The 72,089-nt window shown below is 38.9% G+C and overlaps 1 protein-coding gene and 2 pseudogenes across 1 annotated transcript; 1 reads left to right on the top strand and 2 right to left on the bottom strand.

Annotated features, from left to right (window-relative positions):
* The first annotated feature begins 30,207 nt into the window (after positions 1–30,207).
* Positions 30,208–31,658, top strand: LOC137241648 (uncharacterized; annotated as a pseudogene).
* Positions 31,659–34,315: 2,657 nt separating this feature from the next.
* Positions 34,316–35,385, bottom strand: LOC137241647 (uncharacterized). Its single transcript, XM_067769156.1, has 3 exons — positions 35,290–35,385; positions 34,963–35,216; positions 34,316–34,898 (listed from the first exon to the last, which is right to left on the bottom strand). The coding sequence occupies exons 1-3, from the start codon at positions 35,383–35,385 to the stop codon at positions 34,316–34,318; spliced, it is 933 nt and encodes a 310-aa protein (XP_067625257.1).
* Positions 35,386–61,445: 26,060 nt separating this feature from the next.
* Positions 61,446–61,546, bottom strand: LOC137242966 (U6 spliceosomal RNA; annotated as a pseudogene).
* Between the last annotated feature and the right edge of the window lie 10,543 nt (positions 61,547–72,089).

The raw sequence follows: 72,089 nt of genomic DNA, 5'->3' as shown, positions 1-72,089 counted from the left end.
ACAGCATTTGTACAGCCTGATAAGTAATTGTCCTAAGTCAATTGTATCATCTACAATCAGGTTGCTTATATTTCTTTCTAACGCGACATGTCTTATTATTGCAAATTTATATAGCACTTCACATATATTTTTATTCGTTCTCTTTGTGACTTTTTCTTCATGCTTGTTGTAATGGGCTGGTTTTTATTTTTATTTTTTGTATTTTGCATATCTCCACTGGCACGGGGTTGTGTTTTTTCAAGTATAATTTGAAAGAATTATTCTTTTTGGTATAAATTTTCTACCATGCTAGCCTTCGTAGTTGGTATTTCCATGTGAACTACTGTGGGTTTTTGCAATTGCTTCCTGATTATCTTTGTTTTTAAAGATATCAGGAGCATGCATATAAATTATGCAAATTCTTGATTTGCCGTTGAGTTTAGGCGGGGCTAATAAAGCTGAATTTACTGTCAACTGAAACATTTGAAGGATACTTTTACTTGACATGTGTATTGCTCTTCCTCAAGTTTGGGTTTGGAAATTTGGGCAGAGAAAAAAAATTTAGACGCGCTGTTGCACGTTATTCAATTGCCTATATTTAAATTTCATATAGTTTTTAAGTATAGCGCCTATCGCTTTGATTAATAGCCCTATCGTGCATATTAAAGCACCTAGCCAAATGTCTGTGATTTTTGTGTACACTTGGGCTTGTGGCTCATATTTTATCAATTTGTTGTCAACTGTTTCCTCTTCAGAGGTTTCTTTACCGAATTCATAGCCAGCTATGGCTATTATTATGCCTTGGGTTAATTTTGTCCACCAAGACATTTCGATTGAAAGAGGAAATTCAAGAGAAAAAAAATTTATTGCTGATTCCTTGGCGAAAAAAATTTGCTAATTTAAGCTTTAATTTTAATTTTTGTTCAAATATTCCATTTTACTCTTTACCTTATTTACTTTTTAATAAATTTACCTTATTTAATTAATTGGTATTTTAACAATTTATTTCTAGAATTGTAATTTTTATATTACTTTAGTACTTTTTCATTTCTAATTTAAAATTTTTCCTAAAAACAATTTCTAATTTTTTTTTTTCAAATTAATAGTTAAGTACACTTTTATTTTCTTTTGTCTAATTTTACTTGTTTGTTTAGTTAACAAATTTGTTTAATTTAAAATTGTTGAGCTACTAAGTCTTTTTAGCAGCTATACAAAATCAAGTAAAAGACGCGATTCCGATTTGCACTACTTTATTTCAGAAAAGTTATACAACGAATGACTTAAGAACTATTTTGCGTTTATATTTCCTAATTTACGATGATTCCAATTACAAAAGAATGTGTCCCAAAACTGTTTTTATATATTCTTAAACAATTGTTTTTTTTGGAGCTCTAAGTAAATGCATTCCATCCCATATATTGCTTGTGTGGATATACACACATTACGCACATAAATATTTATGCGCCTAATTGTTTTACATTTAACGTTCATATGTTCATATGTTTCTACAATAGGTTTGTGTGTTACTAATGAGGGAATAGGAAAATATGCAAAAATGTTATCGCACGTATGTACATAAGTTTAAATTGTAATAGTTAGATTAGGGTGGTTCTAAAATTTTGGACTTCAGTATGTGAATATATTCTATTGCGTTTCAATGTCGGCTGCTGCTCCGAACATCCTCCTCCCCGTTGAAAGGTTAGGGCTTTCAACAGAATCATTTACTGGAAGGACGCACAGCTTATGCAGTGCTCGACGAGTTGTACCAGTAGATGTACGCAGGACTGCCACTCGCACTACCCCATCTTCTCCAGATATTACTTCGATTACGCGTGCTAAGGGCCACCTTAAGGGTGGCGAGTTTTCCTCCTTTAGACAAACGATGTCACCGACTTTAATGTTGGCCTGAGGTGTACGCCATTTGGAGCGTTGTTGAAGAAGAGTTAGATACTCACGAGACCAGCGCTTCCAAAAAACTTGTTGTATGTATGTTGCGCGCTGCCATCGGCCAAGTCGATTATAGTTTAAACTTGTAATGTCTGGTTCAGGAAGAGCTGTCATCGGACCGCCGATTAAAAAATGGCCTGGTGTTAACACATCTAGATCTTCTGGATTTTCTGAAAGAGGTACTAGAGGACGCGAATTAATTATAGCGGATATTTGACATACCAATGTACGCAATTCATCGAAGTCAAGCATGAATGAGCAAATGGAACGGTAAAAATGCTGTTTTGTTGTTTTTACGGCCGCTTCCCACAAACCGCCGAAGTGTGGAGAGCGAGGTGGAATGAAGCGCCAATCGAAACCATGCTCAAGACAAAAATTGTGGACTTCTCTGCTGAAATTATCGCTGAGGACTAAGTTTCGCAGCTCGCGGAGCTCATTCTTGGCACCTACGAAGTTTGTGGCGTTATCCGACCAGATACAGCTTGGGATGCCCCGGGTAGCGATAAATCGTTTTAGTGCATCAATGAATGCACCAGTTGACAGGTCTCTTACCAACTCCATCCAGATGGCCTTTGTGGCGAAACATATAAATACGCTAACATAACATTTTTGAGGTGGCTTGTTGCGTATTTCAGACTTGTAATAAAACGGGCCGCAGTAGTCTACACCAGTAACTATGAAAGGACGTGAAGCCTGAATGCGCTATTTAGGTAGGTCACCCATTATGTGCTGGACGAGTCGTGGCCTAGACCTGCAGCAAATGATGCATTTCTGAAGAACTCGTGAGACGGTTTTGCGTCCACCTATTGGCCAGAACTGCATACGAATGAAGGCAAGCAAGGCTTGCGGGCCTGCGTGATGATGTTTTCGATGAAAGTATGTGATTATTGCATTTGTAAGTGGATGGTCTTTTGGTAGAATACATGGGTGGCGCGATTCAAAACTGAGCAACGAATTTTTCAATCTACCGCCTACGCGAATCACTCCGAAGTCATCAAGAAATGGTGATAGCGAAATAATATTGCTGGAAGTCGGGACGCATTTATTGGCTTGCAATGCGGTGTACTCGGGCCAAAGTTGCGCTCTTTGCACTATGCGAACGAGCAATTGTGTACCCTTTCGAATATCCGCAGCCGTGAGCTGGGATGACTTTGGCGCTTGTTTAATATTTAGGAATTTGCTGACATATCCGAAAATCCGCTGCATTGTCGTGAACGAATTGATGTATTTGAAGGACAGCGTAATGTCAATGCGATTATTTTCGACAAGCAATACCTTTTTCCGAACCTCAGGAAGTTTTGGTTGGGAAGCGCACATGCGTGGCCAGCTCTTCTCTGTTTCTTGTAAAAATGGTGGGCCGTGCATCCAAAGTTTTGAAATGAGAAGTCCCTTCGGCGTAGCTCCTTTGGATAAAATATCAGCGGGGTTCATTGCTGAAGGAACATAGTGCCACTGCATGCCTTCTGTCAATTGCTGTATGGTGGAAATTCGGTTCGCCACAAAGACATTGAACTTCGATGGTTCTTCTTGCAGCCACGATAGCACGGTTGAAGAATCTGACCAACAATGAAAAGAACAGTTAAAAATCTTCATTTTTGTAAACTCACCCACAAGCTGTGAGAGCAATGTAGCAGCGCAGAGTTCCAACTTGGGTACGGTAATGGTTTTCAGGGGTGAGACCCGGGCCTTTGAACACAAAAGGTGCACTTGGAAACTGTCATCCTTGATTGATCGAATGTAAGTACAGGCACCGTAGGCTTCAAGGCTTGCATCGCAAAATGCATGAATTTCGGTGATGGCCTCAGGCTACAAAATATAACGAGGAAATGATAAATGTTGCATTTCTGCAAACCCGTTGCAGAAATCGGACCAGGCAGTATCTAACGATTGTGGTAAACTCTCGTCCCATTCAAGCTTGTCTCTCCACATACGTTGAAGAAGAATCTTTGCCCTGGTTAGGGTTGGGCCCATTAGTCCAAGTGGGTCGTAGCACCGAGCTAGAGTAGACAAAGCAGAGCGCTTGGAGTTTTTTCCTAAATCTTGTTGCGGTGCGAAAGAGAATAGTAGGCTGTCCTTAATCGGGTTCCAAATTAAACCCAGTGTTTTGGTGATGTTGCTGCCATCATCGAACTTGAGAAAACCTTCTTTGTCTTCATCTGGAATTTCACAAAGAATGTCGGTATTATTCGAACACCACTTACGCAGCTTGAAACTTCCTTGCGCAAGGAGACTGGCTGTCTGTAACTTGATATTGCGGACTTCTTCCACGGAATCACCACCAGATATCATGTCATCTACGTAGAAATCTCGAAGCAAAGTTTTTGCACCAATAGGATAAGTCGAGGATTCGTCAGTTGCGAGTTGAGGCATCGCTCTTATTGCCAGAAATGCAGCAGGTTTGTTTCCGTACGTTACGGTATCCAGCTTATAAATCTGGAATTCTTCAAGCGGAGATTCCCGCCATAATATGCACTGGAGCATGTTATCCGGAGGGGTGACGCGGACACACCGATACATTTTGCAAATGTCACCAGTAAGTGCTATAGGAAATGTGCGAAATCTGATTAAAATGTTAAATAATTTTTCTTGAATGGTTGGACCTGCCATGAGCAAGTCGTTCAATGAGAAACCAGAAGTAGTAGCCGCTGAGCCATCGAAGACCACTCTGAGTTTTGTGGTGCTACTGCTATCTTTGATGACGCAGTGATGCGGTAAGAAATATTTGCATTTGTGAAAACTATCGTTAGAGACTAAAGACATGTGATTAAGGTCAATATATTCCTTAATGAACTTATTATATTCTGTCTTAAGGTCAGGGTTTCGAGCGAATTTCCTTTCAAGACCTTCGAGGGGCAGACGAACCGAGTATTCGCCTGATGGTAAACGCGAATAATTCTGTTGAAAATGTGCTTCACAAACGATGTCTTCCTGAGTGGCTTTGGATATGGGTTCGAAGTTTGTCTCAACTTCCCAAAATCGTCGCACTAGATCATCAAGTTTTGAGTCAAGGATGGTGTTGTTTGAAGATTTCTGCTTTCCAATAAAGGATGATAGTTTTGGAGCGCGTTGCCCTCCACCAGACAACACCCATCCGAAGAGAGTCTTTTGGAGCAGAGGTAAGCCGGATGCCAAGCGTATCTGCCCCACACAGAGTAAGTCGAAGAATAGGCCTGCTCCGATGAGCAGATCAATGCGTTCTGATAAGTGGAACCCCGGATCAGCTAGTTGAATGTTAGATGGAATGTTGCACTCACTGGTGCTTACGAAGCACCCAGGGTGATTGTCGGTGATGGTGCGCACCACAACTGCTGTGATATTTGTTGAGAACTCTGATATTCGCGACCTTAGTAGGAGCTCCACTGAATAGCCTTCCGTTGAGAAGTTGGCATCTCCGATGCCGGAGACTGTAACCGAAGATTTTGTCTTCAGCAGTTGAAGTTGGTTTACGAAGCGAGATGTGATAAAATGTAGTTGGGAGCCAGAATCCAAAAGCGCACGGCAGGGCACGAAAGATCCAGCGCGATTTTTTATAAGAACAACGGCAGTAGCAAGAAGCACAGAATCAGATGGAGAAACCGAGGCATGGGGCAAGGCAGATAACGACGCAGTCATGGCATTGGATTGGCGTGTAACTGGCGGCGAAGACTCGATTTGACCATCAGTTGACGACACTGTTGGGCGGTTCAGGTGCAAGAGAGTATGGTGTTTGTACTGGCAATTGCGGCAGGTACCGGATTTGCAGTCCCGCAGTTGATGACCGCGCTTCAGACAGTTTATACAAAGAGCGAGCTTTTTAACTTCTTTAAGTCGTAAGTTAGGAGATAAATTTCCGAAGCGTTGGCAGCTGTAAATTGCGTGATCGACCGACTCACAAAACACACAAGAACTTGTTGAGCCCTTTGACGCAACGAAGGATTTCTTTTGGTTTATACTTACACCTTTGTTCGGTTTCACGACCTGACCAGTCTGTACCTGAGTGGCATGCTCAACATTCTCGAGTGTTCTACAGCGCTTTTCCAAAAATGCAGCCAGTTGTTCCCATGAAGGTAATTCGCTAACAGAAGAGTTCTCCTCCCATTTAGCTTGTGTTGTTTTGTCGAGCTTCTGAAGTATCAAGTGAATGATGATGCAATCTGATATTTGCCCGTTGGTTGCCAGTGACTGCAATGCTCGTAAATGCGCAGTTACCTTGTCTGTCAACTCTCGAAGTTTGATTGCGTTGAAATCTGCCTTGTCCAGCCCGAATATCTCCCTGATGTGTGCCTGAAAGATAAGACGTTTGTTATCGAAACGCTTGTGTAAGAGCTCTAAAGCGATTTTGTAATTGGAATCACTTATCTCTAGTGAGCGCACGGTGTCGAGGGCAGCGCCGCTCAAACACGACCGCAGATGCTGCAATTTGTCGATGTTGGAGAGGTCACTATCTTTGTCGATGATTGAGGTGAACATAGATTTGAAATTTGTCCACTCAGTATAAGCGCCGCTAAATTTTGGTAGTGTTAACAGTGGTAAGCGGGAACTATTGGCATTAACAATGATAGATTGCCCCTCGCTGGAGTTCATTTTAAGCGTGGAACAATGTTGCGGGACACTACGTTTGCCAATCTCCCTCTGTATAGTTGCTCTTAGGTTGATTAAAGCAGTGTCGAAATTGGCTGGCAAGTCACTGCTGATAGATTCGGAGTCCAATTCTTCCAAGCTTGTATGGGCGACTGCGAAACTGGATTTTACGTCGGTTATAGACTCCATAGTTGCAGAAAGGCTGTACTCATCCATGCTGCGAAGCTTCTCGGAATTCAATTCGATGGTTATTTGGCCGAGTCTCTCGAATAGAGCTCTTGTTTTCTTCTTTAAGAAAGCTACACGATCGAGGCTTTCTTCCGGCATGATTAGGCCCTTTGTTGAAACAGCAAAAATATGCGTTGCAGATTGAAATAGAAATACTGTACGTGACTACAAAAGGCGGGCCCGATATGTAAAAATGGTATGCAACCTTAAACTGCAAAGTTTTATGAACCTTTGTTCAGCTCAAAGAAACGGGAAGAAAGTACTGATAAATTACGTGATGTTATCACGTCGGGGTCACCAAATGTTGAGCTACTAAGCCTTTTTAGCAGCTATACAAAATCAAGTAAAAGACGCGATTCCGATTTGCACTACTTTATTTCAGAAAAGTTATACAACGAATGACTTAAGAACTATTTTGAGTTTATATTTCCTAATTTACGATGATTCCAATTACAAAAGAATGTGTCCCAAAACTGTTTTTATATATTCTTAAACAATTGTTTTTTTTGGAGCTCTAAGTAAATGCATTCCATCCCATATATTGCTTGTGTGGATATACACACATTACGCACATAAATATTTATGCGCCTAATTGTTTTGCATTTAACGTTCATATGTTCATATGTTTCTACAATAGGTTTGTGTGTTACTAATGAGGGAATAGGAAAATATGCAAAAATGTTATCGCACGTATGTACATAAGTTTAAATTGTAATAGTTAGATTAGGGTGGTTCTAAAATTTTGGACTTCAGTATGTGAATATATTCTATTGATTTTCAATGTCGGCTGCTGCTCCGAACAAAAATATTATTTTTTTCAACTTACAATATATTTTAAAAACTAATTTTTATGCCATATGATAGCGTTAATATCCTTTTTTTTCAAAAAAAAAAAAAAAATCCGTTAGATTTTATTCATTAAAAGTTTTTTAATAAGACATTTTAATTTTCTTCGTTTTTACTTTTTTTTTGACATTTTTCTTCTGCTTAAATTATTTTCTAAAATCTCCTAGTGTAATAAAAAAATCCTAGGCAAAAATAGAATTTTTGCCAATGGTGAAGCGTCTCAGGGCCGCTGAATTTATTCTAAATTTTTATATACTTATATTAATTGCTGCCAGTCAGAATGTTGTTTTTCTGTTACGGTTTGATGGTGTTGCCATTCTGTGATAAAATTTGATTATGCGTTATTCATCCTTGATTATGCTTTATACATCGTTGGTAATATTCCACTTGATTATGCTTCGCTCATCCGTGACCACTTGCTTAAGTTTTTTTTTTTCCAATGGTATTTGGCTGTCCTACACTGTCTGCATTTGATTCTTCTGCGCAACTAAATCATTGTCTGAATCCTGATTTATCATTTTTGAAATTGCTGAATTGGTGAGAGGAATGCAGTACACTAGTTCTACTGCTGTACGCGTTAAATTATTGTAGCTCTACTGCTGTACGCGTTACATGTAAAAACGTTATATCGTTACAACACTACAAATTTACAATGTTACAACGCGCGTTAAAAGTAATCATTTTTCCGTTTTTTATACAAACAAAAAAAACTTGGCAAGATCTCTGATCAGTCAGATCCTTCAAACAATTTTCGCTTGTTAGGCAAATTTTATGTTTTAAGGGTCGAACTGGCAGGATCTTCCTCCAACTAGATTTTTTAGCAGTTTTGCCAATTTTAAATCTAGTCTGGCAGGATCTTCCTCCAGCTAGATCTTTAGCAGTTTTGCTAATTCTGATCTAGACTGGCAGCATCACCGTGTAACGAAAGTTAAAAATTATTAAGTGACGAACGCTGATGAGTAGCGTTGGATAGCAATTTCTTTTTATTGGCGGAATTAATTACTATTACTACAAAATTTCTTAACCTATACATATATACATACATACTTACATTAATATTTACATACTAAAGGTGCATGACTCAATAGTGAGGAATGGTTTGTCAGCAAATTATTATATTGACCTACATATTGTCAATATGATTCCCGCTTGAGCAGTTTGGTAGGACGCATCAATATATTGGGCGACTTGGCAAATGCGAATGAAGTCATGATGCTTACCCTTGTTTGTAAGTATATTTGTAACATTAAGCGTGTTTGAATTGAAGTGAATTCCACGCAATACTACACTAGGGAGAAAAGTCACGGAACAATAATTCAATGCATCAATAAACGTACTTGGTCGCTCCTCCTTTGGGATTGTCAAACAATGCCTGAAAAAATTTTGCTGTTTTTTTGGCGTAATACAAAAAAATATTCTTGATTATATTTTCATTTGATTTACTTGATGAGAGATTTCTTTCATTACATTTTTATTCAGAGGTGGGTAAAGCCGCGTCAAAACCGCACATTTTTTTTAATGGATCTCTAGAATTTCAACAACGAAGCAAAAATGTATAGGTGATGTCGGTACAAAATTACACTTTTCGAGACTCCTCTTCGTATCCAAGAAAACATTTTTTTTTAATGGAACATTTTAGTGAAAAGTTAAAAACTCGCCTGTATATTCTTTTTGTAGACAAAACATTTGCCTACTCTCAAAAAAAATTTTATAGATTTATTGAAAAAGCCTTTAAGTTATTAACTTTTCAGTAAAATATTCCTTATTTTTTTTTAAACACTTTATCTTGCAAACGAAGTGGAATCTCAAAAAATCGCTCAAGTGTATTTTTGTATCGACATTTCCTACATATTGTCATGGAATCGCATCTACGGTGGAAGCAGTAAGGAAGGCGGTCGGTATGATGTTGTGGTGCGCAGTGGCTAGTCATTGTCGGCTGGGGCGGGTCCTTGCCAAACTTACTGTTCCTGCGCCATAAACAGAAAAAAATGGTTATATCATGCCTATCAAAACTAAGAGCTGTCAAATTCAAAAAAAAAACCTGACAGAAGCGCAGAGACCGACTCAAAACGCTTATCAATTCAAAATAAAACGACATCCGGTGGAACCGGATGCCACGGACAGACCGTTAGCACCTCAAAATTTAAAATTTAAAACAAAATCTAACCGCAAAAAAATCGAACCGGAAACGACCGGTTATAGCGCTGAAAAATAAAAGTAATAAACAAACAGCTCAAAAAATAAAAGGGGGAAAAACAAAAAGGGCCGAATATACATAGGGGGCGCCGCGGGTGCTGTTTCGACGCCCGGTGCTTGTCCCACCCTTTAAAACCATGGCCACCGAGGCACCTAAATTTCGGTGGCCCCTTACCTGTATGCCCTAAGTTCCTTCTAAGTCAATAAAGGAAGTCAGCATTCCCATATTCAATTTCACTTTATTTATTCATGGCGATTACGATTAGTTTACAAAAATTTAATGGTAGCACATTATAGGTATGTGGTAGGATATAACTTTAAATATTATAATTTGGTTGCCTTGTATTCGGCATTAATATGTATTTAAGTTATTTAGGGTTTTTTGTTTGCTTTATAATATGTAAATGCAGGTGTTGCAAAAAAAAAAAACGCTATAGAGTTAAATTAATTATAAGCTAATAAGGGCGTTTCGCATCCTTTTGAATTTAGTCTATATGCATGTATACTAGACTAAGTGTTAAATCTTGGCTTTGTAGTAACTAACCGGGATAACTAAATGCTAAACCAAGTTTAATTTTGTGTGTTTGTTCCATATCATTTTCAATTGATACTTTGTAGTATTGTTTTGCGAACGGGTAATTAATTTAATTCCAATATATTTATAGTAAGCGGAATAGCTATTCTCACTACCTCTATGTACATAGGGTATACGGTGAAAGAAGAACTAATTCAACCGTTCACCCTTTATCGACTATAAATGGAAAATGAAACCTTTGGGTTTTCCTAAACCGTAAAAATGGTTAAGTGTGGTAATATAACATGATAACTTACAAGACTATTGCATATTAACTTTTATTATTTAAAGCGTGAAGATACGCGAGGATAAATGGGAATATGAATACCTAAGGCTAGCTGAGCTTGCTCTGTTGCTTGTTTTCTTTTTGTTCGTGCTATTTCAAATCATACACATATTTATGGTTTGATATCAGTATAAACGCTTTGTGTGAGAAAATACAAACATCGGAATTTAGAGTGGCAGGCATACAAATTTACTGTAAGGGGTACATTTTGTTTTATATAAGTTATTACAAAGTAAGCTTTAATGGTTGGTACAACAAAACTCGTTTAAGCGGATTTCGAAAACGTTTTCGGCAAAGTTTCAGAAGTGTTAGAAAGTCTTCGCTCCTTTTCAATCTCCAAATTTCTATTAAAAATTTCATGAAAATATTTTTGAGTTGCAGCTTTAAAGTTTTAAAAAAAATGAGGTTTAATAATTTTTTTTTTGTATAAGTTATATACAGGTGTGATAAAATTCTAAACGAAGTTTTGTTTTAATTTTGATTTGTTTCCATAATAATTTCTTCTCTGGAAACGTTTCAAAATTTCTTTGCACCGGTTAATTATACAATTAACTCAAGTAATTAAAAAAAGATAACGAAGTTCAAAAAAAGAAGCCGCTTGAGAAGCCGCCTAGTTTTCGTTATGTTATTCTACACTAATGGAATAAAAAAAGAAAAAAGACATTTTAACTGGTTAAGTTAAATTACTTGGCACATTTTCCGTTGTACAGTGCATTAAAATACTTCGAGATTAACGAAAGTAAAAAAAAGCATTTTCAAATTTGAATTTTTTTTCTTGGTTTTGACAATGGTTCCGATATTGCTTTTGCATAGTTGTTGTTACAACCATAAATACAATATTGTTAAATTAACGAAACAAAAAAATGTGACAATACTGAGGCAGTTGCACATAATTTTTTTGCTATTTTACATACATACCTATGTACATATACATATGTATTATTTCCCAAGTATATATATGTTCTATTTCGACCGCTATAAACCTTGTACGCTGTAATAACTGTCTTAAATGAAGGGCTTAGAACCAAAAGGATCTAAGTAACATCGACGTTGAATTGAGATAATTAAGGTTAAAGTAAATTACTTATTGTAAATTCTGGGTAAATGCGTTTGAAATGATTCCAGTCTAAATGAATGCAGGTTGGTCAACTAATTCAAAGGATGTTTACTGCAGATGGAAAATAACTGTAAATTTCCAAAAATTATTGCAATAAAATTTCGAACGTTGATTGCTCGGCCAAAAGAACATGACGAATTTTTTCGAGTATGCAGTCTTGTAGCCCGTTTAATTTTAGTATAATAAAGTGCTAAACTTAAGTTCGTAGGAAGTCTGGCTGATTTTTGGCAATTTTCTTCTGCATCCAAGCGCACATGGACCCTTTTGGCTCCAAAAATTGTTGCAATAAAATTTCGAACGTTGATTGCTCGGCCAAAATAACATGAAGAATTTTTTCGAGTATGCAGTTTTGTAGCCCGTTTAATTTTAGTATAATAAAGTGCTAAACTTAAGTTCGTAGGAAGTCTCGCTGATTTTTGGCAATTTTTTTCTGGATCCAAGCGCACTTAGACCCTTTTGGCTCCAAAAATTGTTGCAATAAAATTTCGAACGTTGATTGCTCGGCCAAAGTAACATGCAGAATTTTTTCGAGTATGCAGTTTTGTAGCCCGTTTAATTTTAGTATAATAAAGTGCTAAACTTAAGTTCGTAGGAAGTTCACTGATTTTTGGCAATTTTTTTCTGCATCCAAGCGCACTTAGACCCTTTTGGCTCCAAAAATTGTTGCAATAAAATTTCGAACGTTGATTGCTCGGCCAAAATAACATGCACAATTTTTTCAAGTATGTAGTTTTGTAGCCCGTTTAATTTTGGTATAATTAAGTTCTAAACATAAGTTCGTAGGAAGTCTCGCTGATTTTTGGCAATTTTTTTTCTGCATCCAAGCGCACTTAGACCCTTTTGGCTCCAAAAATTGTTGCAATAAAATTTCGAACGTTGATCGCTCGGCCAAAATAACATGCACAATTTTTTCAAGTATGCAGTTTTGTAGCCCGTTTAGTTTTGGTATAATAAAGTGCTAAACATAAGCTCGTAGGAAGTCTCGCTGATTTCTGCAAATTTTTTTTCTGGATCCAAGCGCACTTAGACCCTTTTGGCTCCAAAAATTGTTGCAATAAAATTTCGAACGTTGATTGCTCGGCCAAAATAACATTTAAAATTTTTTCCAATTCTTGGCAATTTTTTTTTCTTACGAAGATAAGTACTTTTTTTCGTATAAAAAAATTACGTTAAAAATGCCTATGGGGTATAACTCAAGAAAAAAATTGCCAAAAATTAGGGACATTTTTTACAAAACTAAGATTAACTTACTTACTGCCTTAAAACTGCTTATTCAAAGGAGTTCTAAAAATCATGAGAAAAAAGCTGAAAATTCGGCAAATTTTCGCGAATTTGGCATACATTAGGCATAGTGATATTATGTTAAGTGTTTACAGAAAATATACAACGTACAGTTGCAGTTCAGCAAAAATTTCGCTATTTTTAACCCAGATATGCCTAAAGACTAATCAATAAAAGAAATCTTTAAATTTTTCTTTAATTACGATACTTAAATAGATATTAGAGCAAATCCGGAAAGAAACATAAAAAAGAATAATTTAAATCGGTTTTATAGGCCGACGCTTTTTACAGGACACCAAAACTTTTTTGTGGCGATTTTCAGCAACAAAATCGTGTAATTTTGCAAAACTTTAATCACTATCATAATATTTTGTTTATAAACCAATCTATCTTGTCAAAAAAAGTAGTTCTTGTTGAAATTTGCATTTTTCATTGTGGACGATTTGGGCTGTGAACCACCGTGTGTCTAATTATCGTAATCAGATAAAAGAGTGCCGTGGGCTTCATCCTTCCTTCTTAGCTTGACTTTTTTTTTTGTGAATTTTTGATGTTTGTCTCATGGTGAATATTCATATAAAAATCGTGGTGGACAGGTGGAATTTACGGAAGAAGCTGGGTCAACTTTTCCCATTTTAGGTATGGAATCTTCAACGGAGTTGGGTGTAACGGCTTAAACACATCTTCGTTTAGCAGAAAAGATGGTCTTCCGACTTTAAGCGCTGGGCATTTTTCGCTTTGGTTCACGGGAGCATCAAAATTTCTTACTAAACTATAGCAAAAATAAAAGAAGTTGTCTTTCTTGTATTGAAGCCGTACAATCTCACACCACTTTATTGGCCCTTTTTCAGCATCCTTTTTTGGGTCAATCAATATGCTATTTAGATAATCGAATGAAACAAAATCAGTTTGTTTCATTTCATACACAGTGAATTTTTTTGATGTTTTTTTTATAACTTTTGTCCAGTCTTCTGGAACAAAAACAGATAATAAGGAGTTCTTAGCTTTTTCAATGCGGGCGAAAGAGCGGTCACAATCCATGTATGAATGCCCTATTTCAAAAAAAAATTTGATTTATTTTTTCCAATTTAGTAGATTGGACAAGATACATAAACAATTAGCAATATTTTTGTTTTTGTTCTGGCCTCCGCATTGATCACTAAAACAAATCAAACGGGTGACGGTATCAGGAAGACCTTTCACATACTAAAACAAAAAAGGATACAAATAGGGACTTGTCTTTATAATGTTTTGCAAATAAAATTGTAAGTTAGAAAACCGAGAAGCAAACATTTTCATTAAATAACTAAATATTTTTAGCTTTTGTGATTAATATAACACAAGTACTTACGGGAAATGATGTTATTTAGTTCACTCATTTCCAATCACTTTAACTTGAGCAAAAATGTCGTAAGCACACAAAATATGTAAATTTGATACCACGAACTAGATGAAAATTTGTTGTAATAACAGCTGACTTTCTAAACGTCAGTTTCATCTTATTTTATTTTGTCACTGCTCATGTAAGCCTGCTTTTACCTTAGTCAAGTATTGAACCCAAGTCTGCGGCACAGACGAGAGAGGCTCCTTCACCTCTTTCAAATCAGCGAGACTTCCTACGAACTTAAGTTTAGCACTTTGTTATACTAAAATTAAACGGGCTACAAGACTCCATACTCGAAAAAATTCGACATGTTCTTTTGGCCGAGCAATCAACGTTCGAAATTTTATTGCAATAATTTTTGGAGCCAAAAGGGTCTAAGTGCGCTTGGATGCAGAAAAAAAATTGCCAAAAATCAGCGAGACTTCCTACGAACTTAAGTTTAGCACTTTATGACACTAAAATTAAACGGGCTACAAGACTGCATACTCGAAAAAATTCTACATGTTCTTTTGGCCGAGCCATTAAATTTTATTGCTTGGAGGAGCGCATTTAGATCCTTTTGGCTCCAATCATTAATGCAATAAAATTTAGTAAGTTTTTGGCCTGGCAAATATATGGCACTAAAATGTCCAAAATTGCTTGGATCGCATTGTCAACAAACAGACACTATATTAAATATACAAATATGGGTATAACTCAATTAAAAAAAAATTTCACTTAGATCCTTTTGGTTCTGAGCCCTTCAATTGTTATTTCATTTAAAATTCGTATAAGCTTCCTTTGTCTTGCTAATCGCCTAGTTCTTTGTGTTTGCCGCTACCATTTGCACACTTCTCTTCAAGTTTTTCAATCCATTGATTTCATTAAGCTTATAGTTATAAAATATTTTTAAGCAACTGAACGTTTGAACGTTATTTTAATATTCAATTAGTGTGATTTTCTTAGTATTGTTGTAATTACTAACACGGTAATACGTTTTCCGTTTTGAATAAAAATTGAAAGTGTACTCAACTACTTACTAACAGCAAAATTTATCTCGATTAAGTTAATCATTGATTTCGACTCGGTTTCTATTTGGTGTTCTCAATTCCGATTATAAAAAATCGATTCGAAGTCGATTTCGAATCGTTTTCATTCCGATTCGGTAACCAGTTTAATCAGCTGTTTTTTTTATGTGTTTTGTTTTAAGTATCATAAAATTTTATTTTAATTAAAAAATGCCTGCCGATATGGTTTTTGGATGCGCAGACGCAAGAAGACATGCTATTGTGCGTGCGAATCATAAAAATGCGCTGGATCGGAATTCAGAACAGGTCGACTTCATTTCGATCAGCACCGATTTGTTTGCCTAATAGATTTCTTGATAGAAGTTTTTAAAGAAAGATTTATTATGCCAATTTAACTCAAATTTAAACAAAAAACTACATACAACTCTTCCAAATAAAATGAAGAATTAAAAAAAATGATTTGAAAGACAAATATCGCAACATTTGTGTATAATCTGCCAAATTAATTTTCATTCCGACTGCTCAGAAGCAATACTTTTCAAACCGATAATTTTTGGTCGGAATCGAAATTGAGAACACCAATCCATTTCGATTCCGAAAAAATTGATCGGAATCGGAATTCAGAACAGGCCTCAATAACAATATTCCCCATATTTATCTAGGGCAGTTGGTTATTTACAATTCAGGTGTAACAGATTAGTTTGTTTCCATAAAAAAAAATTTGGTCTTCCTTATTAGGAACGAACTCACCCGGATTTCTAGAGTGTGCATTTGGTAATCCCAAGGTGGTTGCCGGTAATCGTTATTGCTGGTAAGTGTTCTTGCCGGTAAATGTGGTCCCTGCCGGAATGGCTGCTGTCGTCGATGGTGGACTGCGCGCGTGGTAAGGCGCTATTAATGGTGGTGGTGGTTGCACTAACCTGGTGGTAGTTTAGGCTGCGGCTGGATCTTGCCATTTTGGCGCACAATGTTGGTAGGCGGGCAACGTTTGGGGCATGCGATGACGGCAGTGGCGGCGCTGACCAAGTGGTTGTGGGTTACAGTTCAAAATTTGCAAAGGAAAGAACCCTGCCGGCTTGCCTAAACGTCCACTAGTTTTCCAAAACGATGAATTGGTACTATAATTGCCAAGGTTAGGGATGCTCAACCCGTGGTTTCTGCCACTTATACCCAATGTCGTGGACGTGGTCGTTAGAGTGGTGTTTTGCCGCTGATATTGCACTGGACGTTGTGTCTGTATTGCTGCTGCTGTCGTTTGGTAGTGGACATTTGTTATGGAGAACTCGTCAAAACTCCGAAAGGCTAGTCCGACCCAAGCTTGGACTGCCAGGCTGTTCACGGTTCTCGGTGAGTACGCGTGTGAACATCCTATGAGGTCAGTGCTCGGGGAGAATATTGGGCGAGATATCCCCGACCGCCAAAACGCCCAGACAAACAAAAAAATCCAATGGGTGGGTATAAAAAAAATCAAGTTGTAATTTGGCAAAAAAAATGTTCTTGTTGGCTCATTGGGGACGAATATCCGAAGCATGGAAGCGGCCTATCAATTTCCCGTTTACGTCTCCGAGATCATAGAGTGCATTGCCTATTTTTCGGAGCACGCCACACTTAAGGTATTTTGGCAAGAATTTGGCGTTAATGCCCTGTTTGAAGTTACTTAGAGCAAAGTTTTTCCGGAAAACTTCCTGACCTTCCTTTTAGTTGACTTGTCTAGAGCGCTTGTTATAGGTGTTTATCCCCATATATTTTGCCTGATCTAAATTCCTGCGAATTTGTTCACGAATATTGGTCAACTTGCCAGCTCTACTTACTATCGTAACTTGGTCTTCCCGAAGGCTGCCGAGCTTCTCTAAAATTTTGTACGTTGAGGCATGTTGGACCATATTTTGGCCATATAATGCAAAGTATGGAGAACACTGAATCGCCGTATGAAAATCACTTCTCAAAATTGATAAAATCTCGGGTATATGCTTATCCCAATCGGTATGGTCAGGTTTATCTTTCAGGAAAATTCTAATCTTCGAAACAATTTCTCTATTAACGCGCTCGGATGCGTTCGCTTGAGGAGAATATAATCCCGTCCTCACGTGCGTCACCCCGTAATTTACTAAACATTGGTTCATTTCCTTCGAGATAAACTGTTTACCATTGTCACTATGAATAAACTCAGGGACCCCTACAGCTGGAAAAATTTCTGAAGCGAAGTAGTTTATAACGTTCACAGTGGTGGCTCTTTGCATGGGCTTTTGCCAAACGTATTTTGACAGATGGTCCAGTACTATAAAAAGAAATTCATTGTGCCGTTTAGATCTTGGATAAGGCCCCAGAAAATCGCAATATAATCGTTGAAATGGTCTCTCGGATGCAAAGATATTCTCTATAGGCGGTATCGACTGCTGATTGGTGGGTTTTACAGCTTTGCAGGTGTCACAACGCTGGACGTAGTCCCTGACGTCCTTAGCCTGCTGCGGCCAGAAGTACCTCTGCCTAACACGTTCTAAAGTTTTCTGCCACCCGCCATGGTAACTCGGGTTAGCGTCATGTGCTAATCTCACTGCTTCCTCAGGAAACCATAAAGGCCACAGCGAGTTTTCTTCCCCTTCCACCCCCTTACGAAATTTAACTCTGGTGAAAATTACCCCGTCCACCACTCGTAAATCCGGAAGCGATTCCTCGTTTTCGGTGACGGTCTGAATCAAGTCTAGATATTCGTTACTGCTAAATTCGGGAGAGACTAGATCTATTTCCCCGGGTTTGGTAGTGAAAGTCAACTCATCGGCATCAAACCGCGAAAGCGCATCGGGTACTACATTCAGGGTGCCTTTACGATGTTCCATTTTAAAATCGCATCTTTGAAGCAGGAGCGACCATCTCGCCAATCTCCCGCTCAAGTCCTTTTGCGTCATTAACCACTTGAGACTGGAGTGGTCCGTGATAATCCGAAACGGTAATCCTTCGACATAGGGTCGGAAACGCTTCACGCTGATTATGGCGGCGAGACATTCCAGCTCGTTTACTGTATAATTGCGTTGAGCATTATTCAGCTTTTTCGACACGAACGCGATTGGATGCTCAGCGCCCTCGTCATCGACCTGGAACAACACTCCGCCAACACCTATTTTAGACGCGTCGCATTGGATTACGAATTCTCTCGAAAAATCAGGTTGGGCCAAGACAGGAGCGGAACTCAAAGCTACTTTTAGTTTTTCAAAGGCCTCTATCGCTTCAGAGGTAAGCTTGAACGGGCCTGATGACTTACGGAGACAGTCGGTCAAGGGACCTGCCAAGTTAGCGAAATTGGTAATAAACGCCCTATACCAATTTGCCATGCCCACAAACCTACGCACCTGCCGAGGGGATTTAGGGATCGGGAAGTTTTGCATCGCTTCTATTTTCCCTGGATCCACTTTCAAACACCCGTTGCCTATCAAGTACCCTAAGTAACGAATTTCTTTTTGGCAAAATTTGTTCTTCTTCACGTTGATCGTCAGGCCTGCATCGGTTAAGCACTTTGCCACTTCCGCCAGCAATTTCAGGTGGTCCTCAAAATTTGTACTACGTACCATCAGGTCGTCCAGGTAGGCGAAGACATTCTCCCGCAGGCGCGAAGGGATTGCCTTGTCCAGCAGCCTACTCATAGTCTGCGGTCCATTGCACAGACCAAATGGCATTACCTTGAAGTGGTACAGAGGCCTCCCCGGATCTGCGAATGCTGTTTTTTCCTTGAAGGACTCTGTCAATTTGATCTGGAAAAATGCGTCCTTCAGATCAATGCCACTAATAAAGTGCGTGTCTTTTAGTCTGCTCAGCATGCCGTTGATATGAGGCAGGGGGTATGAGTCCTTCTTGGTCACTGCGTTGACCTTCCTCGAATCTATGCACAGCCTAACTTTACCTGGTTTCCGGACCAGTACCACAGCACTACACCACGGAGAGTTTGATTCTTCTATAACTCCCAATTCGAGTAACCTGTCTAATTCCTTAAAAGCTTCAGCTTGCCTCGGTGGCGAAAGAGGGAAATGTTTGCTTTTTATGGGAACGGCATCACCGGTGTCAATGTGATGCTCCAATAATTTAGTTTGCCCCAGGCCTAACTTCTCGTACGAAGGAAATGTCTCTATAACCTTTTGCAGTTCTATTTTCTGGGCTGATGACAATTCATGGAGGTTAAGTTCTTCTTCCTTTTCAAGTCTAACCTCTATGCACTCTACACTTGGGAATATTTCGGGAGCTAACGCAAATGCTCTACAAATATCTTTGCCGAAGTAAGCTTCTTGGAGAAGTGAAGGAACAAGGTAAAAACGAATAACCTTTATGATATTCTTGAAGGTGACCGGTATAGATACTGAGCCAAACATTTTTTGCTTGTTGCCGCCCGCGGTATATACGAACGCATGTAAGGGCTGATAATCGAAGCCGTTATCCTTTAGGAATTCTAGCCTATTTTTTCCTAAGATGGAGACGTTGGCTCCCGAGTCCAACAACCCTACAATAAAACTATTTTTAATTTTGGCCTTTACGAGAGGCCTTTCATCCTCTGTTAGCGTTAACGTGGTGGCTTGCAGCAGTCTACGCTCCTGTACTCTCCTGTGGTATCTCTTCATGCACTTCAAAATATTGTCCGATACCGGGTATTGTTCATAAATGGTATGGCTTATTTGTTCATACCTATGTGCTGGCGTCGCAGAATCTTGATCGGCTCGCCCATCGCGGATGAGGACGTTTGACTCTCGGATTCGGAACTACTGGAATTGTACGTACTGTCAGGGTAAGTTATTATCACGTTTGAGGGTTCTTCCGCCAGGGTACTACTGAACCTCGGAAGCTCACCACCTCCATGCAGAGATTCGCCCTCTGGTTCGGTGCACGGGACGACCCCTCTAGGACCGGCTGATGTGGGAGCTATGAAGCCGAACGAGGTTCCCCCGCCTTCTCGCTCGGGTACTGGTTTCATTGCCTACGATGGTCCCTAGGGCATTTAGGAGTAAATACACCCTTATACCCACATCTGAAACAAAAAGGATTCTTAATGGGTTCCTCACAGTATATATAGGAGTGGCCCATTGCCTGGCAATTCCGGCATTGGATTCCTGAATAGTCCGGTCTCTTGTTGCGTCGATATTCCAGCGCCTCTATCTGCGGATCCATTTTGCCGTCCCCGCTTTCCCTCTTCATGTCCGGGGTTGTCGCACGTGCTTCGTTCACATGCCGTCCTGGGTAAGTGGCTCCCAACAGCTTGCTTTCCTGCAGCACTTGTTCACCTCTGCGTGCTACATCGCGTAGATCATGAAGGGTTCTTACATCTGCATTGAAAAGCATCAGCTTAAGGATACTGTTGACGTTTCTTTTTATTATGTCAATCAGTAGAACCTCCGACATCGGTTCTCTTAAGCGCGCGTTCAAGGAAATTATGTCCGTGTGGAACACGTCAGAGCACTCGCTTGCTTTCTGCTTCCGCATGGAGATCTCCATCATGATCTCGTGGTCAGTTTTTAAAGTTCCGAATTCTCTTTTTGGGGAATAGCACAAAAAGGCATAGGTCGCATTTGGGTTTTGTTTCGTGAACAGCTAGTACCACTCCTCGGTCCGCCCAGAAAGGAATAGGTGGAAGCTAGCCATTATCTGGTCGTCCGTGCATTGTGTACGCTCGCACAGGGTGTGTAGCTTAAATAGAATATCCGCCACGCTTCCAGTCCCGTCGAACGATATTTTCCACTCCTGCGGTTTCACTACTATTGGTTAGGCAGGATGCCTAACTTTTCCGCATCTGTTTGCGATCCCCCCAATGCAACTCTGCGAAGCGATACTCTCGATACTCGACTTAATTTATAACCACCCACACCATCACCGCCACAGGCATGTGCATGCATGTATATGCACGTGTTAGTATGTGTGGTTTTTGTCAGCACTCATGCATATGCATGTCGGGGTTGATGTGTGGGTGCCCTTCCCCTCTAAAACGAAGATTTTGCGGGTCAACGGTTGTAGCTTTTTATACAACCGGCCTTTTGGATTTCAACAGCCATACCATACGCATCTGCCGCCAGCGATCTCTGCCGTGTTTCTACAATACAGTCAGGTAATATTGTCACCAAATTATTTTACTTCTATTCAATAAAACATATTATTATAACGAGAAATTCTGGCCTATTTGTCTACTTCTTTATTCCACACGCCATATTCCCACGGAGATCGACCCCGGTGCGCCCACCGACTCAGGAGCAGACGCATACTGGCCGAACAACTATGCTGATCGGAGCAGGGTTCATTGGCGGTACAACTGTTGGAAGTGGGTTACGTTCCATTCTATTCGCGTTCCTATTCAAATTTATGGACTGCTGCGCAGATTCGAGCGCGGCGTTAAGCTGGTCCATATTGTTTCTGATTGACCGCATCTCCCTCCGCATCTCTTCCTGCGAGGTCCTGAACAGCTGGTGTAATACTTCCACCCACGAGTCCCCACGAGGAGCTTCGTTATGCATCCCTGGAGTATTCGACCGGTCGCTTGCAGCTTCTCTTATATTTCCCATTCCATAATTTGGTGGTAAAGCACCAGCTCCATCTGGTGCATAGGTCGACACATTGGTCATTAGCCCCGAGATGTCATGCGCGTTTAGTAGGGGCGCGTTCAAATGACTGGTGCTTCCCGGTCTATCCAATTTTTCGCGGTGGTCGTTCAGGTCCGAGCCTGTATGTGTCCCCGCGGGATTTCCGTATTTCCCCCTTACTGGGGTGTGCACCACCAAGGGACGCTTAAACTTGGAAAAGGCCCTCCTATTATTAACACCCCGGTTCTGGTGCCCTCGAAAATTTCCCGCACTCCCGAACGGAGTATTCTAGCCCGGTTGCCCAAATGACTGGTCACGCGACATTATAATTCGGTAAAAAAATTAGTTGTTAGGTCGTAGTTTGGTATTTTATATACTTCTGCTTAAATAAGATGTAAAGCAGTTAGGTTCACCCTATATCCTAAAGGATTATTGGTTTAAAAAAGAAATTTATATATATATAAAAAATATTGCGCGAGGGAATAAGAAAAATTCGCGAGAATAAATACAAACAATATTTATTCGGTAACCGTATCGAAGAATATTCCAAGCTGAAAAAAGGTGATTAGTTAGATATATATCTTATACAATCAATTGGGAATGCTGACATCCCATCCTCAGAAGGCAATAGGCTACAGAAAAAGAAACTGAACGCAAAAAGCCGTTCATACTTGTCCCTAGTGCTCCCAATCGCAATGCGAGGGGGTCTTAAGGCCCCCCTCCGAGACTGGTTGGGGCCAGTAGGGTCAATTTCCTACACACACAGGTTGGTTCCAACACATCCAGCCGCAACGCAGAGGCGGTCTACAGGGATGCGCTAGTGGGCCTGGCTGGGCGTGTTGAGGCCTCCCGTCATTCACCCTGGACACCCCTCCTGCCTCCGCCGCTATGGGTGGAGCACTCTGAGTGTGGATTTCAAGAAATTCTTTGAGTGCCTTAAGAGTGTTTTTAGAAGCATACACAAAGGGGCGGAAAAAACCTTTGTTGTTGTGAATAGTGTAAGGTGATAGACATTTGGAGCCCCAATTTAGCGGAGGTTTCCTCAGAGTATGAGGACCTCCTAATATCGGTTATTGCCGAGAATGCCCGACTTCGCGGCCAAATTGAGGCGATGACACTTCGGGGCGTCATTATGGTGGGGGGGGGGGGGGGGGTGCATCCCCACGCGGCGGTGGACCTACCACCGCGGCTCGTTCGGCGATGCCGCCCCCGGGCACGACGGTTCCGGCTGCCATTGTACCTGGGATTGTTGTTCCAAAGCTGCTTCATACCTGGTCGGCGGTCGTTAAGGGTGGCAAACCCGGGGTATCCGCAAAAGAGGTAGTTGATAAGATCAACAAGGAGATTGGGCCGACACTTGGTTTAAGAGTGCACCAAGTGAAACCTGTGCGGTCTGGTGGGGTATTTATTCGCCTACACTCCAAGGAGGAGCGGGACAAAGTTCTCGCGAACAAGAAGTTTTCGGAGGTGGGGTTGGAAGTATGCGAGAACCGGAAGCTAGGCACCAGGGTGGTCATTCGGGGGGTTTACGCGCAAATCTCCCCTGACGAGTTTATGGAGGAGGTCTTTCGCCTAAACCTCACGAAGGTCGATCCTGAGTGTCAGAAGTCAGAGGTTAGGCTGATCAGCCGACCTTGGAAGGCGGACGTCGATGGAGCAACGGTGACCGTCACCCTGGAGGACCGGACAAGTTAATGTCCCCCCTCTTGGATGCGGGCCGTTGCTACGTTAAATAGTTCTCCTTCCCGGTTCGGCCAGAGAACCAAACCTACAGCTGCTTTCGTTGCCTGAGCTTTGATCACCAGGTGAGGGACTGTGGGTTGAAGGCTGCCATCTGTCGGAGGTGCGGGCAGGAAGGGCATATTGAGGCAAAGTGCCCTAATGGGGTGCATTGCCGAAATTGCGCATGTAGGGGCAGATCCGCCGCACATCTTATGATGTCGCTGGAATGCCCGATATATGCTGCCGTTGTTGCCCGTGCGTTCGCCAGACATTAATGGGATTAGTTCTTCAATTCAACTGTCAGGGAGCGTACTCCGTTGTGTGTGAATTGGGGGCGCGTATGGCTGATGAGAGTTGCAGTATTGCCCTGCTCCAGGAACCTTACACCACCAATGGTGTGGTGAGAGGTCTCCCTGGAGGGTTTAGGTCCTTTTGTGACCTTCGGAGCAATGCTGCAGTTGTGGTGAATGAGCCTAATTATGAATGCTTGTTGTTGAATGCGTCTGATTGGGGAGTATGTGTGAGCATTGATGGCTCTTTTGGTAGAGCCATCTTTGCAAGCATATATTGTAAGTTTGGTGAACCCATGGAACCATATATCCAATACCTCGATACGGTGCTACTACTTGCGAGTAGCACGCCAGTTATCATTGGTATGGATACCAATGCCGTATCCCCTATATGGCATAGCAAAATATCCAGGACTTCTTCTGGATATGCTAGTCATAGACGGGGAGGGGCGTTGGGCGAGTTCTCACTGCTCGAGTTCACGTTTGGAATGAACCGAGTGAGTGGTACACATTCGATGGCCCCATGGGTAAGAGTGACATAGATGCCACCCTTAGGATTGAGCCAGCAGCGAGAGTATTCAGTTGCGGATGGAGAGTAATGGGGGTGAGGGGATAAGCGACCATAATGTCATTGAGATTGTGGTTGCTCCCCGTACCACCCTGGATATGCTTGGTACGCCTTCCGTAATGGGGTGGCGTACTGCCGGGCAAATTGGACTCTGTACGGTTTATACGTCGAGCAGGAGGTGACTGCTACACCCCTCGATGTATTTGCAGAGCTTCCAGTAGATCAGCAGATTGCCCTCTTGAATGCTTGTATCTGGCGGGTCAACGACAGCATGTTTGAAAGGTGGAAGAAGCAGCGATTTCATCGTGTCAGGTGGTGGACGCGTGAGCTAACCCAGAAGAGGAGATCTGTCAGGCGCCTGAGACGTCAGTTTCAACGCGCCCGGCATATTGATTCCGATGGTCTGTCCCGGCTCAGAAGTCAACTAAGTGCGAAAACGCGTGAATATAAGATAATGATTGTAGAGGTGAAAGAAGAAGAATGGCGCAAATTCGTGTCTGAAAATTCGAACGACCCCTGGGGACAGGTCTACAAGATCTGTAGGGGTCGCCGCCAGACAGAAGTTAATTCCCTCCGTGTATCGAAGGGTTCTTTCCTAGGGCGGAGGTTCAGGTACCTCCCTTTGCACAAGATGTACCTGTACCTCCACTATAAGTTGAAGAGCTGGAATATGCATTTGGCCTGGTTAGGTCTAAATGGTCTCCGGGTTTGGATGGGATAAACGGATAAATGTGCAAGTGTTTGTAGAAGTTTATTCCGGAATACTTGGAAGCCGTTTATGATAAATGCATATGGGAGGGTTACTTCCCACGTGAGTGGAAAGCTGCTAGGGTTGTCGTTCTCTTAAAGTCGCCTGACAAAATAAGGTCTGATCCTCGGTCATACCGAGGTATCAGCCTTCTTCCAGTGCTTGGCAAAGTGCTGGAGAGGGTTATGGTTGAGCGTCTTCAAGAGCTAGTTGGGGGTAACCAGTCGGATAGACAGTTTGGATTCAGGAAAGGACGCAGCATTGAAGACGCCTGGATACATGTCCAAGACTGTGTTGAGAGAAGCTCCAATAAATATGTCCTGGGCATATTTATTGACTTCAGGGGGGCGTTTGACTTCCTGCGCTGGGACAGGGTTATCGAGCGTTTAGTGGAGCTCGGCTGCCCAGAAATTTCTCTTTGGAAGAGATATTTCTCGGACAGATGAGCTACTATCGTTGGTGCCTGTGAAAGTGTGGAAAGGGAGGTGGCTCGAGGTTGTCCGCAGGGATCAATCTGTGGACTTCTTGTTAAGGCAACTCGAGCATCTTTGCAAACTCTGCGCCTATGCGAATGACCTCTTCTTATTAGTGGAGGGGGATTCTCGCGCCAGCATTGAGCATACCAGCGAGTCCCTATGCCAAATAGTGGCTGGCTGGGGCGCCCATGTTGGCGTAGAGATTTCGGTGGACAAAACTGTGATGATGCTGCTTAAGGGCAGATTGTCACAGAATCGCCCACCGGTTGTCCACATCGGCGGGGTCAGCATCAGATATGCGACGAAAATCAAATACCTGAGGCTGACAATGGGTGAGCGGATGAACTTCCTGCCACACTTGGATACTGTCAGGGACAAGATGAAGAATGTTTCGGGGCAGTTACGACGTATCATTCGGAGTGACTGGGGCCTGATTCGCCGTGCCGTTCGTAAAATATATCGTGGCCTATTCGTAGCATGTGCTAATTTTGGCGCCGCCATATGGTACCGAACGGTCATGACTGCTCATGGTCAGAGGCGCGTGCTGAGCATACAGAGGTGCATGATGCTCCCATGCTTGCCCTTGTGTCGTACCGTATCTACGGATGCGATGGTTATACAGCTCGCTGTTTCCTTCAGGCTGAGAAGGAGGGCAAGTTTGCCGCTGTTGGAGGATGAATGGGCCGCCGACGATAATGTGGAGAGTGGATGGTTAGAAAATAGGCGTCGATTAGAAGGGGTGGTTAGAGGGAAGGAGCGCTGGGACAATAGTCCCAACGGCAGGGTAACGTACGGGTACATCCGGGACGTTTCATTTGTGGCGGAAAATCCAGACTTCAGACTTAATCTGAGCCTGGGTTTTCTGCTTACAGGTCATGGTCCTCTTAATGCATTCTTGCATAAGAGGAGCTTGAGCGAAACGGAGGGGTGTGTATGTGGGGCTGTATGTGAGGATTGGGTGCATGTGTTGTGCGAGTGCCCAGAGTATTCGGACATAAGGGATTTGGGTAGTTGGGAGTTAATGTTGAAGAAGGAAGGGTTGATGTGAGTGGAGCGCTCTCCACTAGTCGGACTATTGATTTGCTCAATAGGTATGCTTTGGAGGTGTTTCGACGGAGGAGACGTGGTGGTGATCGTGGTGGTTAATTCGTGTGTGTGTCCGTGGATGTGTGGGGGGGGGGGGTTCTAACCCCACCTCACCCCTAGGCGGCCGGTCCGGAGTAGGTGGATACTCAACCGGAAGTGGCTTCGGCTGCGAAAGTCATACCAAGACTTTAAAGTGGTACTACGGGGAACAGATAGCCCGCGGAGCTTGCTCCGTTTCTGATCGGTTGCGGTTGGCCCCTTTGGGAGCATCGTGGTGGATGTGGCTGATATCCGAATGAGGTAAGAGTTGGTAAGCTCGAATGTGGAGTTGCATTGCAACCGGGTGCCGTGACACACATTATCGATTGGTACCAAAGTAAGCGAGCCTTGGAGGCTGGTCAGACCTGCTTTGTCCCGTGTACTTGGTGCATACGTGAGGTTAGGTCTTCGAAGACAGGTACTCACGGTAAACCTACACTCGCTATGGGTGGAGCGGCTTCAATGGCCGCTCCCCAGACTGGTGGGACAGGAAAGGGTGCCGCTTTGAATCCCAGCTCAACCCGTCACAATCCAAGTGGTGTTCTGTGGTACCACCCGATGTTGTGGTGCACAGTGGCTAGTCATTGTCGACTGGGGCGAGTCCTTGCCAACCTTACTGTTCCTGCGTCATAAACAGACAAAAATGGTCATATCATGCATATAAAAACTAACAGCTGTCAAATTCAAAAACAAACCAGACAGAAGCGCAGAGACCGACTCAAAACGCTTATCAATTCAAAATAAAACGACATCCGGTCGAACCGGATGCCACGGACAGACCGTTAGCACTTCAAAATTTAAAACAAAATCTAACCGCAAAAAAATCGAACCGGAAACGACCGGTTATAGCGCTGAAAAATAAAAGTAATAAACAAACAGCTGAAAAAATATAAGGGGGAAAAACAAAAAGGGCCGAATATACATAGGGGGCGCCGCGGGTGCTGTTGCGACGCCCGGTGCTTGTCCCACCCTTTAAAACCATGGCCACCGACGCACCTAAATTTCGGTGGCCCCTTACCTGTATGCCCTAAGTTCCTTCTAAGTCAATAAAGGAAGTCAGCATTCCCATATTCAATTTCACTTTATTTATTCATGGCGATTACGATTAGTTTACAAAAATTTAATGGTAGCACATTATAGGTATGTGGTAGGATATAACTTTAAATATTAAAATTTGGTTGCCTTGTATTCGGCACTAATATGTGTTTAAGTTATTTAGGGTTTTTTGTTTGCTTTATAGTATGTAAATGCAGGTGTTGCAAAAAAAAAAACGCTATAGAGTTAAATTAATTATAAGCTAATATGGGCGTTTCGCATCCTTTTGAATTTAGTCTATATGCATGTATACTAGACTAAGTATTAAATCTTGTCTTTGTAGTAAGTAACCGGTATAACTAAATGCTAAACCAAGTTTAATTTTATGTGTTTGTTCCATATCATTTTCAATTGATACTTTGTAGTATTGTTTTGCGAACGGGTAATTAATTTAATTCCAATATATTTATAGTAAGCGGAATAGCTATTCTCACTACGTCTATGTACATAGGGTATAAGGTGAAAGAAGAACTAATTCAACCGTTCACCCTTTATCGACTATAAATGGAAAATGAAACCTTTGGGTTTTCCTATACCGTAAAAACGGTTAAGTGTGGTAATACAACATGATAACTTACAAGACTATTGCATATTAACTTTTATTATTTAAGGCGTGAAGATACGCGGGGATAAATGGGAATATGAATACTTAAGGCTAGCTAAGCTTGCTCTGTTGCTTGTTTTCTTTTTGTTCGTGCTATTTCAAATCATACACATATTTATGGTTTGGTATCAGTATAAACGCTTTGTGTGAGAAAATACAAACATCGGACTTTAGAGTGGCAGGCATACAAATTTACTGTAAGGGGTACAGTTTGTTTTATATAAGTTATTACAAAGTAAGCTTTAATGGTTGGTACAACAAAACTCGTTTAAGCGGATTTCGAAAACGTTTTCGGGAAAGTTTCAGAAGTGTTAGAAAGTCTTCGCTCCTTTTCAATCTCCAAATTTCTATTAAAAATTTCATGAAAATATTTTTGAGTTGCAGCTTTTAAAAGCAGAGCCTTAAAGTTTTAAAAAAATTGAGGTTTAATAATTTTTTTTTTGTATAAGTTATATACAGGTGTGATAAAATTCTAAAAGAAGTTTTGTTTTAATTTTGATTTGTTTCCATAATAATTTCTTCTCTGGAAACGTTTCAAAATTTCTTTGCACCGGTTAGTTATACTATTAACTCAAGTAATTAAAAAAAGATAACGAAGTTCAAAAAAAGAAGCCGCCTAGTTTTCGTTATGTTATTCTACACTAATGGAATAAAAAGAGAAAAAAGACATTTTAACTGGTTAAGTTAAATTACTTGGCACATTTTCCGTTGTACAGTGTATTAAAATACTTCGAGATTAACGAAAGTAAAAAAAAAGCATTTTCGAATTTGAATTTTTTTTCTTGGTTTTGACAATGGTTCCGATATTGCTTTTGCATAGTTGTTGTTACAACCATAAATACAATATTGTTAAACTAACGAAACAAAAAAAAATGTGACAATACTGAGGCAGTTGCACATAATTTGTTTGCTAGTTTTACATACATACCTATGTACATATATGTATTATTTCCCAAGTATATATATGTTCTATTTCGACCGCTATAAATCTTGTACGCTCCTAAGTAATTTTAATAACTGTCTTAATTGTTATTTCATTTAAAATTCGTATAAGCTTCCTTTGTCTTGCTAATCGCCTAGTTCTTTGTGTTTGCCGCTACCATTTGCACACTTCTCTACAAGTTTTTCAATCCATTGATTTCATTAAGCTTATAGTTATAAAATATTTTTCAGCAACTGAACGTTTGAATGTCTTGCTTATGCAACTCTTTTTCTAATCCTATTTTAATATTCAATTAGTGTGATTTTCTTAAGTCTCGTTTTCATTATGGCATATATGTTGTCAAATGTTGCCAAAATAATGAAAACGGGCTGCCAAATAGTGTCAGTTGCGTTTGCAGTCAGGTTTGACAGCTCACTGTCAAACAAAATTGCATCCAAGTGAAAACGACCAAGTTTCAGTTTGCCAGCGCAGTTGGCAACGTTTGACACACAAAACAGATTTTCCTACATGCTGGCAAATCTGTCATTAGTGCACAGATGATTTCGGTAAATTTTATAAAATTTGTAGAAAATGTTTATACATATATTAATTTGTTGAATTTTAGTTTAGAGTTTATAGTTAAAATGGAGAGCGATATGGACGGGTTAACTTCCAATTGTACAACTTTCCTTCACCCACCCAGTGATATGGACGGGTTAACTTCCAATTGTACAACTTTCCTTCACCCAGTCGGTACCACGGAAAAAAAGAAGCGTGTGCGAAAACTAACAGAGAAATGGACAGCGGAGCAAACTGAGAGGCTGGCCCAAGAAGTAGAGGTAAGGGACGGTACCTGGAATTTTCTGTCGCCTCAATACAGGGACAGGAATTTGAGGGAGGCTCAATGGCAGAAGTGGCAGATATCTTACAGATGTCGCGATCTGAGGTATCTACCAAATGGAACAGCCTGCGCTGCTCTTTCCGCGTGAGTTCTTTTTTTCCTTTATAAATATATATGCAATTGCTAAATCTAACATTTATAATAAGCGGCCTTTAACAGAAAACATAAGAGCAAAAGTGGACAAGGTGCGGTACGAGCAAATGCAGTAAATCCGCTATACAACTCCCTGAAGTCCTGGAGCCGTCGCTGCAAATTGAGGTCAACACAACGTCCAATCTTCCAAGTGTAAGTATATATGTATTTATAAACATACAGTGACTTATATATGTATGTAATTGTATACACATATATTTTTCATAACGATCGACATGATTTAAGAGGTCAGTGCTGTTTGCCAAAAAACGCTCAAGAATTTCTTGATCGTTTTCTTGCGAATAACATTTAGCTCTTTAACAAAAGAAATAAAATAATCAGGGGATTCGTTTATACGCTTATATTCGTCGTAAAGCACAAGTGGTGTAACTCGAATTTTCGTTGCTTTAGATAGGCTTGGTACTGCGTATGGAAAAATATGCTCACTTTTACTTTCGCATTAACGGGGTACCTCCTAGCTCCCATAGCCACCCCATAAATGGCAGAACTAACTTATGTTGGCAGTGCTTGTTGTTGTGTGTTGTAAAACTCGTATATGTATATCTAATTTGTCATACAAGTTTACATTACATTATACAAGCTTTTCGAGGCATATATAAGAAATGAAACGAATACCCTGAATATATTCTGCGAAAAAGCTATTTTTAACCGTTGTTCAAACAAATTATGAGATAGGGTGATTTTGTAATTTTTTTTGAAATAGGGTAATCTTCCACTCAGCCGCATTTTTTTTAATAATTAGCGGTTATTTAACATGTACCTATTGATTTATAGAAATGTCCATCGCAGCAGAGTTCACCTGCTTCCCAGGGTGACACAGACGGTTCTGAGGACTGCGATGACTCGATGTCAACACCGTCAACATCCCGAGGATCAATGTCACGACGTCGCGCTAAAAAAGATGACGATGGTTTCTCCGAGGTGATGGAACGAGCATTGGAGACAATGTCAACGGCCGCAAAAGCTGATGCTTGGGATGACCTGGGCAATTTTGTGGCATCAAATGGCCGTGAATGGTCAAATGAACTCCCTCAACTGGGAAAGGAATTCAAGGCTGAGTTGTATGAGCTGGTATTAAAATACCAGAACAAATTTGCACGGTAAGAGCAAAAGCAATAATATTGATAAAATGTTAATTTCTCTTTTTCTTTTTTTTAGCAAAGAATAATGCCGTCGTAATTTTTACAATTATTTATGTATTTTCAGATTTAAATATGTATACATTCACTAGCCAGAATAACTCTGGGCCCTATATTACAGTGAACTAAAGATAGACTGAGACAAAATGGAAAATGTTAACATAGTAATTTTGTGTGTATTTAATAATTTTCGTAAAACCTTTATTTTTTTTTGTGTTGTATGAAAGAAATTGCTTAAAACCCTCGACGAAAAAAATTTCACTATATTTTAAATGAAAATATACAAAAATGTAGGTACATATGTTACGAATGAAACAATTTTAAGTTTTGTCCCAGTTTACTTCGGTTCACTGTATACAGTGTTCCACAAAAGTCTACTTAGATGCAACAAAATTTCTTTATTCACAATTTACATAACAATTTTCAGAATTTTTTCGAGTATGCAGTTTTCCAACCCATTCAATTCTAATACAATAATGTGTAACATCCAAAGAGATTGAATGTTTCCTTGGTTTTTGGCAATTTTTTTTCTGACGTCTTTGGGTAAAAAAACTTAAGATCGAAAAACAACTTGTCAAAAATTAGGGAAGCAAGCGATCTGCTTGTAAGTTACACATTATTATACAAGAATTGAATGGGCTACAAAACTTCATATTCGAAAAAATTCTGAAAATTTTTATGCAAATTTTGAAAATTCTGATGCAAATTTGGTGAATTTTTAAGGAAATTTAAGTAGGAAATTTGTAAAATATACAATATACGCAGAGTTGTTCTGCTAAAGGTGTATTAACAGCGATCCAAATGAAATGTGTGTTTTTATTTTTATTTATTTCAAGCCAAATGAAATGTATCTTATTTATCTTAATATATACATACCTATTTACCACCCCTGTGAATAGCGTAAATGTACAAAGCAAAGACTTAAACAGTACAAAATGTTTTTTAAAAAAAAATGTATATTAAACTGACACCTTTATTGATGTTAATGACAAGCAAAGACTGAATTTTAAAAAAATGTTAGTAGGCAAGCCATTTGTTTGTAAACATAAATACAGCACGTCCCCAAGTACCATCACCGCCAAAGAGGTTGAGGATGCCATCGGTCATGCTAAACCATCCAAAGCAGTGGGCCCAGACGACATAGCCACGTCGATGCTTAAAAGCCTAGGGAAAGAGGGTTTCAAATATTTAGCACATGTCTTCAACCTGTCTGTTTCCACCTTTGTAATTCCCGAAAAATGGAAAATGGCGATGGTTGTCCCGCTACTAAGGCCTGGAAAACCAGCTAACATAGGAGAGTCATATCGCCCGATATCTCTGCTATCGCCAGTAGCCAAGACGCTTGAAGCCCCTACTTCAAAGCAAATTTGCAGCTAACCTGTCATCAGCATGGCTTCATGAAACTCCATAGCACCACCACCGCGCTAAATGCCATCAGCACCCAGACAAATTGCGGTTTAAATCAAAACCCCCACCATAGAACAGTACTCGTTGCGCTAGATCTATCAAAAGCTTTTGATACGGCACGTTACTGCAAGATCTGGAAGGGTCTACCCTTCCTCCATGTCTTAAAAGGTGGACCGCAAATTATCTGGGTGGTCGGCAGGCATCGGTTCAATTTAGAAATCAAACATCAAAACCAAAAAGAATTAAACAAGGGATGACACAGGGTGATGTCCTATACGCCGATGACTGCACAATAATGGCCACAGGCCCAGGCCCACAGATCGATGAGCTTTGCAATAGAATAAACGACTACCTCCCTGATCTGTCCAGTTTTTTCGCCTCGCGAAACCTGGAATTATCACCGACTAAATCCTCCGCCACCTTATTTACAACATGGGACATCCCAAATGTCGACCATTTCGAACATCCACGTCGATGGCACTACGCTACCGACTGTCCTACATTTTGGTGAGCATGCAGCCGCAATTGTGCCGAAAATCCAGAGCCGTAATAAAATCCTCAAATCCCTTGCTGGCAGTACTTGGGGAAAATACAAAGAAATGCTCATTACCACATACAAAGCAATTGGCCAGCCGATTGCATGCTACGCGTCCCCTATATGATCGCCAAGCCTAAAAATTACCTATTGTAAGAAGCTAAATGCCTGCCAAAATTCTGCGCTCAGAACCGGCGCATTAAAAAAAGATCACAGTTCCTGTATTGGGTCATGAAGCATATTTTCATAAAAAATTAGTTAACATAATAAATAAACTCGAAGCTCGTGTTGAGAGGGTTTCGGAAAATGTATTTGTTTTTTTTTATCCTTACAAAAACAAATAGTTTTTTTAGTGTAACTTTTTTATTTGACATCCGATTGATATGGCAAAATGTTTACCTTGAGAGCCAATTTCTTCTAACGTCCTTTTGAGCTCGGAAGTCGTTTTCACATAGTTGTGTCAGCTACCGAGTTGTAGGCCCTTAAAATATTATTTTTCTTTCATCAAACATAAGTATAAAAATATTCACCAAACATAAAAAATATTGGAACTTCTTTGTTTAAAAACTTTGTCAAATAATTCAAAAATAACATTGCCATGAATTTCAAAGCACTTTAGTTTGACGAGCAAAAAGAATATTTTAAGGAACAACCCGCTCTATTGCACACTTGCTTCTAAACTACCAAAATGAGTCATGTAGTATTGTTCTGTTGTATTGCCAGGCAACTTCACCATGAGGTGTCATGAAGTACTCCATAAATTGTTCACGCACATTTACTGCTTTGCTTGCTGGCCTACCTAAAGTACTGCTTGGCCGAATTGATGGGAGCATTCCGCTTTCTCCAAGCTCCATTCGCCAATTACCTTGAACAGCAACACCATTTGTCTCACTATCTACGTCAGATGTTCTCATATATACTGATTTGCGGCTTAAAAGAAAATTGTGTAGGACGCAAATGGCCAGAACAATAGCTTTCGCGTATACTTGTTTCACGTCCATTGGCCTTCTCAGAATTCGGTACCGCGATGCACATATTCCGAACACATTTTCAACTACATTTCTGGCTCGAGATAGCCTATAGTTGAAAATTTTGTGCGACATAACTTGTTCACGATAACAAAAAGGTTTCATTATGTACGTTTTCAAAGGAAAAGCGTCGTCAGCAACAATGACAAAAGGCATTTCATTTCCTTCATGTGGAAGTGGCTTCGGTGGTGGAAAATTAATTGTATTTTCAGCAAGTGCAGTAGAAAGTGGACATCTGTGTATTTTGGAATAAGAGTTAATGATTTACACTAAATTCCAAGATTTTGTAGCAGAATTACCTTCCAAATACACCACCATCAGATTCACGGCCATATGCTCCAACTTCTACAAACAAAAATTTGTAGTCGGCGTCCACTAGAGCCATGAGAACAATGCTGTTGAATTTTTTATAATTGAAGTACTCAGAGCCGCAGTTTCCAGGTGCCTGAATAGCTACATGCTTTCCATCAAGTGCCCCACAGCAATTAGGGAAATTCCACCGCTGTTCAAAACGTTGAGCAATTTCTGTCCATTCTTCATGACAGCTGGGAACCTCGACGAAATATAACCACCATTAATATATGTGTAGATTTCTGACTGATTAAAGAAATCACATGAATACTCACTTCTAAAAAATCGTCTTTCAAAGCTTCATAAATAGCACGACGTTTCTCACGTATTGCATGACAGATGGTAGTTTTTCCCAACAGGAAAACAGTCATCAGGCTGGAAAAGCTATCTCCTGTTGCCAAGTAACGTAAAGTTACTGCCAACTTCTCCCCTACCGAGATGGCATCCCGGAACTTGGTATTAGATTTGTAAACGAATGGGGTTATGCGCTCCACAAGAAAGTCAAAGTCCTCCAGAGTCATCCTCAAAAAATGTTTACACAATTTTGGATCTAGCACGAACAGCTTAGAACGCAGTGTAGCGTAGAACCCTCTATCCCGAAGCCCTGGCCTAACCCACCACTGCTTCCGCTTCCTTAGCTGGTGCCGCTTTCTTCTTCATGCCCTTAGGCTTGTCACAAAACAAAGAGTCGCAGCAGCTATCGCCATTTGTTTATTTTTCAGCATTTTTTTGTTTAAATTAATTATTTTATCGACTTTTACAAAATTTAATTCACTCTCGCACTTCCACTTTTATTTTTTGTCTTTTGTTCAAAAGAATGCAACAGCTGATGGGCTGTCAAAAATATTTACTTAACGTTTGACATCAGTGGTGAAAACTGGATGTCAATCGACTGACACTAGAATTTGATGACAGTCTTTAACACACACTGCTATATCGACTGCCTGTTTTTTATATGTAATGAAAACACATTTGACACCAAATCGCCATGGTGACAGTTAAGTCAGTATTTGATGTCAGTGATTTTGACATAATGAAAACCAGCCTTTAGTATTGTTGTAAGTACTAACACGGTAATACGTTTTCCGTTTTGAATAAAAATTGAAAGTGTACTCAACTACTTACTAACAGCTAAATTTATCTCGATTAAGTTAATAACAATATTCCCCATATTTATCTAGGGCAGTTGGTTATTTACAATTCAGGTGTAACAGATTAGTTTGTTTCCATAAAAAAAAATTGGCCTTCCTTATTAGGAACGAACTCACCCGGATTTCTATAGTATGTATTTGGTAATCCCAAGGTGGTTGCCGGTAATCGTTATTGCTGGTAAGTGTTCTTGCCGGTAAATGTGTCCCTGCCGGAATGGCTGCTGTCGTCGATGGTGGACTGCGCGCGTGGTAAGGCGCTATTAATGGTGGTGGTGGTTGCGCTAAGCTGGTGGTAGTTTAGGCAGCGGCTGGATGTTGCCGTTTTGGCGCACAATGTTGGTAAGCGGGCAACGTTTGGGGCATGCGATGATGGCAGTGGCGGCGCTGACCAAGTGGTTTTGGGTTACAGTTCAAAATTTGCAAAGGAAAGAACCCTGACGCTGTTTTATAAACTACCACTGGATTAGAATATATGTAATTCTTTGGATTTATAGGTTGGGTTTGGGTTCTCCTCACGTTTGCCCTTGTATTTGTTTAGATTACTCACTGTATATCAGGAGTGCTACAACCCGGATAATCACTCGTGGTTTATATAACTTCTTGATTCGTGGCACGCCCACTATTATTTCCGCTATATGGAGTAACTTCAATACATTTCGGACTAGGACGGTTTGCCTCAACGTCACCTAGTTTTCCAAAACGATGAATTAGTACTATAATTGCCAAGGTTATGGATGCTCAACCCGTGGTTTCTGCCACTTATACCCAATGTCGTGGACGTGGTCGTTAGAGTGGTGATTTGCCGCTGATATTGCACTGGGCGTGGTGTCTCTATTGCTGCTGCTGTCGTTTGGTATTTTCACGACCATTTGCGAATGGTGCTTATGCAGTTTATACTATTTGCATATTTTACCACATTGGAATCCTTTTAGTACCTATGCCGGGATATAAGCCATACGTGGACCAGGGTGCCCCTATAATGTGTTTATAGAATATGGATATCAAATGAAAGCTGTTGATGGGTGCTTTAGTAGAGGGTAATTTTCATACCCCTAGGTGAGTAGGATCTCGAGAGTGTTATGAAATCGTTAAGTGGATGATCCTTTGAAGAATTTGTGAGGAGAGTTTGCATCGCTATCACGCCACTGCGGCGTGTGCCCTGGCTCAACCCGGAGCTTCAGTTTCGTGGGTTGTAAACGCAATCGCGCAATCAAACAACTCCTAACAAACCTAACGTCCTAACACAATAAAATTATATATTTTAACACTGAGGAAACACATAAATCTTAGACCCTAACCAACTATCACCACAACTGCAGCTCGTCCGTATATGATTTACGGCTGCTCATAACCCACACTACCATGGCATCGTTGTTGGAATAGATGCCCCGTTGAACCACCTACATTCCGTCACAATTCAGACCAAAAGGATTCCTTGAGCCACTAATAATAACAATGTTATTACGAACAAAAATCTTAGGTTTAGTCCATTATATGTATAACGAAAAAGGAAATTGCTTACGTAATTGGTAATAAATAGTAATTTAAAGTGAAATTAAAATACATATATGAAAATTTAAATATATCGAATATTAATACTCTCTTTTTGTTTAATCAAATTATAGAAATGCATCTTACAATGATAGTGGTATTTAACAATAAATTGAAGTATGCGCATGAAACATAATTCTTTCTTTTTATTTTAAATGTACTAGCAGCATTTCTTGATGGGTACTTACTACACTTTCCCTTACCTACCTCAACATAAGTTTTTTGGCCTTCAACTTGAAATTCTATTCAATAATCAATTAATCATTATGTCTACACATATGTCCATACAAGCAGCATTGAGCAACGCACAAACACATGCATATATCTGAGATACTCCCAAAAGTATGCATTCATTTGCGCAAGTATCAGTCACATATACACATGAGAGAAGCTATAAAATCGTACATCTGTAGTTATAGCTGAGAAATTAATAGCTGATTACTAACTAGTAAATTCTGGAAATAGAAGCGCCTAGAAATATTTCGGCGAGGAAACCGGACAGTATAAAAGCGGCAACAGTTGAGGCACGAAAAATCAGTTTGATTTAAGGAATCTATCAGTTGCAAAGTATAAGTGTACTTTCAAGTAGTCTAATAAAGACCATTTTTGCATTATTCAATATTGGAGTTATTTATTCAACAGTTTAGTGATTTGAACGTTAGCAGAAGGTTGCGAATAAGAGGATTTGCACTCAATTCGTTTCACTTGGTGTCAGAAGAGGAATTGTTGAATAAATTCCAGAGGACAACAAGGACATGGCAAAGTTAAGTGATTTGAAGATCCAGCAACTGAAGGAGTTGGAGAGCCGTGGATTGAATACAACCGGCATTAAACTCGAACTTCAGGCACGACTACGAGAGGCAATGGAAGCAGAAGGAATTAACGTGGAAGATTGTGTCTTTAATCTTGGTGTCGACGAGACAACAAAAAAAAATTTAAGAGAAAAACGAAACATCGCAGACAGTAACGAGCACAGACTTGAACATGATATTGGCTGCAATATCTGCACAAACATCGACAGTAACATCAATGTCGTCGTAAATGTCATCTCAACTGGAAGAACAGATGTATGGCATGCCAACTGGAAGAACAAAAGACAAATATAACATCTCAACTGGCAGAACAGAAGACATATATGGTATCCCAAATGGAATCACAGGAGACACGTATAACATCCAAGATGGAAGCACAGGAGACACGCATAACATCCAAGATGGAAGAACAAGAGGAGCACTTATCATTGCAGGTGGCACAAATGTCTTCGCAGTAAGAACCACAGGAAGCAAAGGTAACATCAAAGATGAAAGCGCAGGATGCAAAACAATCAGGCAGAAGTCGATGATTTAAAAGGTCGTATGGAGCAGTTGCAACTAAATCGGCCAGCAGTTTCAGCGAGTAATCAAAAGGTAAAAACTCCATCCTTTGACGGTTCTGTTCCTTTCCAGGTCTTTGAGCTACAGTTTGAGAAGACTGCAGCAGTGAACAATTGGAATGCTGGTGATAAAGTTGCAGCTCTATTCGTGGCGTTGAAGGGGCCAGCAGCCGAAATCCTACAGACGATTCCCGAAGGAGAGCGGGACAACTATGAAGCATTGATGGCCGCTGTCGAGAGACGTTATGGAAGCGAGCCTAGAAAACAGATATACCAAATTGAGTTGCAAAATCGTTACCAAAAAGCTAATGAGACTTTGCAAGAATTTGCTTCGGATGTTGAAAGGTTGGCTCATTTGGCAAATGCGGACGCACCCGTGGAGTACACCGAGAGGGTAAAAACTTAGAGTTTTATAAATGGCATACGGGACGTAGAAACGAAACGAGCTACATATGCGAACCCAAAGCCAACATTTGCTGAAGGAGGACATGTGGATGGAAAGGAACGTTTACTGACTGTAGATACGGGTGCATCTCATTCCATCATTAGATAAGATTTAGTCAACAAGAAGATAAGACTATTGCTGGGAGCAAGATTACGTACAGCCACGGGAGAAGACACCCAGGTAATTGGAGAAGTAGCATGTGAAGTAGCATTTGGGAGCGTCACGGTACTACACAATTTTATAGTGGCAAAGATTGTTGACGAAATCATAATTGGAGTGGACTTCTTAATCGACCAAGGCATCAAGATCGATATGCAAAGCAAGACGATGCCACTTAATTTCGGCTACGAGAGAGGCTACAGCAGTAAACAAGTGCTGGTGGAAGAGAGTCAGCAAATACCACCAAAATCAGAAGCAGTCATCTGGGAAAATGTTGATGGAGATTGTGGGACAAGCAAATTGTGGGTTTTCGAAGCAGCAAACAAATCAACACCGAACGTACTTGTAGGAAAAGCTCTGGCTATAACAAAACCGGCAAGAGTACTCAATGAGTTCAAGTCACCAATCAAACTGGCCAGAGGAGCTATTTTGGGAAGATTCCAAGAGGTTGAAGTAATAATCAATTGCGAACAGCTCCAGGAGGAGGTTTCAACTAGCAATATTGATCTTTCAGATGACACCATGGCATGCACGGAGAAACTAGAGGAAGACTATCCTAAAGTACGCGAACATATTTGACCAAGATGGCTCCAAACCAGGCCGCATCAACGTTGTGAAACATCAAATTGACACTGGAGATGCGAGGCCGATTCTTCAAGCTCCACGTAGTGTTCCACTGGCGAAGCGGGAAGTTGTGAGTCAAATCATAGAGGAAATGAGCGACAGCGGCGTCATCGAACCATCAGCTAGTCCACGGAGCTCACCGGTAGTACTTGTAAAGAAGAAGGATGGAAAATGAGGTTTTGCGTGGACTACCGGAAGTCGAATGACGTTACGAAAAAGGATAGCTACCCATTGCCAAGAATTGACGACACTCTGGACTCGCTCTCTGGTACGAAATGGTTTTCCAAACTGGACTTGAAAAGCGGCTATTGGCAAGTGGAAGTGAAGGAGGAAGGCAAAGAGAAAACAGCCTTCAGTGTCGTTGATGATCTTTGGCAATTTACAGTGATAACTTTTGGACTATGTAATGCACCAGCTACTTTTGAAAGACTCATGGATCAGGTACTGAAAGGGCTACATTGGAAAACATGCTTAGTGTACCTAGACGACATCATCGCTTTGGTCTGAAACTAAGTCCCAAAAAGTGTTCGCTGTTTAAAATGGAAGTAAATTATTTGGGTCACAAGGTAACGACAGAAGGCATCTGTACTGTGAATGAAAAGATAGAGGCAGTAAAGGATTGGCCAAGACCACTGAACCTGCATGTATTGAGAAGTTTTCTTGGGCTGTGCACATATTACCGCCGATTTGTACAAAACTTTTCCAGCGTAGCCATAGCCTCTATGAGCTTACAAGAAAAAATAAAGCATATGAATGGAAAAAGGAGCAAGAGTTGGCTTTGGAAACATTGAAGGAGCGTTTGTGCACTGCCCCAATATTGGCATATCCGATTCCAGGAGCAACATTTATTCTAGATACAGATGCGAGTGGATATGCTTTAGGAGGCGTTTTGTCACAACTGGTTGATGGACAGGAGAAAGTAGTTGCATTTTACAGCCGTTCAATTGGGAAACCAGGGAGGAACTACTGCGTTACACGGAGATAGCTGTTGGCATTGGTAGAGTGCATTAAACAATTTCGCAAATACCTCTATGGCCAGCGATTCCGCGTCAGGACAGATCACACAGCGTTGAAATGGCTTCTGCAGTTCCGTAATCCGGAAGGACAATTGGCACGGTGGATCGAGCGGCTACAAAGCTATGACTTTTCCATTGAGTATCGGAAAGGTACTACCCATGGGAAAGCCGATGCAATATCACGAAGACCATGTAGTTTGGAATGCGAGCACTATTCAAAGGCCGAGGCTAAAGAAGACATTATAGATGTCCGGCTAATGGCTATAACGTGTACGGATGATGTGGCACAAGGAACAACTAAGAAAGTGTCAGCTAGAAGATACAGATCTTTCACATGTTATGCAAGGGCTCGAACGAAACGAAAGACCAAACAGAGAGGAGATGTCAGCAGAGAGTCCCATTGCGAAGTCACATTGGGCACAGTGGAACAGTTTAGAATTGATATCCGGTTGTTTGCATCGAGTATGGGAGAGTGAGGATGGTCAATGCAAGAAGTAACTGATAGTTGTTCCCAGAAAGAGGATTCCTGACGTGCTCAGCGAGCTGCATAACGGTCCAAGCGGAGGTCATCTTGGAATCGCGAAAACCCTCGAGAGGATTAAACAGCGATTCTATTGGGTTGGTTGCCGTCAATCGGTCACTGAGTGGATTGCGAACTGCGAGGTTTGCAGCAGAGCGAAAGGGCCCAAAACCCGAAGTCATGGCCAGATGAAACAATAACTCAGGCGCGCCATTTGAAAGAATCGCGATGGATGTTGCAGGTCCATTTCCTACTAGCAACTGCGGAAACAAATATGTACTGATGGTTATGGATTATTTCAGCAAATGACCTGAGGTATACCCAATCCCAAATCAAGAAACGGAAACTGTAGCAGAAGTGTTTATAAACAATTGGGTTGCAAGGTATGGTGTAACAATATAGTTACATTCTGAACAAGGCAGAAATTTCGAATCAGCTGTGTTCCAGGAAATGTGTAAATCATTGGGCATTCGAAAAACACGGACAACTGTATTGCATCCTCAGTCCGATGGTGTGGTGGAACGATTCAATAGAACATTGGAGGAGCATTTAAGGAAAGTAGTAGACAAGTACCATAAGGAGTGGGATACACACATATCATTATTCTTGATGGCTTACCGATCGGCAGTGCATGAGACAACGGGCCAAACTCCCGCAAAGGTAATTTTTGGGAATGATGTTCGATTGCCAGCTGATTTGATGTTTGGAGAGCTGAGGGAGATACACGATCTGGAAAGGCAACGAGCAAAGATTATGAGTGACAAGAGGAAAGCCAGATCCGATAATGCAATTAATTCGGAAGGGTTTTAGGAAGGAGATTTGGTGCTGTTATACAACCCACAACAAAAAAAAGGTTTTTCCTTGAAATTGTAGTGTAATTGGGAAAGAAGGAGTTGTAAAACGGATCAAAGATGTAGTGTACCGCATACAAACCATTGGCAAACCACGAACCAAAATGAAAGTGGTTCATTTGGAAAGGCTGGCAGCCTTTAGATCGAGATATTTGTCTGACCGGGATGATCAGACTTAGGTGGAGGGCAGTGTGACGAATACTAGCAACACTAACGGGTACTATCATCTTTAAGCCGATACTGAGCAGTGACTTGTATGCACATTACCAAATTAATGATTATGTCTACACATATGTCCATACAAGCAGCGGTGAGCAATGCACAAACACATGCATATATCTGAGATACTCCCAAAAGTATGCCTTCATTTGCGCAAGTATCAGTCATATATACACGCGCATGGGGTATGAGAGAAGCTATAGTTATAGTTATAGTTATAGCTGATAACTAACTAGTAAATTCTGGAAATAGAAGCGCCTAGAAATATGTCGGCGAGGAAACCGGACAGTATAAAAGCGGCAACAGTTGAGGCACGAAAAATCAGTTTGATTTATGCAAGCTATCAGTTGCGAAGTATAAGTGTATTTTCAAGTAGTCTAATAAAGATCATTTTTGCATAATTCAATATTAGATTTATTTATTCAACAGTTTAGTGATTCGAACGTTAGCAGAAGGTTGCAAATAAGCGGAATTGCACTAAATTCGTTACAATATATACATATATGTATGTAAACTTAGGTTTATAGCTATGCAAACAAATAGCAAACTAAATTCAAACTCCGAGAGAGTTAAAAAACAGTCAAACTCAAAGAGATCAAACGAAAGAAATAAGATCAATGAACATATTTGCGTATATACATATGTACATGTACGTTTGTAATTACTTCCAAAAAGATTTTAAGGAAGACAAAAAAAATAACAAATTACCTAGTACATAAAAACGTATGTATGTAGGCAAGTATGTTTTAATTGTAACCTAAAAATGCAGTGGCGTAGAACAATTAAGGGCACAACTTTCATGCTAGCACTCACCCAAGATGTCAGCAACCGAATCCCACGCAGCGTTGAAGGCTTTCTTGCTAGTGTTCTGCAGCTGATGGTGTATGTTGTTGTTATGATAAAGGCTATGGTTGAGGTTATAATTTATCCTACGCACTCATATTATCAATTTTTTATTGATTTTTAATCAATGAATAAAAATTTATTCCGCAAAAAAAAGCACTTGTGCTAATTTTATTGAATACACTGTATAATAGCAGTTAGAAGCCCAGAGAGATTTTGAGAGAAAAAGGAAGAACAAAATTTGTTCGAAACATTGAGTAAGATGAGAAACTTGGAATTTCTGAATGAAAAACCCTAATTAATGATCTCTCTGGGAAATCTACAGTGGAAACAAAAACTATAATCGCAACATGTTAAGTTGAGAGTTTTGTGATCTGTGGTTTTTTTATTCGAAGCTGGTTATAAAATTTTAAACTTTGTTTATGTTTATGCAGTTTTTTAAATGTTTTGCAAATTATTGTAAAAAAATATAATCTACTTATGTTTTGTGTGTATTAGAAAATTGGAAAGTGTTGTTTGAGCAACGTTAGAAGGGAGAAATCGGGTGTGAAGCTTTTCACAGTCCCGCAAGAGGTAATTCTTTACTTTAGCTCACAACTACTAAAACTCGTCCAAAAGTATCAGGAAAGGTGTCAAAAGATGCGCTTTGGACCCAGGACCACGAACCCGAAAACGGAAATTTAAAATTTTATTTCTTTCCAGATATATTAAACAAACAAAATTGAAGATTTTGATGTGTTTGGTGTAATTTTGAGGGATTTGTTTACCCACAAATAAAACTGTGGGTAAAACTGTTTTACGCGGATATAGATTTGGTCTCCCAGTGTAATTTCTTATAAGCGCCGCCGAAAGCCGCCAATGCAGAAAGGTGTTCTGCGCAAAAATACTTTGGATTCCACCCCCGTTTTCGGAGCGCTCCGGGCCATTTTTAAGTTTTTTGGGAATATTTTTTGACAGAAATAAAATTTTTAATTATCGCTTTCGGATTCGTCGTCCTGAGTCCAAAACGCATCTTTTGACACCTCTCCCGATATTTTTGGACGAATTTTTGCAGTTGTGAGCTAAAGTAAACGATTACCCCGCACGATCAAGGAAGAGGAAAAATTGGGAATTGGCTTATAGCGTTCAGCTTCCCCAAAATTACTTAATTTGCTCGCTCCATTTCAGGCCTGCGACCTTATTGTGGGAGCTCGGAGAGTAAATTTAATCCCCGACTCCACTACAGCGCTATATATTTACCATTTTTGATGTAAATATTCAGTTTCCTGAATGTTGTAAGATGAAAAATGAAATATAATTTTATGTATGACTTAGCAGTGCTAATCAAGAGTTTGTAAAAAACGAAAGTTGTCTCATTGTCCCCAACCGTCATTCCTACAGTTATCTACCAAAATTTCGGACAATTCTTTAGCCGCTACAACGTGAACCTTTCATCTTTAACATGAAGGAAAAGTAGGATAATATATGCTATTTAATAAAGTCCCTTCTACATGTTTGCTTTTTTCTTTTTTGTTTAAGTGACACCGTTGGAGCGAAAGGCCAATACTTGGCACGGAACAGCTGTAGCACACAAACGGATATGCATAATATACCACGAATAAGCTATGAAACCCAGACGCAGTAAATTCCTCTAGTTTAAGGTCCACCATTATTTTACAAAGAGCGAAAATATGTTACACAAGTATACGCAAAACGGCCCTTATTAGGGCCACCACTAGTCAACAAAGAGAAAAAATTTGCTAAACAAGTATACCTACGAAAAACGGCCCTTATCAGGGTCACAAACAGTTTACGAAGAGAAAAATTTGCTGGACAATTATGTTTTATATATTATAGATTTACTTTTGCATTATTTATATCATCCATATGATGACAAGAAAAAAAAAACTGGAGTATATACTGAAGCTGAAAAGGGAAATATTCCAACCCGACTTTTGCCATAGCAGGTACCGATACCAGATCCTGCCTAAAACCGAAATTGTTACAAAAGCTTCCTGGCTAGAGCCAGAAGGAAAACCCTGAACCTTAATTGAAGTCAGTACTACAACCGAACTAGTATCCAAAAATTAAACCGAATGCAAAATCGGTTCCGAAGTGAGGAGCCAAAAGCAAAATTGGATCAACACAACCGCGCAATTGCGCTGAACCCGAAAATAATGTTTTGTTCTATGGTATAGCGACTCAATTTCAAATTTTCAACACACCCGTGCTTTTTTTAATTAAAAAAGATTACATCTCAAGACATGGAGTACACATCCTTCAAAGAAATATGCACCTCAAATGCCGATACGACGAGTTTCCAACCTTAAACGTTATTATGTATATATGTATCTTCCATATTTATTAGGTTACTATATTAATTAATTTTTACTTTATAAAATGCAGGAAATTTTAAAATAAATCAGTACTTATTCATGAACATACTATTAACTCAGCATTTTATATACAATCTCATCATAAATTTTCAAAATCTCTTGAAGACAGTGACGCCAGCACTCATACATACATGAATTGAAAATAAGGTCCAATACAAAAAACATTTAGCAATAGCGATAGCATTTCCCAATATCATTTTAATACTACAAAATAACGACCTTAGGCAGATAAAGTAAGAACTATATACTTCCTAAAAAGTTGTATCTCAATTTACACTTAACTGCTTTGGAATATATATACATAAATACATACATTAAAAGATGCATACAATACAAAACGGTTCCTTATTTATATATCATAAACAAAATTAATGTTGCAACTATTGGATATTTTTCAAATCAATTTGTTCTTGCACCATCTCCCATAATGAAGACATTTCACGTACACGTGAAATGGTGGTAAAACGACCAATGTCAAACCTCTAAAAATGTAACAATAAATTACTTTAAAATTAACTACACAATTCAGTACAGTAAGCTCGAAACCTTATTGAATTATGTGCCAAATACTCATCAGTTCAAATCGCACATAGTACGTACAAAGGTTCCAATGTCGCTGAACTAGATACATGTTGAAGCACTAGAAAACGCCAAATCCTTTAAGGCCATAAGTAATGATAAATTTTATAAACCACTATACGTTTGCTCTGGATCACCATTACATATACCATGTGATAATCTTGAAGTGATGCGATCATAAAAACGTTTCGAAAGAAAATCTATAAATTCCTTTTCATATTCCATTTCTTTGAGTGCAAGATCACATGCAGCACCAAATTAAAAAACCAATAACAATAATCGAGGGCGGAAAAGAAATATTTTAGCTCGTTCAAAAGATATTCCCAAAAAACCGAAAAATTACCCCGGAGTGCTTCGAAACCATGGTGGGATCCATAGTATTTTTGCGCATAACACCTTTCTGCATTGGTGGCCCTCGGCCGCGCTTATAACAAATTAACCTGGGTGGATCCAACACCGGCTTGGAGACTAAATCTATATCCGCGCAAAACTTATGTCCACAATTTTTTTTGTGGGTACCCCAAAACCATCAACTCGCAACAACCACATGAAAATTTTCAATTTCTTTTGCAAATATCTCTTGACAGACATACAATATTTGACCTCCGCCTTCGGATTATTGTTGTCGAGGTCAATACGCGTTTTAACACCTCTATCGATATTTTTGGACGCGTATTATCAGTGTCATACTGTCGTATAGAAATACCAAGAGTTGATGCGCTGTAAACGTTGAAGAAATGATTCAGCTGCTATATGTAAATAAATAATAATAATAAATTAAACATATATCATTTAGAAATCAGATAATTACCTTTCATCAGCAAACAAACTTTTTTGTTTTTTTGTTTGGCTTTGTTGACGAAAACTACATGTGACATTTTTCTTCTTCCATGTATAAAGAAAATTTTAATTTTACGTTTAATCGATTATGTCATTTTGACATATAATCCAAAGATATACTCAGCTTCCCATTTAGTTATGCTGGTATATTTTAAATCTTATCCCGTCGATAAGGTTTGACTTTTCAAAGTACGAGAAGAGAATTAATTAGACTTTTGGTTTAAATGTATATAAAAGGTGATGACTATGAGAATTATAGCATGCATATATCAAATTCCGCACTGCTTTCTTTCCTTGAATTTGAATATTTTCCATCCGATAAGGTAATAGCTATTCATTAACTGGGGTAAATTTAGTAGCCCGAGGTGCCGCTTTGGTGGCAGAAGAAACGGCGCTGGACAGTACCTATGGAACAAAAAAAAAACACCTTTTTAGACCTTTCCCGACACTGGTAATTTCACTCAAAAAAAATTTAAAAACTTACCAAAAATGTTTACTATTTCTGCTTATATTGTGTTCTACCGCGCAGGATAACAATTTAAACCGCACCGTAATATTCAACTTAATTGGCGAGACACATACACTTTAAGCTTTGAACTTTGCGAATTTGAGAAAACTTACGATGTGTTCAGCTTGCAGGTTCCACGAAAAAGAAAGATTATTTTCCTGCAAGTTGCAAGCTCAGCGTTTGGCTGGAAAGTCATATGGAGTGTCGGTATCGTAAAACGTATGTTTTTTTCAATGGAAATTCACAATATTCGAGGATGTGTTTCGTAAACTTAAAGACTCAAGTTGTCTTACGGATGGTATTCACCAAACAGACTTTTAACATATTGTAGCCGAGATACTTTACTTCTTTGATACAAAACTTGCTTTTTTGAATGTTTATGGTAAGACCTGCTTTCCTTAGTTGGTAAGCAACTTCGGCTAAAACGGATATGTGACTTTTAAAGTCTTCAGACACTATTAATAAATAAAAAATAAAAATAAATATAAGGCGCGATAACCTCCGAAGAGATCTAAGGCCGAGACACTATTAATAAGTCGTCTAAATAAAAAAAAAACCTTGATTTTTCAACTGCGGTGGAATTACGCGATCCATCAAGCGGCATAAAGCTTGTGGGGCGTTGCATAAGCCAAATGGCATAACGCAATATCTATAAAGCGGACGATTAAGGACGGTGAAACATGTGTAATCGCGAGAGCTGTTTGCGAGAGGGATTTGCCAAAAGGCACGGCGCAAGTCAAGATAACTTATAAACTGAGCCTTTGGTATTCTACTGAGAATACCATCAATGTGAGGTAGCGGATAAACGTCCTTAATGGTTTCGCTATTAACTTTTCGAGAATCTAGACACAGACGGACTTTGTTAGGCTTTTTAACTAAGACGACCGGACTAGACCATGGACTATTCGGAGCCTCCTCGATTACACCAAGTTTAATCATTTCATCTATCTCCGCATGAACAAGTTTCTGTACGGCCGGAGATATGGGGAAGTATCGCTGCTTGATCGGACGGACATTTGGTTGGAGTTCTATCTTATACTCAATAAGTGAAGTTTTTCCAAGTCCCTCCCTTTCGAAACTTGGAAACCTATTCCTCACTCGCTCTAACTATTTCTTTAGCTCATTGTTTAAGTAAATACTATTTTCATCTTCTTTTGCATTTACAGAAATCTGGGATATAACATGAGGTGCTATCTTGAATTTTACCCAGAACGGTACTCCCAGAATAATTTCCTGTTTCATACTTGGGACAACAAGAAACTCAATAGATTCCTCTTTTCCCTCGAACTTTACCTTTAGGTCGATTGTACCATACACATTTTGCTGATTTTCGTCGGCGATGTACACGGACATAGTATGCTTACGAAGACTACCTTGCTTACTAAGACATTCAGCTAATTTGGAACCTATACAGCAAACTTGAACACTACTATCCAACAGTCCTAAAAACTCACTATCTAGCATTTGAATCTTGGCATATGGTCTCAAATGGAAAGATTTTTGTTCAATGGAACAAAGAAGGTTATGTACTGATGTACGAGCATTATTTACTTTTTTCCAAAATTCTTTTAAGCGGATTTTCGAATGACTGGGTGCTTTGTTGTTTGATCCAAAAATTTTTTCTCGAGATTTAATATAATTTTCTAGTCGAATTTCATAGGGTATAATTGAATGAATAAGGGGATTTGGTTGAGATTTGATCTCAGATGGTATGGCTGTTGTTGCATTAGGTGCAACAGCGGTACTGTGTCCAAGTACCTTCAGATTCCTTAACTCCTTTTCTGGTCGTTGCGAGGATTCGGCTTGTAAACCTCGCTCGCCTTCGACTTTCCCGGATGGCAAACTTTACATTGCGGTCGATATATTCCTGGAGCGCCACAACCGTAGCAGAATACTGTTCTGTCTTCTAAGCAGTCGAAGTACCGATGACCTTCAGCTTTGAAATTCCAGCACATGGCATTCGATTGAACTGGAATCTTCTGAACCTTGTTAACTTCAGCCTCCGATGCTTCTCCTGACTCGTCCTCCTGCGTATAATCAACCTCGCCAATAAAACTTCGTGCTTGTGATCGCGTGTTCATGCTTGACATCGGAGTCTCAGATTTATTTATTTCATTCGCGAGATTTTCACCTTTGAGACAAAGTCGACGCAATTTTGCTAGCGACCTAATTTGTACATACAAGAGCTGTTGGCGAATTCGAGGTCTCAGATTATGCTGTAAAATTTCTGTTAGTTCTACTTCTGGCAAGGGTGTTTGCAGAGTTTCGGCTATTTTAAGAACTGCATTCCTATATTCATCAAAACTCTCCGTTGACCCTTGTTTCCTAATTCGGATCAGCTTTTTAATTTCGAACTCGCTTCGGTGTTGTTGAAAGTTCGTCCGCAAAGCTTGGCATAACGACGGCCAAGTAACAGGGTCAACTGATCGTCGGTATCGAAAGTACCAATCCTTAGCCTCATTCAGAAACAAACTTTGTATGTGCTCACACAATAAATTAAAGTTGCCTCCTAAAGTGTCGATACATTGGCATTCAATGCGATAGATAAAACTGTCAACCAATAACTTGGGCGTTCCATCGAACTTGATGTCCCAATTTGAAAGAAGTTGGGCTATCCTACTTGTGTTGGGTATGCTAAGAACGTCGCTAAATCGCAGCTGTTCAATCAGATTTTGAAAATTTTGATTTGAACTGCTGGGTAATCATGGGATTCCTTAAGCCGTAAAGGTGTTGAATTATTACGTTGAAAATTGGATAGATTCGCATCAGATTTTGTGCTAACATTAGCTGCAGGTGGAGGAGGTGGTACGTTTAGGTGTAGGCGTTCAATCAGATTAGTGATTAACCCTTCAAGTTTTTTCTCCAAAATTTGCGAAACACGATTCTCTAGCCAGTCAAAAATGGTTGCTTGCCTAGCTGATATTACAGCAGAAACGATATTCCTAATCCTATTTTCTTCTACGTTCTGAGTATTATTAGCTGCACTCGTAAAAGCCAGAGGTAAACTAACTGCACCTTTATAAATTATTAAAATTAAGTAATTGGTTTTGTCAGTTTTTAACATCAATGAGCGAATGGTTTTTATTCAAATATTGCCAGCTTATTTATACTAAATTATTCTAAACATATTCTTACATACATAATTACTTTAAGCATACATACTTACATGCATATTTACCTTAAGCATACATACTTACATACCTGCATACAACTCGATACAAAATATATACTACACACCTGTGTTGAGTTGTGACTTCTGTGGGAAATGCAAAGTTCGCTAATTTGCTGGAATGCAAATTTGGTTTGGTTGTGTGTTGTACACACACCTGTATTAAATCGTGTGAATGGCTATGTCAGCAACAATTATCAGATGTCGTTTTATGTGTTGATGAACATTTAGACTATTTTTTTTTTACAGGGTAGCATATTAGCTGATTTAAATATTTGACATTAAATTATTGGCTGTTTACACTACATCTCCCTTTTTTTCAGAATGCTTATGCATTTGGAGAATGCATGAGCATTCTATTTTTATTTAGTTAAGTATGAATTAATTCTAATTTTGTATTTTGTGTTTGTAGGTTGAAAATTTTCTTATTCTACTAATTTAAGTCTATTTTTGTGTATTATTATTTTCTTATTATTTATGATATTGCTATTCTCTATGTTACTGGGAAATTTTTGCTTATCCTCATTTCCTATTCTAGATGGGATTAAAGTGTCAGTAATTTTATTATCATTATTTTCTACTTTATATGGGTTTAGAGTAAAATTATTATTTTCATCGATTTTTTCTACCTTATAGGGCTCTATATATCTACTATCTAACTTATGCCCTGCTTCATTTTTTACTAACGCTACATCTCCTATATTTATTTCCTTATAGTGAATATTTTTATCATAACTAATCTTTCGTTTTCCTTTAGCCTCTTTTACTAATTTAAAAGCTCTATCCTGTGCTATTTGTAACCTATATTTAATTTCTTTATCGTAAGCCTCATAGTTGTATAATGGGCTTACCGTATTTTCTTGTAAAAATTCTTTTGCCAAGGATCAATTCGAATGGACAATAGTTATGGACTGTAGATGGGGTAGTATGGTAACAATATGCAAAATATTTAAGATACTCATCCCAGTCATCTTTGTTAATGGATATGTATGAACGCACATATTCATTGAAAGTTCTATGGCTACGTTCAACAGTGGGTCTACCACGTTATCCCCAAAATCAAAATCCCCAAAACAAAATCCCCAAATCAAAATCCCCAAATCAAAATCCCCAAAATCAAAATCCCTAAAATCAAAATCTCTAAAAACAAATCCCCAAAACCAAAATCCCCAAACTCATAATCACAAAATCCCCATTTTATGTGTGAAATAAATTCAAATTAGGTTTAAAATCGCCGCGACCAAAAAAGGCTAATAAATAATCCATAACAACTTTCTGCATAGGCGCCACGGTGATGTCCTTCTGCGTAGTACACGCTTCTGTTAGCTTGTTCGAATCAGAGCGACTAGCAGTCCTATATATGGATAAGTAAAAATATGTATTGCCAAAACGAGAATATATAGTTATACATACATAAATATGATTGAAAGAGGAAAGAGATATTGCTATTTTTTACACGGTCATGATGTTTATTATAGCACTGGGATTTTGTGTTTGGGGATTTTGATTTTGGGGATTTTTATTTTGGGGATTTTGAATTTGGGGATTATGTGTTTGGGTATTTTTTTTTTCTTTGGGGATTTTGTGTTTGGGTATTTTTTTTTTGGGAATTTCTTGGCACTCCCTTCAAAAGTGCCTAAAATTTGGTGGTGATACGGCATAGATGTTTTGTGCTCAATATTGAAAAGCTTACATAGTTCTTTAAAGAAGCTATTTTTATATTCAGATCCCATATCCGTTATTATTGTTTTCATACTTCCATAAATTAAGATGAAATTTTGGAATATGGCTCTGGCTACTGTTTTTGCATGTTTGCTCTGTATAGGAATTGCAACTAAGTATTTATTCAAATCACAAATCAGAGTGACAGCGCATTCATTTCCATTTAGTGATCTTGGTAAAGGTCCAATTGTATCTATTTGTACTGTTTCGAACGCTTTCGGTGGTGTTTCAGTCAAAATCATTGGTTCTTTTAAATTTTTATAATATTATTTTTATTACAATTAACGCATTTCTTTATATATTCTCTTATATCATTTTTCATATTTTTCCGGTAATATTTTTGTCTTATTTTATTAGTTGTACGATTGATTCCTGGGTGGCCACCACTAACAGGATCATCGTGATATTTTTGAAGAATCTTTTTAATTTTATCATTTGCCGTCACATGCACAACATCCGGAGTTAATGCAATAGTTAAATTTTTGAGAACTTTGGTACCTATCTCCTTAAATGTGTCTACTCCAGTACAATCAAACAATTTGTCTCCTAAGGACAACTGTATTTTCTTAATTCCCAAATTGCCGGCTTTTTCCATAATCCTGGTAAAGAATTGGCCTAAGTCAATCTTCGCCTCAACAATTTGATTCCCTATATTTATTTCACTACAAATTTTCTTTCCTTTTTTGAAATATAATTTCGGAGGATCGAGAACGAGCTGGACTAGTATTTTTACTTCACATTTATTAAGCGCTTCGTATATTGTAGGGTTCTCTTTGTGACTTTTCTTCTCTTCATTTCTATTACTATTATACTGGAATTCTTTTTAGTTTGCGATCTTGTCGTGACTTTCAATATTTTACATGCCTGTACTGAAATTTCTTTTAAATCATTGATAATTATTCGTGACAGAGCCTCTGCCACGTAATTTTCTTTTCCGGCTATGTACTCCACCCCAAAGTCATACTCCTCCAAATCTAACCTGATTCTAGTTAATTTAGATGAAGGGTTTTTCATTGAGAATAAATACATTAAAGATCGATGATCCATTTTCACTGTGAATTTTCTGCCATAAACATATGGTCTAAAATATATAATTGCCCAATGTATGGCCGCCAATTCTTTTTCAATCGTGGCTTTATTTATTTCGCCCTTTGTAAATGATCTTGAGGCGTAGGCAATGGGCAATTGTTTTCCTTTATATTCTTGGCTTAGCACAGCACCGCAAGCATAACCACTTGCGTCGGTTGTAATAAAAAACTCTCTATCAAAATTGGGATATTGTAGGATATTTGGACTAATTAATGCATTTTTTAGGTAGTTAAAAGATTTCTCGCAGTCCAATTGAAAATAACATTTTTATACTCAGTTGAGCAGAGCTCAATAAGTATATTAACTTTGATTGGATAGCGGTTGGTTGTACAGGTATAAAGGAATCGAGATAGATATAGACTTCCATATACCAAAATCACCAGTATCGAAACAAAATTCGATTGAGCCATGTCCGTCCGTCCGTCCGCTTGTCTGTCCGTTAACAAGTTAACTTGAGTAAATTTTGAGGTATTTTGATGAAATTTGGTATGTATGTTCCTGGGCACTCATCTCAGATCGCTATTTAAAATGAGCGATATCGGACTATAACCACGCCCACTTTTTCGATATCGAAAATTTCGAAAAATCGAAAAAGTGCGATAATTCATTACCAAATACGGATTAAGCGATGAAACTTGGTAGGTGAGTTGAACTTATGACGCAGAATAGAAAACTAGTAAAATTGTGGACAATGGGCGTGGCACCGCCCACTTTTAAAAGAAGGTAATTTAGAAGTTTTGCAAGCTGTAATTTGGCATTCGTTGAAGATATCATGATGAAATTTGGCAGGAACGTTACTCATATTACTATATATCTGCTTAATAAAAATTAGCAAAATCGGAGAACGACCACGCCCATTTAAAAAAAAAAATTTTTTTTAAATCCAAATTTTAAAAGAAAAGTTAATATCTTTACAGTATATAAGTAAATTATGTCAACATTCAACTCCAGTAATGATATGGTGCTCCGACCTTTTTCATTTAATTTGTCTAGGATACTTTTAATGCCATACGTCGAACAAAAATTTCCCAATCCCTGTGAAATGTGGGAGAGGCTTAGATTCTACGACGATAACTGTTTTCTGTGAAAAAGGGCGAAATCGGTTGAAGCCACGCCCAGTTTTTATACACAGTCGACCGTCTGTCCTTCCGCTCGGCCGTTAACACGATAACTTGAGCAAAAATCGATATATCTTTACTAAACTCAGTTCACGTACTTATCCGAACTCACTTTATATTGATGTAAAAATGGCCGAAATCCGACTATGACCAGCCCACTTTTTCGATATCGAAAATTACGAAAAATGCAAAAAATGCCATAATTATATACCAAATACGAAAAAAGGGATGAAACATGGTAATTGTATTGGTCTATTGCCGCAAAATATAACTTTAGAAAAAACTTTGTAAAATGGGTGTGACATCTACCATATTAAGTAGAAGAATATGAAAAGGTTTTGCAGGGCGAAATCAAAAGCCCTTGGAATCTTGGAAGGAATACTGTTCGTGGTATTATATATATAAATAAATTAGCGATACCCGACAGATGATGTTCTGGATCACCCTGGTCCACATTTTGGTCGATATCTCGAAAACGCCTTCACATATAAAACTAAGGGCCACTCCCTTTTAAAACCCTCATTAATACCTTTCATTTGATACCCATATCGTACAAAAAAATTCTAGAGTCACCCCTGGCCCCCCTTTATGACGATATCTCGAAAAGGCATCCACCTATAGAACTAAGGCACACGCCCTTTTAAAATACTCATTAACGCCTTTCATTTGATACCTATATCGTATAAACAAATTCTAGAGTCACCCCTTGTCCACCTTTATGGCGATATCTCGAAAAGGCGTCCATCCATAGAACTAAGGCCCACTCCCTTTTAAAATACTCATTAACACCTTTCATTTGATACCCATATTATACAAACGCATTCTAGAGTCAACCCTGGTCCACTTTTATAACAATATTCCGAAAAGGCGTCCACCTATAGAACTAAGGCCCACTCCCTTTTAAAATACTCATTAACACTTTTCATTTGATACCCATATAGTACAAACAAATTCTAGAGTCACCCCTGGTCCACTTTTATCGCGATATCTCGAAAAGGCGTCCACATACAGTACTTAGGCCCACGCCCTCTTAAAATACTTATTAACACCTTTCATTTGATACCCATATTGTACAAACGAATTCTAGAGTCAACCCTGGTCCACTTTTATAACGATATTCCGAAAAGTCGTCCACCTATAGAACTAAGGCCCACACCCTTTTAAAATACTCATTAACACATTTCGTTTGATACCCATATCGTACAAACAAATTCTAGAGTCACCCCTGGTCCACCTTTATGGCGATATCTCGAAAAGGCGTCCACCTATAGAACTAAGGCCCACTCCCTTTTAAAATACTCATTAACACCTTTCATTTGATACCCATATCGTACAAACAAATGCTAGAGTCACCCCTGGTCCACCTTTATGGCGATATCTCGAAAAGGCGTCCACCTAGAGAACTAAGGCCCACGCCCTTTTAAAATACTCATTAACACCTTTCATTTGATACCCATATTGTACAAACGCATTCTAGAGTCACCCCTGGTCCACGTTTATGGCGATATCCCGAAAAGGCGTCCACCCATAGAACTAAGGCCCATTCCCTTTTAAAACACGTATCAACACCTTTCGTTTGATACCCATATTGTACAAACGCATTCTAGAGTAAACCCTGGTCCACTTTTATAACGACATTCCGAAAAGGCGTCCACCTATAGAACTAAGGCCCACTCCCTTTTAAAATACTCATTAACACCTTTCATTTGATACCCATATCGTACAAACAAATTCTAGAGTCACCCGTGGCTCATCTTTATGGCGATATCTCGAAAAGTCGTCCATCTATAGAACTTAGGCCCACGCCTTTTTAAAATACTCATTAATACCCTTCATTTGATACCCATATCGTACAAAATAAATTCTAGAGTCACCCCTGGTCCACCTTTATGGCGATATCCCGAAAAGGCGTCCACCTATAGAACTTAGGCCCACTCCCTTTTAAAATTATCATTAACACATTTAATTTGATACCCATATCGTACAAACAAATTCTAGAGTCAGGCCTGGTCCACCTTTATGGCGATATCCCTAAATGGCGTCCATCGAGAGAACTATGGGCCACTTCCTCTTAAAGTACTCTTTAATACCTTCCATTTGATACACATGTCATACAAACACATTCCAGGGTTACCCTAGGTTCTTTTTATAACATGGTGATTTTCCCTTACTTTGTCTCCACAGCTCTCAACTGAGTATGTAATGTTTGGTTACACCCGAACTTAGCCTTCCTTACTTGTTCTTACTAAGTCTTGTTAGATCTTGGCGTATTCCGCGAAATTTGGTATGAATCTTCTATAATAATTACAAAATGCGACAAATCTTTTTGCTTCATCGGAATTTTCGGGAGTTGGGTAATTTTGAACAATTTAAAATTTATTTGGGTCTGGTAAAATTCCAGTACTTGTGCATTTATGGCCCAGATAAGTAACTTCTTGACTGAAAAATTGACATTTGTCCGGATGTAATTTTAAATTATATTTTCTGCATGTGGAGAATACATCCCGTAAATTTTTAATCATATGTTTTTCGGAGCATCCTAATACGACTAAATCGTCCATGTATAAGAATGCTTGTGATGGTTTTGGACCTGCGAATGCCAATGTCATCATCCTCTGGAATGAGTTTGGAGCTACTTTGAGGCCATAAGGTAATCTTTTGAAACGATAAGTACCGTTATCTGCCGTAAAGGATGTGACGTCCCTTGACTCCGGGCTGTGTTCTATTTGGTGAAATCATGACATTAAATCTAGGCATGAGAAATATTTCGCTTTTCCCAATTGAACTAGAATATCACCTATTCTAGGTAAAGGGAATTTATCAGCTGTCAATTTTTTATTTATTTGTCTGAAATCAACAACTAATCTCCACCTTTTTTCTTCTTTGCCCGGAAGGAATTTTTTAGGTACCAATAAAATAGGACTGTTGTACTCTGAGGTTGATGGTTCAACAATATCATCTTGAATTAGTTTATTTACTTGTTTATTTATTTTATTCTTATGTGCGTGGGGTAGTCTATTATTTTTAATATACACAGGAGTGTTATATTTCAGATGCAACTTTTGTTTGTAAAACATGTTGGTCGTGATTGGTTCTGTTTCTAATGAAAATATATCAATAAATTCTGAGCATAATGTGTTGAGTGATTTACTAGCGAATGGCGGACAATTTTTATTCAATCTTTCTAACATTTCTTTATTATTAGCTTTACAGTGAGGTGTATTTTCAATTATTACATAATCCTCAAAACTTTCTGTTTTGATGTCATAATCTTGAATGATTCCATGCTTATCTGTTTTATTTATTATTCTTATTAAAGCTTGATTTGAGTTTACTATCGTGTTAGCTACAAAAATTCCATCAGTCAATTCTTGATGAGGTACTACTAGTTACTTATTGCGACTATTGATATGAACCTGTCTAATTACTTCGGCTCTTGCGGGTATTGTAATGCTATTGTTTGTTGGTTTATTTGTCATTTTTATAACTATATTTTCTGGGTAATCGTATGGTCGTAGTCTTAGGCTGTCCCCATTTTTATTATAATCTAAAATGCAATTAAATTTTTTAATGAAGTCGAGTCCCAAACCTTCATCACATGGGATTGGGAAATTGTCTTCTACTATGTGAAATTTGTGTCCTATTAAAATAGTATCATCTGTTAGATCTGCTTTTATTGTTCCAAGTGTGCTTGTTATGCCTCGGCCAATACCTATTAAATCTGTGAGTTATTTATTGTGACATTACTGTCAATTTGACCCTTCTTTATTATTGAGATATCCGCTCCTGTATCTATCAGGAAGGTCGAAGTTGACTTATTTAGGGTAGTATTGGAAGATATGTAGCTGTTTAGATGCAAGTTGAATGTGCATATATTATTACCGTTAGAATATACTGTTGGAGTGGAGTTTGCTGGTTTTCCTGTTGGTTTATACTACGGAGATTGCTCGTGTTACTCTGATTGGATGATCTTGATTGACCTCCAAAATTGCGTCTTGGGAAATTATTATTTTGTCTATTACTATTGTTATTATTATATCTGTTAGTATTACCGTAATATCTTCGGTTTTGGTTCCCTCGATAATTATTATTTTGGTAGCTTCTTTGGAAGTTACCTCGGTAATTACCTTGTGAGCGCGTCAAGCGTAACACTGTATTTGGGTTACCCGTGACTTCAGTACAGCTATTCTTGAATTTCGAAATAGCCTCGTTCATAGATGTGAACGTTCCTGCTTACATTATCAGTTAAACTCTTTCGTTAGCCGAGTTCTTACACATGACCTTTACAGCTGATTATGTGGCATATTTGTTTGCCACATCAGGTGCAAGACCATCAGATATGTAAGCACCTTCCAACGATTTTGTTAATTTTTCGATTTCAGCAGTATACTGGTTAGCTGTTTCACTGCGCTATTGGACGTTTCGGAGTTTTGCCGTCAAAACTTCTACAGATTCACCTTTAATTGCTGAACTCAACTTCTGCCTTATTGCTAGTATTGAATTTTCAGTGCTGAAAAGGTTTTTAGCTGTTCCCTTGAGCTTAGTTTTTATCATGGAGACTGCTATGGTCTCGTGAGTATCCTTAATTTGTTCTAGGATATCTAGTGCGTCTAAGAAGCTATGTAAGTTCTCATGTTTACCATCAAACTCAGGTAGAATTGACGAAGCCGTTTTTAAGAATTCTACTGTGGTTTGTGCCATTTTGTCCTTTCTTGTTTGGTATTTTGGTGTCTCTGTTAAAATTTCCTTTTGTTCCTGTTTTTCTTCTTCTTTTTTCCCTACTTCTGGTTCCTCTTCTAAATCGGAGGCTGCCTCCAGCAGGAATGTGCTGAAGTCTATTTCTATTTCCTTCTTGAAACTCGTTGGTACTATGAATTCTATATCATATCTTGCCAGTGAGGATACCAATTTGTCTCTAATGCTGGCAAAAATTTGATATGCTTGATCTTTTCGATTGCCGTCTAGTTTACCGTTTAACTGTTTGATTGTTTTTCCTGTTCTGTTAAATGCTTCAACTATTTTTTACTTTACTTATTACTTTATTACTGTTTCTGCCTTTACTTTTGTATTTTTATTAATACATTTGTAAGATTTTTCTCTTATCGTTTTTTTTTTCTTCTATGAGTAATTTAACGATATCTTCCCAAATGGCAGTTAAAATTTAGTTAAACCTTATCTAAACCGTCGCCGCGGCTGGCATATCGCCTTTTTAGGAATTTATTATGGGTTGAGTAGAGTTTCAGAAGCAAACTGATGCAACTAACTACGCAGATGATTAGAAGCATGATCTTAATAGTATCTAGTGCCTCAGTATGGTCTACTACTTGGATTTAGTTTACAATGTTCGCCGTTGGTTTTCTATTTTTGAATCTTGGCCTCCCATCGTAAAAAAATATGAAGACAAAAAAAAATTTTTTTTTGTTTTTTTTTTCTTTTATTAAAAATTTTTTTTATTTTTTTGTCAATATTTTAATCTGTTCTTCCCATAAATTTGACTTTCCACCTATATAACATTTCAGCTGCTGTTGCGTGTGGGTTTCTAACATTCCATAAGTTTCCAATGACTTTTCAACCAAATTAAAGTTTTTTCCCCATCTACTATTTTAATTTCATTTTTAAGGTCCTCAAGTACGCCTTTTACATAAGTTTTAATATTCCTTGGTCTTTCCACAATTTTAAATCAATCGTTTTACAAAATTGTATTTTATTTTATTTTATTTTTTCAAAAACCTAACGTTAAAATTGCTGGATTCGGTTTTTTATTTTTATAATTATTATTCCTTAATCCCTTAATTTCTTGTTTTAGTTCAATTTTTTCTGCCTGATTAGTGCTTAAATTTATTTTTCATAGATCTTGGCTATTGTTTTTCGAATGCAAAATTGCTTTTCTCCTTTTTTTTCTTTTCAATTTGACCGGCTTTAGACCTTTAGGTTCCTCAATTTTTTGAATCCTATTTCTCTTTCTGTAATCCTTGACTGCTATTGGCTTAGGGCCTTGCTTGGGTTCCTCAGGTGTTTCCTTTTCACCTTCTTGTAAATTTAAATTTAGTTTAACTAATTTGTCGAATATTTGGTTAAATTGGCTTTGATTTTGTATGTCCTCTTCTGGGAACATAGCTCAATAACTAGTATTAGCAACAAAAAGTTTTTACAGCAGAAATTTAAATTTTTGCTTCTCAATAGGCAGCCGTTAAGTTGTCCGAATATTTTCCTGCTTAAAAATAATTCTTAAATTGTCAAAATTAAGCTAATATACGTATTATACTTATACTTATTAGCTGCTACTCTTGAACGCTTCACGATTTCGTTGTCATCCTTGCGCAGGGGCCACGCTGATTTTCTGTGTATCGTTTCAATGTATGTTTTGTTGAGGCCTTCCAATTGCCGCAATTTTTACTGTTGGTGCCCGAATTTAATTATCATTTCTCTTCTTTTTTTTTCTTTTACAAGGCTTAGGCTGTAATCAGCCAGTAAAATCCTTACCAATAAATTAGGCTGAATAATCAGCCAGTAGAATCATAGGCAGGATCGCCATATAAAAGATTAAAATGAAGTAATTGGTTTTGTCAGTTTTTAACATCAATGAGCGAATGCTTTTTATTAAAATATTAAGCTTATTTATACTAAATTATTCTAAACATATTCTTACATACATATTTACTTTAAGCATACATACTTACATGCATATATACCTTAAGCATACATACTTACATACCTACATACAACTCGATACAAAATATGTACCTACACACCTGTGTTGAGTTGTGACTTCTGTGGGAAATGCAACGTTCGCAAATTTCCTGGAATGCAAATTTGGTTTGGTTGTGTGTTGTACACACACCTGTATTAAATCGTGTGAATGGCTATGTCAGCAACAATTATCAGATGCCTTTTTATTTGTTGATGAACATTTAGACTGTTTACAGGGTAGCATATTAGCTGATTTAAATATTTGGCACTAAATTGTTGGCTGTTTAAACTACAGTCCGACGTTGCACCTCCGAAGACCACATCCCTCGGTTCCAATGTGGTCTCTGGTCGTTTCCCTGTGGTTTCCGACAACAATCACGAGTGAGCACGCCTATCTTACCACATGTCCAGCAAAATTATCTTCTTATGCCTCGGCAACCGTATGAAAAGTGACCACCTCTACCGCATCATCTGCACGCCGTTCTTGTGTCTACATATTCTTGTTTTGGCTCTGACCTCTGCTGTTGTTGGACTTCTACTCGCTCCTTCTGTCTTTGTTCTGCCTGGAGACACTGGTACTGATCTTCTTGACGCCGTGGTACGAATGACCTCGTGGTTGGTCACGTTGGTTCGCTGTCAGGAGTAATATTTTCTTAGTTTTGAGTTAAAATTACCAGCTCCTCAAGGTTGCTGACCTCGCTCCGCTTTATGTGTAATTGGTACTCTCTGCGCGAGTTTCTGCGGTTTAGTTTCTGCTCCTCGGTGTAGCCCGCATGACGCACGAGTCCTTGTATTACTAATACATAATCTTTAATTAGCTAACCTTGTCGTTGTACACGCATTCGAATTTCATCTTCCAAATGCGCTAGGTAGCGGGAGCTTAGGAAGAACTTCAGGTATATCTTCTTGAAGGCGTCCCACTCTTGCCAAAACCGGTTGTTGTTCCTGTACCATACGAAGGTTTGTCCTTCAATAACTCCGACAGCGCTTTCGAAATCGTGTTGCGGTTGATTTCGTATCCATCTGCTAGCTCCTCCGCTCTTTCGATGAGTCCTAGGGGATCTTTGCTTCCGTCGTATTTTAATCCCCACTTCCTTACTCTATCCATGGTCGTTGCATATGTGCCAGGCTGCTGAATATAATTTGTCGTTGCGTAAGTACCAGGCTGCTGAATATAATGTATCGGTGGTTGTCCGACTTCCAGTTAATTGGGTGCACCATTTTCCTCTTTTTCATTTACCGGTAAATTTGGATCGCTGCTTGTTTTTGATGCTTGCGAATTTTTTAACCAAATTTGAATCGATCCCGCAAGTTCTCGTTATCCTACTCCTCTTGGAAGAATGCCCCCAGTCGTTTTCTTAGCTCGTCAACCGTTCCGCTATCCTCTATACCAAATTCTGTTCTGTAGGCTACCAGGTCCTCTCGAGTGAGGTAGTATAACCACGATACCTTTACTATTGTTTTGCTTCATAGCATTAGCCCAAAAATGTGAAATCCTTGTTTACCTCTTCGTTGCTGATGCTCTGAAATTATACCTTAAATATTTTTATTTAAGCCTGCTCGGGCGCCAAATGTGGAGGACTTTTCCTTTGGTTTTGCCGGGGTAAGCCTCAGTCCGCCCAGGGTTCCTGAAAAATAAGAAAAAATCCCTACCGGCTCTTCAAAATGAATAACCCTGTTAATTTCGTGTGAAACGTTATAAATATTTATTGGATAAAAATCCTACTTCTCCTCCTAGCTTGTTTCCAAGCTGTGTAAGAGGCGACTGAGGTAAGAAAACCCTCGGTCAACTTCTGCGTTCGAATGGAGTAAAAAGCCTCCAGACGAATACACTTTAGTACAAATGAAGTCAAAACCTTCAGGTGTACTCTTGGTCGGTAGTCATAAAACCTACCAACTCGTATAATTGTCTCCTAAAATCTCTGAATTTTAAAGCGAATTCATCGCCCTTATATACTAATTTTGCACGCAGGCAAACGGTTTCTTTATAATAACAATTTCAATTTAATAATATTAACTGTTCATATGCAAAAGTGAACTATTAAAGTTTGTGGACTGTATAATAAAAATGTGAAATGCACGATTCACTTGTCGGTTGAAGACTGTCTAGCCAAGCCAAATTTTTTTAGTTTCTTTCTCCTTGTTTACATAGTTGCATTTTACAGGGTTGTATTTATTATGCACATTTACAGGATTATAATTTTATGTAGTATATCTAAAGCTTAGGTATAAAAATGGATACAAACTAGTGAATTAAATAGAACAATTACAGACCATCAAATTTTGTGAATACTTCGTATATCGATAGACAACGGACGCAAACATACCGCCCCTCTCGGAAGTATCCACTTTCAACAGTCCATAAATAACGGGCATAACTTAACGATGGGACGTTTAAATGTTCCCCTTGATGTTTTGACTGAAAAAACTCTTACAAGTTCATCTTTGCCTGGATATGTTTCTACAACTTTACCTATACTCCATTTGCTTGGTGGCAATGTATCACCTTTGAGGAGTACAATGTCACCACATTGGATATTTTTGAGTTTTTGGCTCCATTTTGGGCGTTGTTGTAAATGACTTATATATTCTAACGACTATTTTTTCCAAAATTGTTGAACTAATTTTTGTAAATACTGCCAACGGTTTAAACTATTTACCTTGGATTGAGTGTAATCAGTTTCTGGGATAGTCGCCATTGATCTAAGAATTAAAAAATGCCCTGGTGTAATGGGGATCTGGATCACCTTCAAATTTTGTGCAGAGTGGCCGTGAATTAGAACAACACTATTTGGCATAAGACCGTGCATGTCTCTTCGAATTTTGTACTAGCATCTTCGAGAACTCTCTTCAAATGGTACTTTGTACTTTTGACCCCTGCTTCCCACATTACTCCAAAGTGAGGACCATTTGGGGGAATGAAATGCCATTGAATATCTTGTTCTGCCATACCTTTAACGATTTTCTCCTGGTTGTGCCTTTCATGAAAAAAATGCCACAATTCTTTCAACTTCTGATTACAGCCTACAAAATTGGTACCGTTATCTGAGTATATATTCGACGGTTTTCCACGTCTAGCCACAAATCTACGAAGGGTTGCCAGAAACGATGCAGTTGATAGTTCTGATACCAATTCTAAATGTACTGCCTTTGTCACTAAACAAACAAATATTTCTATCCAACATTTGTAAGTTTTGCTTCCCCTACCCTTCCACGACTTTACGTGTATAGGTCCTGCAAAATCTATACCTGTATTTACGAAAGCTAATGCTGGTTCCACCCGATATCAAGGTAAGCTACTCATCTGCTGAGAAAATGGTTTATTTCTGAAGCGCATACATGTGGCACACTTGTATATACATTGCTTGATTATTCGGATCACTCCTGGAATCCAGTACCTTAATCAGAGAACATATTGCAATTATCGATTACCTGCGTGTAAATATTTCTTATGGTGATATCTCACTAATAAGTGTGTCAACGAACTATCCTTGTTAAGAATTATCGGGTGTTTTTGATCAAACTTTGTAACTGCGTTCTCAACCCTTTCACCTACTCGCAACAATTTCTTTTGATCGATAAATGGTGTTAATGCAGATATACTGTGTTTTACAGGCAGAGATTTTCCAGCTAATAACGTCTGAATTTCTGAATGGAACGAATCATTCTGAGGCTGCCTAACTGCGTATGATGTTTACGCATTATTCAGCTCGTGCACACTTAAAAAGCCTGTTGTTCTGGCTACTTTATTTGGTATACAGTTTGTGATGAATCTTAACACTTGTGCTGTCACTGACAATAACTTTCCAAAACTTGAAAAACGTTCAAATAAATCATCTGTTGGATTTTCAACGGCATGGCATATGACCATCTGTTGCCTTTCTTCTAGATGCGTTCCCTCTGGCAGCTCCGATGCAACTTCTTCCCATTTATGACGTGTTCTCAGTATGTTAGGTCTGTGCCACCAAAGCTCGTTATTTATTAAGTTACAAGCGGTAATACCTCTTGTTGCTAAATCTGCAGGATTATTATGTGAAGAAATATGACGCCAGCTTTCTCGTGGTAATATATTCAAAATGTATGAAGTTCGGTTAGCAATGAATGTTTTCAATCGACGTGGATAATCCCTTAGCCAAGCTAAAACAATAGTTGAATCAGAATACCCGAATATGGGAACCTGATCAACGTTAACCATAAATGCTGCATTAAAAGTTTTAAAGAAAAAACCACTGGTGCTAACCATCCTAATGGATCAAATACTTTCGAAATATCTGATAAAACTGTTCGTTTGGTAATTTGCGGTTGTACTTCGTTTAGAGCTACCTTATATTTGAAGCAGGCATGCTTAACCAACGAACCGATATCATTTCGTTACGATAATCAACGTTAATAAACGAAACGAAATGACTTTGTTTCGTTTATTAACAGTAATTATCGTAACGAAATGATATCGGTTCGTTGGTTAAGCATGCCTGATTTGAAGGAATCATACGTCGTGTCCCATAACAGCCCTAAAGTTTTGACTGTCTGCGTATCATCGATAATCGTTTCCGCTGACATTTCTGTATCATTTACATCGATCGTGGACATAAATTCTGATGATTTCGAACACCACTTGCGTAAATGGAATCCTGCTTGAGTAAGTATATCACATACAATTATAATCGGACCGTCGCGCTGTTCGGACGTGTTTGCTAACTGCTCGCATTAAAGCTTTAAAGATTATTTTAATCATCTGTGCGAGAGAGAAACTTTTGTCTCCATTCGTTTTGTTTTATCATTGAAATGCCTTGTAGTTGTGGGCAGAGGGTTGACCGCAATCAACCTAAGATCCAGTGTGCTAGCTGCAGTGAATTTTTTCATCTTTCCTGTGTTAATGTTCTTCCTACTGATCTTGACTACCTAAGTAAATCAAGCATTGCTTTCTATTGTGCAACTTGTGAGAGGGCGCGTCGTAACTCCCTTCGCTCGCCCCCTTTCTCGATAAACACAATGTCTGGAAATTATACTCATTCGATCGCTGACAATGGCCCACTTGACAAAACATGCAGTGGTGGTGCTCTCGAGGTAGATTTTAAATCACTTTTGAGTGAGTTTGCTGAATTAAAAGCTGATAATGCTAAGTGTTCATCTTTGCTTGATTTGGCACTCGATGAATGCAAATGTCTCCGTGCTCAGGTCAATGACTTGCATGCAGAATTGCTCTCTGTGAAAAAATTGGTTGGTGACAGTGGCAGTGTTGTTGCTAATGGCATCAAAGAATTGAGAGCTGACTTTGCCCTCATTAAATCAAATCTGCCGTTGTTGGATTCGCGCTTTTGCTCTTGTGATGAGTTGGATAATGCTGATGCTGAGAAATCGTTGATAAAAGATTCTCGTGTAGCCAGTTCAAATGCTACCATTGAGGTTGTTGTTGACCCGACCAATAATAATTCGTGTTTGAGTGCTTCCGTAACTGCTCAAACTGACAATAATAGTCAATATAGTAATAATTTAGTTAATACCACGAACAATACCCAAAGCAAATGCAATGAGAGTCTCTCAATAATACATGCTCAGTCTCAACCTGCTATAACTGACGCTACCATTAGCTATGTTGACAATAATAATAGCAATGTTTTTGTATCTGCTTATGATAATAATGATACTGCTGACGTCATCCCAGTGGAAGCATCTACGTCAGAAGGCAATTCTGAGTGGAACACTGGACAAACGCAGAAACAAAAATAAGAAGAAGAACACTCAGTCAGATAAGGCGATCACGCAAAATAAAGAAATGCAAAAAAAATGGTTTTTGGTACAAGCTTAAATTCAGACTTGGATGTTGTGCGACGTGACGCCGTGAGGCGAATTGAATGGTTTCATTTATCATGATTTTTGCACACTGTAACCGAAGAAAACATTATAGATTATGTTGCCCTACATGCTGCTCTTGATAAAAGTCAACTAACTTGCTACAAATTGGTCAAAAAAGGCGTTGACCCAAAAACCCTTAAATGGGTTAATTTCAAGCTTGGCGTTCCTGTTGCAGTTTCTGACACTGTTTTAAAATCAGAACTCTGGCCAGCTAATGTCACAGTACGACCTTTTCTTTCCTTTCGTGCGAACCAAGAGGCCTCCTCATAATGTAGCTGTATCAAATTCGGCTAAAAAATGCTTAAAAATATATTTTCAAAATATGTTTGGCCTTCGAACCAAATGTCCGGCTGTATATACGTATAGCTCTGACCTAGATTATGATATATTCGTGTTTGTTGAATCTTGGCTGAATGATAACTTCTTTGATAGCGAAATTTTTGAGCCTAATCTTTATGACGTTTTTCGTAAAGACCGTGATCCTGTTAAAACTGGTTTCCTCCGAGGTGGTGGCGTTCTTATTGCTGTTCGGAGGAAATTCCGCGCCGCATTGGTAACACTTACCAACTCGGACACAATCATTGACCAGCTTTGCGTACGTGTGCATGGTTCGTCTGATATATGGTATGTATGCGCCTCGTATATTCCACCGAACAGTGCAGATGGTTTATACTTTGCACATGCTGACAATGTTGTTTCATTAGCATCAAATATTGTTGGTGACAACCATCTTTGTGTCCTCGGTGATTTTAATTTATGCCATTTGAATTGGTCCCGAATTGATAGCACGGGTGCTCTTATGGCCACTAATGTCAACTCTTTAGCCGAAATTCACCTTATAGATAATATTTTAAGTACTGAATTGGTTCAAATTAATCATTTCTATAACTGTTTAAATAGAATTCTAGATTTAGTATTCATTTCTAATAATATTCATTACACTTTGTCGGAATGCATCACACCAATCTCGCAAGCCGATAAACATCACGTTCCTCTTTCTCTGGAGTTGGAATTTTATGAATTTGCCGACGTTGCTCCTGAGGCTGGTACAAAATTTAACTATAGCGCTTGTGACCTATCTACTTTAAATGAAATTTTGTCATGCATTGATTGGTGCGATGCTTTCTGTGGCAAAGATGTTACATCATGTTATTCATCTTCTAAAAATAAGGTTTATGAGTTGTGCTTGCAGCATGTTCCTATTTTAAAAATACAACCATACAAGACACCCTGGCATTCCAAGCGGTTAATGCATTTGAGGAATCTAAAAACAAATTTGGGAAGCTGTACAAAAAAATTGGGAATCCAGTACACCACTCTAAATTTCAATACTATTTGAAGGAGTTCAACTGTTTGAATAAGTTTCTGTATAGAAACTACATTTTAAGTTTTAAGAAAAATATAGTTTCTAACTCGAAGGCTTTTTGGGGCTTCATAAAATCTAAAAAGGCTTCTTCGACAGTTCCAAATAATGTATTTACGATAGCACATTTGCTAATAGTGCTGTAGATTCCGCTAATTTATTTGCTGATTTTTTTTGCTCCAACTTTGAATCCGATTTGCTCTCTGATTCAAGTTTTCCTTCCACGAAGGATTTCTCTATTATCTTCGGGTCTCTGCATGTATCCGTTTCGGATGTTATAAACGGCATAAAGAAACTTAAGCCGTCAACTAAGACTGACTCTGATGACCTCTCGGTCATTTTGCTAAAAAGCTGTCTGTGTTTGGCAATGCCACTCACAATCATTTTCAACAATTCTCTGGCCCTGGTCTTTTTGTGGATGACTGGAAATTGACAATGGTTTCACCTATATTTAAGAGCGGAAATAAAAATGATGTTCGCAACTATAGACCGATTTCGAAGCTATCTCCGGTGCCCAAACTTTTTGAAATTATTGTCAATGACAAATTGTATTTTGCGGTTAAAAGTTTAATCACTATCAACCAACACGGTTTCGTACCAAATCGCTCAACTGTAAGCAACCTAACAGTGTTTAGTGAATACTGCATCTCTGCTTTTCAGAATAAATTTTAAGTTGATACAATTTATACTGACTTCTCGAAGGCATTCGACAAAGTTTCTCAAAGAATACTTTTATTGAAGCTGGCTGCTTTGGGTTTTCACTCTACTTTTTTGATGTGGATTAAGTCTTACTTATCCAACAGGCGCTGTGTCGTAGATATTGATAATACCACATCCCGTCCCTTCATTGCATCCTCAGGAGTCCCACAAGGTAGCATTCTAGGACCTCTCTTGTTTATACTTGTTATAAGCGACATTGGCTCATGCTTCTCGTTTGCGGAATATCTGCTGTATGCGGATGATCTAAAAGTGATTGCTGTTATAAATAGTTCTGGTGACTCTGAACGTCTGCAATCAGACCTTAATAATGTCGAAAATTGGTGTAGTTTAAACCTTTTATCGTTAAACATTAAAAAATGCTTTCATGTGACTTTTTCAAAATCAGTTAATACCCTTCGTAATTGCTATAGTATCGCTGGCTATACATTGCAATCTGTTGAAGAAATCAAAGACCTAGGGGTGAATTTTGACAATAAATTTAATTTCTCTACGCATGTAAACTATGTCATAACTCGACCTTACGCAATGTTTGCGTTCACACGACGTAATTGTTCCGTATTCACCAGTCCGTACACTATGAAGTCACTATATTGTGCCTTTGTCAGGTCGAAGTTGGAGTATGCGGCTGTCATATGGAGACCCTACCAAATTGGCATCTCTAATCGGCTTGTGCGTGTTCAGAAAGTTTTTTTACGATTTGCTCTTTGATCTTTGAACTTCTCTGAGCCAATGCCTTCATATGAATCTCGATGCCTTTTAATTGATCTAAACACTCTTGCAAATAGACGATCCATTCTATCTTGCTCATTTGTCATTGGCATAATTTCAGGGACCGTTGATTGTCCATCACTTCTTGATAAAATTCAGTTTAATGTACCATGCATGGTATGGTATAAATGCTCCCATTTCTAGGGCTTGTGCTGATCTGAATATGTTTTTTAACTCCTCAGGTGCTGACTATACTTTTCCTTACGCTGCCTTAATTAACAATCTAAGATCTTATTTTTCTTAGGATTAAGTTAATGTAAAAATTTGCATAATATAATCTGTAAGAATCTATAAATTCAAAGACTCAAATAAATAAATACATACTTCGATTTTCAACTGCACAGCCGACTCTACATCTTCGAAGAAACACATGAAATCATCTACATAAAACCCTTCTAAAATTGCTTTACTTGCTCTGGGAAATAAGGCCGAATTTTCAATTCCTATTTGCTTGAGTGTCCTTGTTGCTAAAAAAGGTGCACATGCAGTTCCGTACGTGACTGTTTTTAGCTCATATGCCTTTACTTCATCTTCACTGGTTTCCCTCCATAAAACTCGTTGATAGCTTCTGCCGCTCTTGTTGACTAAAATCTGTGTGTACATTTTTTCTATATCACCTGTCAACCCTACCTTAAACTTGCGAAATTGAATCAATAAGGAACATAAATCTTTTTGAACCGTGGGTCCTATGAGTAGTTGATCATTCAGTGATTTCCCATTTGATGACTTACAAAACGCATCAAAGACTACCCTGAGTTTTGTAGTTGTACCGTCTGGTTTCAACACGGCGTGATGTGGGAGATAATACTCGACCTGTGCCTTTTTATCTACCACTTCCTCCATATGATTCATCATTTTGTACTCTTGCATAAATTGTTTGTAGCTATGTGCTAATATTTCATCTTTATTAAATCTCCTTTCCATTAAGCATAATCGATTCCATGCTGCTAACCTTGAATCGCCAAATTCTAACTTTTCTTCCCTGAGCAGCCGAACTATATATCTACCATCTTTTGCGCGTGTAACATACTTTATGTAATGATCTTCTGCTTGTTGATGCAGCATCCACAAAAATATTAAATGATTGACTCGACTCTATTTTTCCAAGTATCATCTAACCAAATATTGTTTCAACCACTGTAGGTGAACCACTTGGATGAACTAGTTTTCCCGACAGTACACATGCTGTAAACACATCCGCACCTAAAATTATGTCTATACCGTTTGGTGTGTCGTAATTGTTAACGGGCAGTTCGAGATGGCGAAAATAGTTTAGTTTTTTATTTTGTACTTTTTTTCCTGGTAAATTTTGAGTTAAATTTGAGAGACACAGTGCGCTAGTCTCAATATTGTGATTCCCATTTGGAAAACTTATGCTTAATTTTACTTCACCCTTGCAACAGCTATTAACCCCTTTACCTATACCATGAATCGTTGTATTATTGAAGCTCCTTTCCAACCCCAACCGCTGCATGCAAGCTTCTCGTATGAGCGACACCTGTGCGCCTGAATCAAGTAACGCTCGAC

This window comes from Eurosta solidaginis, chromosome 2 (assembly GCF_040869045.1).
Source record: "Eurosta solidaginis isolate ZX-2024a chromosome 2, ASM4086904v1, whole genome shotgun sequence".
Classification (NCBI taxonomy): Eukaryota; Metazoa; Arthropoda; class Insecta; order Diptera; family Tephritidae; genus Eurosta; species Eurosta solidaginis.
This window is presented reverse-complemented; position numbering and strand designations above follow the sequence as displayed.

Coding starts and splice junctions, on each gene's coding strand:
- LOC137241647 (XM_067769156.1), bottom strand. CDS start 35,385: ATGACTGTTTTCCTGTTGGGAAAAACTACCATCTGTCATGCAATACGT. Junction 35,217..35,289: donor TGAAAGACGATTTTTTAGAA/GTGAGTATTCAT, acceptor TATTTCGTCGAG/GTTCCCAGCTGTCATGAAGA. Junction 34,899..34,962: donor GATGGTGGTGTATTTGGAAG/GTAATTCTGCTA, acceptor CAAAATACACAG/ATGTCCACTTTCTACTGCAC.